Below are 69,398 nucleotides of genomic sequence, written 5' to 3' on the forward strand. Positions count from 1 at the left end.
CCTCCTCAGCTGATTTTGGCCTTGCTGCTCAGCTCACCACCGAGCAGAACAAACGGAGATCAGCTGTTGGAACAACTTACTGGATGGCGCCAGAAATTTTCACCAGGAAGCCCTACGGCCCCAAAGTGGACATCTGGTCCTTTGGCATTGTGGGGATCGAGATGGTGGACGGAGCGCCTCCGTACCTGATGAAAACCTCCCGCACGGTACGCTGCAGCTGCTCTCAGACACTGCTGTCACCCCAACAAAATCTGCTTCCATTCTTCTGCCTGGGAAGCTTGCCAACACCTGAAAATGATAGGTTCCAGGCTGCACAGTCTCTCGTGCTTCTTGGCCAGATCATCCCCTTGCCATTTTTGTGCATGAACAGGACCTAAAAATCAGGATGCCTTTTGCTTGGCAGAAGCTTTGCCTAAGGGAGCAGTGAGCAGTGCTGAGCTGCATTTTATGGAATAATCCTTGGAAATAGAAGAGTTAGATGAAAGTCAGTCTTCCATGTCACTTGTAGAGGCTGTGTCAGTGCTCAGAGAAGCAAAGTGTGCTTTAGCTGATGGAGCTGCTGCTGATTCCATCATCCAGTGAAATGAGTGGTCAAGGCAAGAGCCTTTGCCTACTGGACTGGCTATGGCTGCCTCTGGCTTTGGGTTGTTTTAGTAGGGCTAGGAAAGGTATCTGCCACCCTGTGGCAGGGAGTAAAGTGCCACTGCAGAGTGGAGCTTGTCCAATGGGCTCTGTGTGAGCAGTTTGGGGTGCGAAGGAGACTGGTAGAGTGTGGCATTTCCTTCTTCTCTAGGTTCAACAGCTGATAAGCACTGGGGCCCCCCCGAAGCTGCAGAAGCCCAGGCAGCAGTCGGCGTGGCTGCGAGACTTTCTGCACTGCTGCCTGGAGAGGGACGAGGACAGGCGCTGGTCTGCCCAGGAACTTCTGCAGGTAACAGGCAAAGCGGCTGCAGGTCCTGGATGTGGAGAGAGAGGTGCACAGAATGCCCTCCTTTCTGTATCTTTCTGCTAGCCAGAGAAAGCCTGCTTCAGGCTGTGGGGAAAGTAGAAGCTCATTGCTTCTTTTTCTCTTTGGGCAGCATCCATTTGTAACATCAGCCAAGCCAGCCTCCTCCCTGACGCCTCTGATCATGGCCACGCAGGAGTTCATGGCCGACAGGAGATACTAGCCCTGGAGGAGGCCTTTGTTGTTGTTTGTTGTTTGAAGTTTGTAGTTTATAGCTCGTAGTTTGTAGTTTGTTATGAGTGATAGTCAGAATAAATACTATAATAAATAAATAAACCCTTTGTGTTGGAAGCTTCCTTTTGTTCTCACCCTGTGAATAAGCTCTAAATTTGCTTCTGAATGGTCAGGTGTTTCTGCTATGTGGGAAGACCCATGGATGGGGTTTGTGGCACGGTTTGTTTGTGAGCAAAGATCTTTTTCCTTCCTCGCCTCCAGGCCACAGCCTCTTGTGGAGATACAGGCTTGCAGCTGTGACTAGAGGAGCAGAGCAGGGCAGAATGGAGCAGAGCAGTGGTGTCACTGCTGGGGATGCTGCTGTGCCTGTGGTTGTGTTGCAGCTCTTGGGAAAGGTTGGGAGTGTCTGTGTTGCTGTGGGCAGAGGGGGAGGGAGCCGGGCTTCTCCACAGGCTCAGGTGCAGGTGAGTGTCCAGTGGGAAGGCATGTTCTGCCACGGGAACTGATGCCAACACAAGGGAGTACTACACATACTTGCCTTGGTGGAGTAATCTTCATGCTTTGCTCCGAGGAGCTGGCATGAAGTCTGAAAATTTACTGAATGTGGTAAAAAGATACAGCTTTGGCGATTTGAACAAAAATAGGGTGTTTATTTAAAGGGGAAAAACAAAAAGGGAGGTAAGGAAAAAGAAGAAAGGAAAGAAAGAAAAAAGGATAAAGTCCCAGGCCCAAGGATTGAGGAAACCTCTAGCTGAACTGGCATCTGGCCCCAAGGCAAGAACCCGAGGGCATTGCAGTGAATGCACTTAGTCTGCCCTCAAATCTGGAATAAGGTCTCTAAAAAGAGATATTGACTGAAATCTGCAGTGTGGGGTCCCCTGCTGTAGCTAAGTCACAGTCCCAGGAACAGTAAAAGACAGCAAAGACAGCTCTTCAGGCCAGGCTGCCCCTTTGATGTTCTCGGTCCCCTCAGTCTGTACTTGCAGTCCTGCCCCCATAGTCTCAGGTGATTGGTGCTAGTAGATGATGGGGTAAGATCTTCTTTCCCAGAGTGTGCTGTCACTGGGGTGGGATGATATCTCTGAGGTTTTTGATGGGAAGCTCTCTCATTAGTATGCACCATTGCTGTGGCATCAAGTTACCAGTTCAACCTGGAGTGGGTTAGGAATTGTCTGTAAAAAGCTGCATGCTGTTGGTGAGAGGAAACTGCACTGGGACCTTTGAAAGTATAAGGCTACTAAAAAGAGATAATTAAATTTACAAATAATGTAATTAGGTTAAGAACAAAGGATTATAAAAATAATATAGTTCTTATTTTGCTACCTATTTTAACAGGACTGTTAAACATTCAGTTGGGATCTACTGAATAGCTAGTATAACTTGATAATGATTTTATATTATTTACTTCATTAATTTGAACACTTTTATTTGATCAAACTAGTAACTTTAAACAGTTATAAATGCAAAAGCTAATTAACAGTTACAAATATAAACCAGTCACAAATGCAAAAGCCATGTAAGGGATTTTATAAACGACAATTCCTCCCTCTTTCTCTTATGTTAGTCATTGGCTTTTGCATTTACATAAATGTAAAAGTTCTTTGTTGATAGTGTTTAATTGTTTAAAATTAATCTAAACTTGCTGGGCCTTTTTACCCGTTTTCCTATCTCTTTTGATTGGATTGAGATTTATGATTTTCTTGACAGTAGGCATAGAATGTTGGCTCGTTTGAAGATTTTGACTAGCGAACATGCTTTGTACTACTGAGGTAATTAGATGAATGAAACATGGGATTAAGCACGGGAGAAAGAGAAGGCTAACTAAGGAAACTCGAAAAATAATTAAGGCTTTCTTCTACCACTCCCCAGAGAACATATTTTTCCACTAATCAGGTGAAAACTGGACTGGAACATGTGTAAGCTTTCTGATGTTTTGGGTAATTTTAGTAATAGTTTCACCATGGTCATCAATATGCAGACAATAGTCTGATGTGTTGAAATTGCCGCATATTCCACCCTCTTTGGCTAATAAATAATCTAGGGCTAAAGAGTTTTGATATACAGCTGTTTTCATTTGCTTCTGTTGGGCGTTGAAAAAATCAATTGCACTCTTGGCCTGATTAGATATGACGTGAATCAGGGCTTGTAGTCCAGTAATGTGATTTAGCATGTAAATGGGAGTTTGATAGCCCCAGCTCCCATCCTGAGCCCAAGTGGCAGGTCCGTAAGTTTCTAAAATTCTCTCTGGTGGCCACTCTTCCTCACCCCATTGTTACATTCCCCCTATTTCACATCTTTTTTGTCTCTTTAATTTATCATCTAGGGGAACTCCGAGCTGGTTTCCAGCTGCTTCTGATAGTAGAAAGGGGCTAGGTCGTATTGCTCCTAAGGTACAATTGCCACACCAGTGAGAAGGGAGTTTAGAATATGCTCTTTGCCCACAATTCCAGTATAAACCTTGGGGGGCCTCCCAAAAATGTGAAAGCGTGATAAAAGTGGAGGTCCAATACTTAGAAACTTGGGGTAATACTGAATAAAGGCTGACTTTTAGGGTCCCAGCACTGATAAAGTTGTTCATTGGGATGTAATATGCAGTTCTTGTTTCTGATTTTCTTCTTTGACCAAAAGGTATCTGGTTCGTTCAGTATCCACCACGTCTTGTGATCCTCAGTTAGTAAATATCTTTTACAGGTAGTTTCTACAACTTCCTCAGTGTATCTTTTTCCTTTTCTCCAGATACATTCTTCTCCAAGAACTGTGTCCCTCAATAGCCAATTGTCTTGATCTCTTGGAGCTTGGGAGGGGAAATAATTTAGTTTAAGTAATTTGAGGGGTCCAATACTGACTCCTTGCTGAGGCCAGGCTTCTGATTTGAAGGTGCCTCCACAAACCCAACAATTGGTTATATTTTGATTTTTACTAATTTGTTCTGCTAAAACAATAAATAAGTTTTTATCGGTAGCTAATGGATTGTCCCCCTTTTGTTTCCCCCTTTCAGTTATTACAATTTCTCGAATCAAATCAACATCATAAGTTTTCCTTTTTAACAAATCCTTCTTTTTCGTTATATAATTAAATTTGACATATAGCCAAATCTCTTCATCAGGACACTCTCCATTCCTTTTCTGGTTTGCATTTCCAATATTTCTACCAATCCACTGTTTTTTGCCTGATTGTCAGTATCTACTCAGTGTCATCATATTATAACAAAAGGGATTTACATAAGAATGTGCCTGGAATTAGTGTTTTATGAGGTGGGAGTTCCCTTTGGTCAGGTACACTGTATGTTAGCATTGGTGGCAGCAGACGCAGGCTCTGACAAGGGGGATCTACAGGATCCAGAGGGAGAGTATGAGGAGTAGGGCGCACCTTCCCTTCCCTAGGGGTCAATGGGAAGATTGAAGTGCCGTGGTACTCTCTGATAGGTGGTGCAGACCTTTCAAGCTCTCTGTTTTTTCTCCTGGGTTCGAACCCCTTGGTTTTCATGGGAGTGTACCTGGATGCAAGAAGGGACCTAAATGCAGGAAGGTCCTACCTGGAACTGGCCTTGGTTCTGTTCATGTTGTTTCTCCCAAGGAAATTTAAAAAAAAAAAAAAAAAAAAAAAAAAAAAAAAAAAAAAAAAGACATAGTTATTGGAGAAGAAAGTCATTTCTCAGGGAAATGATACTCTTCACTGGTGGAGAAATGGAATTGAAAATTCGTAATAACTTGTTAAATAGTAAGTACAATAACCATTAGATTCTCTTCTGTAAAACAGTGAGAGAATAACAGTTGATATAATAATTTCAGGAATAACACTGGGGAGGACTGTTGTAGAGAGTAGTTCATGGAGGTTTCTCGTTATACATACATTCTCTCATCTACATACTGTGTTACTTGTATTCCTGAGGGTGGAGAAAAGGAAATGAACAGGGTCTCCAAGGCTTGACCGAAGAGTGTGGGAGACTCCATGTACCCTTGCAGCCGCCAGGTCCAGGTGAGCTGCTGTTTCCTTCCAGTGTCTGGATCTTCCCAGGTGAAGGCAAACAGGTGTCTAGAAGGAGAATCTACAGGGCATGACCACTGAGAACCAAGAGTGTGTAAGTGATAACTTACTTAACAAGGTGTAAGGGTTTTGTACTAACGGGCACACAGCTTGCACTCTTTTATTTACTTCACGTAGGTCTTGAACTAGCCTGTAGCTATTGTCAGGCTTTTTAATAGCAAGAATGGGGTGTTGTATGGGGAAGTACATGGCTCTAGTATATTATCATGTCACAGTTCAGTTATTATGGGTTTTAGCCCATACCTTTTGGTCTTTGTAAGGGGGTGCTGGGGTACTTTTGCTGGTTTAATATCTGGAAGGAGACTCATTACAATGGGTGTAAAGTTCATTTTATCCCAGTTATTTGATCGGGCCTACACTGTAGGATTAATCAGTTGTTCATCTGGTGTGGATAAAGTAACCAATTTGACCTTCATCCTTCCTTCTTGTGGAACTACTCCAACTTTCAAAGGTATCTGGAGATCACGGCCAAGTAAGTTGTTACCTGCTGGAGGTAGAAAAACAAATCTCCCTTTCTGGTTAGTCCATTACCCTTTATAGTGACATTCTTAATGATGGGGATGGATTCCCCTTTAACAGCACAAATATTGAAAGTGTCTTTGCTTATGGCACATCCATTTGGTTTTTCAGTTACACAAGTTCTCTCTGTTCCTGTGTCTACTAAAAATTCCATTAATTGTTCTTGAATTTATCAAGGGCTCTTGAAGATGGATTTTGTGCCCCAAGAAGAAGAGCCCCTGACCCCTTCAATTCTCTGGGGGTTGATTCTCCACTTGGAGAATCTCTTAAGTCCCTCAATGTCTTAAAACAGCAGGATTGCATATGGTCTTCTTTCTTACAATAAAAGCAAATAGGTTTCTTCAATTGAATATTCTCCCCATCCTGCCTAATTGGTTTAGGAATTTGGACAGCAGCCATCATCTTAGCTTTAGTCTTCATTTTCTCTTCATTTCACCTGGCATAAACTTACTGTGCTTCAGCTAATAACTCATCTAAACTTCTTTCTGGCCATCCATCCAATTTCTCTAATTTCCATTTTATGTCAGGTGAAGAATGTAACACAAAGTGGACCTCGAACATTGTCTTCCCTCCTTCACTATCTAAATCTATTTCTGAATATAATTGGATGTTATTCTTTAAGTGAATTATACAGTCACTTGGGGTCTCATCTTTTTCTTGTTCATCACCAAAGGCTTTCTTCATGTTATTAACTCTGGGGACTGCCTCTTTTATTCCCCTTACAATTCGGGTTCTGTATTCTGCTAAACTTTTTCTTCCCTCATCTGAGTTAGGGCTCCATTCTGGATCTGTTAATGGTAATTTCTTCTCTCCAGTTGGTCCTAAATTATGTTCTCTGTACAATATATTGATCCCTGCAGTCTAAAAAACTTTTGTCTTCTCTGGAGAGAAAAGGGTTTGCATAATTGAATTTAATTCTCCCCAAGGGTAAATCCTAGGGCCTAAGAACTGGTCAAATTGTTCTGACAAACCTACTGGGTCACTGAATGATATCTCCATTTCCTTTTTAAAATGCCTCACTTCTGAAGAGGTGAGGGGTGCATTTCCATGTCCTATTCCACCTTGTGCACCCCCCCCCCCCCCACTGGGACCTCTCTGAGGGGTGGCACCTTTGTTTTATCTTTACTGCTGGAGCAGGAGGAACATTTTTTTACCACCAGGGTTCTCCTTCAAGTGAAGAAGGCTGGACCTTCTTGATTGGATGGAACTTCCTGCATGGCTGAATTTGTAATTTGCCTGGAGGAAGGTGGTAGATTACACGTTTCATCTGATGTCCCACTGCTCCTTTCAACTTCTTCAGCCCTCTCAGTTACATGACTGGTTTGAAGCCTCCAATGACTCAGCTGCAGTTGCAGCTGGTTTGTTAGGAGGTGCAGTAGCGGGGAGGAAATTTAATGAGTCCCACTTTGGTTGATTGGTTTTCCTTGTTGTGTCTTTATCATTGATTGTTACAGAGAGAATTTGGTTTGTTTTATCTGTTTCTACTTCCTTTTTGATGTTCCAATATTTAAACCAGACCTCCACATACTGAAATCTAAGTCTGCATTTAATTTATTTTGGACGTAATTGTAAAGTACTTTGCAAATCCACATCCCGGTAGACCCATGCATCAGCCAGCGAAGACCTTGTTTTAATTTCTTCTTTGGCCATTCAAACATGCAATGCACAATCTTGAGCTGTGGGTCTTTATTAAGTTGATGTCCTTCCCATTGTTTTAACATGGTTCCCAAGGGATTCTCAGGGAAGATTCCGTATTTCTGTAATTGCTTGTTGTTCTTCCTATGCTTTTGTCCCATTCTGATATTATGGGGGAAAAAAAATTAATAAATATTTAATTAACCAAGGTGGGTATAATGATTTGAATAGAGGTGCTGTATTGCAATGTTGAAAAAAATGAAACCTTGGGAATTAAAAAGAAATGAAAACTAAACCACTCAATATGGCTGTTGTCCATCTGTGGGGAAAGGTATGATCCCTCCCTGTGGGTATGATCCTGTGTGGGTGGATCATTGGGCCTTTCCAAAAGACAAATTAGAAGCACTCCACGCCCTAGTGCAAGAACAATTATTAAAAGGACACATTGTACCATCAACTAGCCCCTGACCCCTGTCTTTTTATAAAAAACCTGGCAAAGACAGATGGAGGTTATTACAAGACTTTTGGAAAGTAAATGATGTTTTAGAAGACATGGGCCCCTTGCAACCAGGCCTCCCCTCACCTTCTGTACTTCCCAGGGACTGGCAGCTCACAATCCTTGATACCAAAGACTTTATTCAACATCCCTCTCCGTCCTGCACTCCCAAATTCGCATTTTCGATACTAATCATCAACTGTCAAGAACCCTTTAAAAGATATCATTAGGTCACATTGCCACAGGGAATGAAAACTTCCCCTGTTTTATGTCAAATGATTGTGTCTGGGATTCTATCTCCAATCAGGAAAGCCTTCCCTGAAGCTATAATTCTACATTACACGGACGACATTTTAATTTGCTCCCAAGACAAGACTTACCTTAACACAGTGATCAGAAAGACTATGAGAGCAGTTGAAGATGCAGGTTTTGATATTGCTCCTGAAAAACCCAGTACACCTCCCTGTGGAAATACCTCGGATTCCTAATCAGTGAGCCAGCCATTATTCCCCAAAGGGTCTCCATCAAAGATAAGGCTCAAACGCTAAGGGACATACAACAGTTGTGTGGCTCCATCACCTGGATCCGACCACTGCTTGGACTCACGAGAGAAGAGCTGTCCCCTTTGTTCAACCTACTGAAGGGGAGCCATGACCTGACTTCCCAGCGCATCTTAACTCCCGATGCCCACGACGCGCTGCGAAAGGTAGCACCTGCTATCTCATCTCGAAAAGCACACCGCGTTGACCGCTCTCTAACCTCCCAGTTTGCTATTCTTGGTAAATCCCCACATTTCCAGGCACTACTTTTTCAATGGGACCCATCTTCTACAGATGAATTGTTAATTATAGAATGGGTATTTTTGCCAAACCAAAAAAACTATTGCAATCCCTCAAGAGCTTTTAGCTCAATTAATCATTAAAGGCAGGAACCACCTCCGAACCCTCAGCATGTGATCCAACATACATTTATTTAGAATTTCAACTACACAAATTAGAATCCCTATTACAGACAAATGAACACCTTCAGTTTGATTTAGACAGCTATCCCAGACAAGTCTCTATTCATTATCCAAATCACAAGCTACTAAAAGAAACATTCCATCTAGTCCCAAATTCTCTAAAAAGTAAGGTTCCTCTTAAAGCCCTCACAGTTTTTACAGATGGCTCCGGTGAATCACACAAATTGGTTATCACTTGGAAGGATCCGAACACTCAGAAGTGGGAGTCAGATGTTCAAGTCATTGAAGGAACCCCCCAAATTCCTGAGATGGCTGCAGATGTCAGAGCATTAAAAAAATTCCAACAACATTTTAATCTAGTCACTGATTTGGCCTACGTTGCCAGGATAGATAAAAGGCCAGAACACTCCATGCTAAAAGAAGTGTCTAATCAACAATTATTTCACTTGCTCTGCAAGTTAGTATGCCTTATTTCCCACCAAGAGGAACCATTTCATATAATGCACGTCAGGTCATATGCGGACTTTCCTGGTCCCATTGTAGAGGGGAATTGGAAGGCAGATCTTCTAGCTGTGACTGGTAACACCAATCATAGCCCCATGCACTGAGAAAGGCGCAGCAGATGCTGCCGAGGGCTTTGTTGCACTGCTGCCCTGAAATACGGAATTCTGGAGCATAACCTTGACCCAACAAAGCAGCACCACCACCAAAATGGGCTTTGACTCTCTACAAAACAGTTTCTCAAGGGCTGGCACCCTCAGGTTCGAATCAGACCCTTCATTCCCCACTGCTTGCCAACATCAGCCATCCGGGCTGCCTTCATAGAGATGCTGCAGATTTTCAGGGATCTTTTGTAGCACCCCAACATATCCCCAAGAAGGAGCTGCTGGTACTATGGCACCTTTTATACTTTCCTTACCGGCAGAGAGCAATTTGCTTCACAGAGAGAGACAGAGAGAGGGAGAGAGAGAGATTATTTTGGGTAGGAGAAAATGGGTAATCATGTGTCTTGACTAGTGTGACTGAATGTAAAAGCCATGCCCTAGACATGTGGGGAGGAAAACCAGAGATAAATAGATGTTAGGCAGAGAGGTAGAAATAAGACATGTACAACTAGAGATAGCCACGTGTTTATCCCACCCTCTTAGAGCTGTGGTAAAGGGGAGTATTTTCCTGCAAGTGCTGGGTTGGCAGCCTGCCGCAGCCCCCTGCCATATCCAGCCCTTTTCTCAGCTCTTTAGGTTTTGGAAGAATTTGCTTAGGCCAATAGATTTTTGGGGTGGATGCTGCGAATTCCAGCTTTCTGAGAGGAAGGAAGCACCGATAAGGATTCTTTGATTTCCAGACTGCGGGCAAATGGAAGAGGAGGAAAAGCCCTCCCAGGAAGGAGACTGGGGAGACAGGGAAGAGAAGCCGCAAGCGGGCTGGCAGCGCGGAGTGTCCCTGCTGCCAACCGCGCCAGCCGCCCCAGGCGGCGGGAGGCCCCTTTCCGTGCGGGCAGTGCCAACGGTGCGCAAGCTCCTCCTCCTTCTGCTCCCAGCTGCCCCTTTGGCCTAAAGCACGCTGACCCTTTCCAAATGCACCACAGGGCAAGCTGAGGCCACTTGCAGGATCGCCCCTGGCAGCCCTGCTCAAGCTTACAGCCCACTTGGAACCCAAACAGCTTCGTTCAAACCCAGCATTCCCAGTGAAACCTTGCCATGCCCCAACAAGACACAGTTCATACAAGCAGGAACACATGCATCAAAGCTTGCTTTGATGCTGCTGATCCAATTAAACCTAGGATGAAGCGAAAAGGAGGAAGACATTTCAAGGAATTGAAACCAGAAAGATCAGACTCACAGTGCTGATCATTTTACAAAGGTGTCACAGCCTGAAAAGACGGAAATTCATCCAAAAAGGGAGATCTCGGCGCTTGGCTTCATGGTGTGTATCAAGTTAACAATGGATGGTTTGTTTCCTGTCTTCCAGGGAGTTTGAAACCATCAAGGAGAGGAACAAGCACAGAAGAAGACATCGCCCACGCAAGGATGCACAGCCTCTCCCCAAGAAGAAAAGGCCAAATTAGCCCTGCATTTGCCCCAGGCTAGCAAGAGTTAGGCGTCAAGAGGACTAGACAGAAATAAGATTGTTTTTCAAGTTTTTAGGATTCTTTATTCTTCTATTAGTTTACGTGATAGGAATCTCCCTCTTTATTAGTTAACATATATTAGTATTATTAAAGATGTATTAGTAGTGTTAGATTTAAAAATAAATGTAAGAGGTTTGGTGTATCTATGCTTCAACTTTTCACATTTTGTCTTTGTTGAGACATGATCTGTCTGTATCATTAAACCAAAGTTTCTTCCATTTTGCCTTTTTGTCTGTATGAAATCCCTGAGGCAGTGTTCGTTACATTTCCTTGGTGTTGCACACACGGCATTTGCCCTGAGAGAGCAATGGGGGCACATGAGTCCCCCCCAGGCCCAGCCCCTGGCTCAGCTGGCAGCACTTGCAGAGGCGTGTCCCCATTACTGCCAATGAAATCATGGTGGAGCTTCCTCCTTTGATTCCTGAACATCTCAGCTGGGAGTGGCTGGGGAGGCTTTGCTGAATTCAGTGCATTGGATCTAAAGGAGTGCTCTTGTCTCACTGTACTTGCTGGGATAAAAGTAGTGGGTTGAGGCCTGTGGTAATCAGCGGAAGAAATGCGGCACTCAATATGAGTTATCAGCAAATCTCAAAACTTTATTGATAGGCACATACATTTATATTGGTGCTAATGAGGCCAATACATATTGCAAAAGGCGAGCTCATTATTGGTTAGTTACTTATCAGGTAACTACAACTACCTTAGCATTCTTGTGGCTACTATGTTGCAGCTGTCCACATCTTTTCTTCATATTTCTAACTAACGATCCTCTCCCCCATCCTGATGTTGCACCAAGGGCACAGTGCCCTTGCCAGGTTTGGACACTGACTGCTGACTCCTATCCTCATCTCCTTCTTGCTTAACTAACGGTATTATATCAGTGTGACCTTTGTCAGCTAGCTAGCTGTTCACAAAATCCTCCACAAAAGTTCTCTGTTGTATTCCAGCTCTGGGCTTTTTTCCCATACTGCGTGCGACAAGACTGTAATTTTTATTATAATTATAGTCGCTGTTATCCATCTAATTTTTAAGAAGGCTCCTGTGATTGATAGGACATTCCTTCCCCTCTCACACAGCCCGGCTCCAGCTTTCTGCTCCTTGATGCTCCTCTCTTGAAGCTCTTCGGGGAGGGACTGCCACGACCTAAGTCACCACCTCGGCTCTCCTTGATGTGCTCACTGCTGGACAGCCATCCCTCCCAGAACATCTTTCCCTCTCTGCCCAGACCTTCCTGATTCAGGGCAGCATCCCAAATGAGCTCCCAGAGAAGTTTCTGCATGTCACTGCTAGCCAGCGTGTCCCCGTGCTGGTGCAGGAAAGCTTTGTGAATGGCCACTGCTGGGAAAGCAGGCTGAGGTGGCACAAGCAGCTCCTGCACTGCAGTGCAAGTTTCTCAGAGCTCCTGTCACAGCCCCAGCCCTGCTCCCAGTTCTGTGCATTCTGCCCCAACAGAAACAGCCGCACCAGGCAAGAACTTACTGCTTTTGGAAAAATATTTATTTATCAAGATCAAGAAAACAATCATTGTCTGCTAATACCAAGTATCACTATCACTAAATGTACCACTATCACAAAAACAATCACCATCCTCCAATATTAACTATCACTATCGCTAATACAATCACTGTCCTCTAATATCAAGTAACGCTATCATTGAAACAATCACTATCCCCTAATATTGACTAACGCTATCATTAAAACAATCACTATCCTCTAATATTAACTATCACTATCATTAAAACAACCACCACCCTCTCATATCAAGTGTCCCTATCACTACCACTAAAAGAATCACTACCACTATCACTATTTATGGCTATCACTATCACTAATCATCTATCGCTATCACTAATCATCATCCTCTAACAGATAGTAGTCTTGCAGGTATTGGTAGGAGGGCCAAGAGGATGCTGTGGGCTGAGGTGACTCCAGGGAAATCCAGTGGTCCTGTGAAGAGGCATTGTCAGCCAGAGCACAGAAGGAGCAGGTGGGCAGAGGTGACGGGTCTGCACCCATGTTCTTGTACAACTGGGCGAGCTCTGCTGCAAAGAGCTCAGGAAACAGGCGGCAGCTGTCCCTGAACCCGTTGCCTTGGGCTCTCTCGCCGCTTCCCGCTCCTTCTCCTGACTCTGCTTCACCTCTAGGCTGACCACAGCTTTCCCAGGGAGAGTCCCAGTCCTGTCCTGTTGCCTCTTTGTCCTCCTGGCTCCTCCTGTAGAAACAGATTTCCAAGAAGACTCCTCACAGATAGGAATTTGGAGCACAGTTTCCTCAGAGCCCTGCTAGGAGCCGCCTGGGCGCTCCTGCATGCTGCAAAGACTTCCTTGCCAATGGCAGCAATTAATAACTCACCTGTCTCTCTTCAGCAGCTGATGCATGACTACATACCCAGACACTGCCCCAAGCAGAAGCAAAGCTGAGGCTGCTACTGTCCCTACTAGGATGTAGTACTTGCTCGGGTCACAGTGTCCAGCAGCCTCGGCTTTTTGCCCACCGGATGACCCTGGCAGGAGAAGAGACAATGCAAGAGTCAGCGTTTGTGCTCTGCACTAGGCATAACCCCACAGTGTGCTTCAGATGCCCAAGGACTGGCACTGCTAGTGGATCAGAACTGACATCTGATGTTGTCTTCAGAGATGGCTTCCTCTGGCTCTGGTGTCTTAGCATCAGGGACCAAGAGGGATCCCATCAAGCTCTCATGCACAAGAGCCCAGTGTGTGCCAGGGAGCAGCACTGCCCCATCTACTCCTCCGGGCTGCAGGCCCGGGCTGCGTGCTGGGCACCTGCAATTCACCCATGGAGAGCACTGCAGGGATACAGCAGAAATGCTGCTCTTTGCCCAAGACAGCATCTAGCAAGCACTCACCTGAATATTCCTCAGGCTCAGCAAGTGTCCTGGTGTCCTCTATTGGTTCTCTTTTTTCATGTGAGCCTGGCACAATGTCACTTTCTTCCACAGCTAAGGTCTCCGGCACAGTCTCAGAATCTGTCTCTTCAGAAAAACAAAACATTGCACACATTAAGCAGAAGCCACTGCCCCTCAGCACAAGCACAGTACCATGGCCTGGGCATTCCGGCAAGCGGCGCTGACGAGGCCGCTGTCCCCCCCAAGACAGGAGGAATCGACAGCTGGATTTTCTGCAGTGCAACAAGAAGTGCAGACCCAAACCAGCCAAGACTTAATCAACCAAATGACCCACAGAAGGAGTACCTTCAGGTTCCCCCTCACCCTTGGACTCCAGCTTCAACCCGTCCCTGAGCCTGAGCTTTGCAAGGGGCAGCCAAGGCTTGCTCTGATGTCATTGCTGCCTCCATGCTGTGCTGAGCGTGTGGCGAACCCAAATTCAGCACTGGCCTTTGCACAACATCTGGATGCCAATGTCTGCACAGAGCAGCCCTGGCCAGGAATGCTACAACTGCAGCAGCAGCTGGAGAAGCCCCTGGCAGTCATCTGGAAGCACAGCTGCGAGCAGAGGCTGTGCTGGACCATCTCTAGGGCTCCCTGCAGGAGCTGTGAAATGGAGTGGGCCTGCAGCAAGACTCTGACTGAGTGCTTCTGCCTGTCCAGGATACAGCACATGCCTACAGGAACCAAAAGCTCAGCTTGCCGGCTGCCAGGGTTAACAGAGTGGGATATACTAACCAGATGGGGCTTCATGCAAGGCTGCCAGGAGCTCCTCTGGAACATCCGGCAATCCTTCAGGGAACTCTTCAGGAACCTTGTCATCGTTCATCCCTATTGTTAGATTTACAAAAGCACGTTAACCTATGACGGTATTTTTCTCGTGAATAAAACAGGGAAAAGGGGCGCTCCTTTTTGTGAAGGCAGGACAGACTGACTACTCACGCTTGAGGTACGAGCTTGGAGTCAGCACGGTATCTGCCCCTCGCTCAGGGGCTGAAAGAGCACTCTCTGTGTCCACAACTACAACCAAACACCCACAAGAAGTTACCATCACGTGCACTGCCCTCATGGGCACACCTCAAGGCCTGGATGTGGGAGGCACTGATAGGGCACGCTCAGGCAGGTCTGCATCCTCACAGCTGCAGGGGGGTCTGGCTGCCCTTGGGACACTGAGCTGGCAGCTCCCACATGAAGGGAAAAGCCGTGGCGTGCCCACACGATCTGTGTGCGGGTCAGCCCTGGAGCCGGGCCAGAAGGCTGGACAACCAGAGCGGAGGGACGGACAGCCACTGCTGAGTGATGGAGAACTGGTGCTGAGCTTCCGGGCCTGACCCGACCCTCCCCACATCCTTGCTCCTTAGGAAGCTCCCTCCATGCTGCACCCTAAAGCAGCTGCAGCCCCTCACACCTCCCCTGGAGCCTCTGCCCCTCTGCCTGCCCCGTGCTGCCTTCCTGGCTCAGCCATCCCTGCTCCCGGCCCCGCTGCTGCCAGCCAGGACTGTGTGCTGGCCCCTGCCTGCCTACCTGCTCCCTGCCCAGCTGCTGGAGCACTCTGGGCATTCTGGGCTGGCAGGGCCACGAGAAAGAGCAGCAGGAGGTAGCGGCTCAGGACCATGATCCCCCCTGCTAGCAACACTCTGCTGCTGCTGCTGCTGCTGCTGCTGCTGCTGCAGTGTTGCCCAGAGCGAGCACTGAAGAGCACAGTGGGGCTCTGGAACGTGACATCAAACAGAGCTCTGTGACCTCATAACAAAGTGATGGCTGTGAAGGCCCCAATGTACGCCCACGTTGCCTGTGAATTCCTGCACCTCCCCTCTACTGAATTTCCTTATTCTGCACAGGAATGGAAGGAGCCAAATGGAGAAGGGCTGGAGTATTTTGGAGGCAGCATTGTGCATGGGAATGCAGAGGCACTCATGTCTTATTCCTCAGAAATTCCCTAGAAGAAGACCTGGATGAAGGCTGCTGTAAAAAGCCCAAATTCAAGAGTGTTTCTTTGCTAGTATTTTGGTCTGAAAGAATTGTGGCAAAAACCTGCTTTTCCTATGACTTCTGCTACAGTTTCATGACCTTTGATGGCAGCACTGCTTCCATCCTCCACTGTCACGCAAACATGGCTGTGCAGTGCTCACGCATCTCCCCCGTCAGCCTGGTTTACTCCCTTTTCCACTTCCAATGCTACTTAAAGCTCTCTCAAGGAGCCCTGCTAACTCTGGAGCCAAGAGCCTTTTTCCCTTTGAGGCAGATGTAGCCCATGTGCCACCATCAGGCCTGCTGTCCTGTAGAGTTGCAGCGGCGGCGGCTGGCCTCTGAGTCTCTGACTCTCCCGGCAAGCTGCGGCCAGCACCGCCGGCAGCACTGAGGGGGGGGAAGGGCACCCTCCCGCTGGGAGACTTCCTGGGGAGAGTGCTTAAGGCGGAATGCCTTCAGAAGAGCGAGAATGCACGGAGCTGTTTAAAGAGGAGCCGGGCTGCGACCCACAGGAGAAAAAGGCAGGACCGCGTCGACAGGGAAAACGATAGGGTTTTATTGAAAGTGCGTCGAGTGCGGACAAAAAGGCATGCCCGGCAGGGCCTTATAACCAGAACACAATGACCAATCTAAATTTTTGAGAGGAGGGAATAACACGTAACAAACATCTCGGATCTCCAGTGGGAATAAACTGAGGGTTGAACCCTGACCCCTGATCCAATCATTCACAGTCCAAGGCAGAAGGTTCTGGATGGAAGGGTGTGGGCACCGAGTAACAGACAGGCAGCCAGGGAGGGATTAGGAGAGATAAATCGTAGGGAAAGGGAGGGGAAAAGTGCAACTGATGGGGCGATCAAGAAGAGGGAGAGAGAGAGAGCCCGGGCAGAACCATAAACAGGAATGGGGGGTACAGGAATAAACCAACTTAAAACTAATGCACCCCAACATAGAGTAACCCACGCTCAAACTCCCACACTGTTGCTGGGAACACCAGGCTGCCGCCTATTCAGCTCTAGAGCCTTCCTGGGTCTGGCTCACTGCACGTGGCGGAAGAAAATACCACATGCGCCCCAGATCCCTCAAGCAGTCATCCAGAGCCCCTGAGCTCCCTCTGCCTTGTCCTCCGACACCATCAGGCACCGCCACGGGACACACACAAATGTCTTGGTTGCTGCAGATATCTGGTAACACTGCTGGCCTTTTAGCCGAGCAGCTCTTCTGGCAAATAAATATGCATGACTTATGTGTGCCAGGCAACCTACGCTCAGAAGCTCTTGGACAGCCTTCTAGAGCACCTTTGGTACAGTTGTCCCTGAAGCACCACTTAAGCCCCAGGTGTTTCCAGCTGCAAGCAAAGAGGCACTGACAGATTTCCACCCCTCGGGTCTCTCTCCAAGGCTCGTAAGAGTCCTATGCAGCTGCCAAGCTGCAGAAACTCGGCCCATGGCATCCTCTGGAATCAAGCACACATCACTGCCCACCGTGAAGGCCACAGCCCATAATGAGCAGAGGGCCAGAGCAGGCTGGAGGGTGTCTTGGTGACATCTCCTTCCTACGTAGGACCCAGGCAGGCTGCCCAGCTGCCTCGGCCTTGGCTCTGAGCGCCATCTCGGGCCCTCCATTCCGGCCCGAGGGGAGGCACCAATGAACACGGCCCTCCTTTGTTCCTTAAGGGGCCACACGCCCAGGCTCTCCCTTACCGCGCTCCGCGCCACTGTGCTGCTCGGCGGCCCGTCACCAGCTGCGGAACCAGTGTCCCCAGAGCTCCTGTGCTGCTGCTGAAGCCGCCCGCGGCGTGTGGCCCGGCGGGGCGGCAGCGCTGCCCGCAGCCCGCGGCCTCCTCGTCCCCTGCTGCCGCCATTGCGCACGGGGCCCTGAGGGGCGGGCACGGGGCTGCGGGGCTGTGCCGGCCCAGCTTGCCGGGCCTCAGCCCCAGCTGCTGCCGCTGGCTCGCAGCGACCACTGCAGAAGGAAAACACCTCGGGCTTTACTGGAGTGCATACAAAAACTGCCCCTGGGCTTCTCCTTGTGTGTTGCTCTAGCCACTTGCCCGTCCCTTCCTTGCCCGCTATAGCCCTGTTCTTTGCCACTCGCTCTCTATTTTGTTGTCCCTCCAAAGCTTCTTCAACAGTCTCCACCCCGCCCCAGCCCAGCGTTCGCTCTCTCCTGCTCCCTCCTGCTCATTCTGCGTCTCTTCCTCTGTCCCTGCTGCCCCTTCCCGCAGCTCCGGCCCCGTTCCCTGGTCCTCTTTTGCTCCCCTTGTCTCTCCGTTCTGCTTCCTGCCCCTGTCTCTTAGGTCTCTATTTCTCGGCTCCGCTCCCTGGGCCATGCTCGCTTCAGACTCCCAGGCGAACCGCCCCGGCAGCCGCTCTCTGCAGCCGGGACACGGCGGGGAGCTCTCCTGCGGCGGCACGACAGCGGCCAATGGGGCCCGGCACCAGCGCCTCGGCCCTCGCGCCGGAGCGGGGCCGCTCCGAGGCAGCGGCGGCAGCTGGAGCTGAGGCCTGGGAAGCGGGGCCGGCACAGCCCCACAGCCCCGGGCCCGCCCCTCCCGGCCCCAGTGGCAGAGAGCAGGGATGAGGTGGCAAACCAAGGCACTGGCCACTGGACAGAGCAACACACAAGGCAAATGCCAGGCACGCTTTTTGCCGGACCCCATTGAATCCAGAGCTCTTTTGCTGCTGCAGTGGCATGTCAGCTCCCTCAGAAGCAGCCGAGGCATTTCAGAAAGGGCACTGCAGGGCATGAGCATGCATATGTCCCACAGCTCTCAGTTGTGCATCTGGAAGGCTGCAAGTTTGGGTGTCTATATGAGAAGAGTTTGTGAGGCTTGCTTCAAGGGTTGAGGCACAGCTCTCTTCTGAACAGAGCCTTGGGCTGCCCTCTCAGGAGGTGGCTATCTCAGAGCTGCTGCTATCTCAGAGAGGCCCATGAGAGACAGCGCAGAGGCGCAGCTGGAGCTGCTGTGGAGAGCAGAGGAGAGGAACAAGGCTGAGGAGCTCAGTGGTTCCTCTTCATCACTTCAAAGGGAAGAGCATTGTCTTGGGACAGTCTTTACCGCCCGAGCAAGAAGTAGCAGGACCCCCCCAAAAGCCCACTGTCCAGAGATGCCTTCAAGCATCTCTCCGGCAATTGCTGCCGGCAATATCCTCCCCACACACTGCAGGCAACAGTCAGCCTCAACAGCAGCTGTGCTGCGTTCCTTGGACAGCAGCTTTGCTGCACTCACACCTCCAGCTTTGGCTGCAGATGGCCCAGCTGGAGCAGGCATGGGCAAAGGCCTGCAGGACCACCGTCAGTCGGACTCGTGAGCCCAGGACAGCAGTTCCCTGGCATGCTGGTTTCTTGCAGTGCCTCGCTTTCTTCATCTGAGACAGGCACTCCGTCACTTCTTTCCACCTGGAAGGCCTTCCTACATTCCATCACTTGAGAATTCGAGCAGGAAATACCCCCATCTATATTGCCTGAGTCTTAATCTCCCTGAACTAAAAGTTAAGTCAAGTCCAAACACAGGAATAAAGGAGCCTGCAACTGCCACACTCGCTCAAGCAAAAGATCACATCAAAGTTTGTGGTAATCGGCGGAATAAATGCGGCACTCAATATGAGTTTTCAGCAAATCTCAAAACTTTATTGATAGGCACATACATTTATATTGGTGCTAATGAGGCCAATACATATTGCAAAAGGCGAGCTCATTATTGGTTAGTTACTTATCAGCTAACTACGCCTACCTTAGCATTCTTATGGCTACTATGTTGCAGCCGTTCTCATCTTTTCTTCGTATTTCTAACTAACGATCCTCTCCCCCATCCTGATGTTGCACCAAGGGCACAGTGCCCTTGCCAGGTTTGGACACTGACTGCTGACTCCTATCCTCATCTCCTTCTTGCTTAACTAACGGTATTATATCAGTGTGACCTTTGTCAGCTAGCCAGCTGTTCACAAAATCCTGCAGAGTGGAGAGCTGAAGGGGGAAGCTTTGTCCCTCAGCCTTGAAGTCTTGTTGAGGAGCTGCTTGTGCTCTGGGGGACGCACACCAATGATGTTTATCCAAGCCCTGCAGATTCATTCCTGAGCTTCCTGACTCGCCACAGAGACTTGGAGGCTGTCATGTTGGGGCACAAATTTCAGTCTGGGAACTTCTTGAAATGCTTCAAGTACTCTGGTTTTGTTTGGTGTTTTTTTTTTTAGGGGTTTTTTGTTGTTGTTGTTGTTGTTTGTTTGGTGTTTTTTTTTTTTTGTTTTGTTTTGGTTTGGTTTTTTGGGTTTTTTTCCTTGCAGAATTATTGCCATAATCTTTTGCTTCCAGAGAATCTTTTCCATGTCTTTAGGAAACTTCTCTCTGCTAGGCTCCCAGATCAGGCCAATTCCCAGGTTCCTTCCCACACTGAGGTGTAGCCCATGTTTTCCACTCTCCAGCTGGAACAGAAGAAAGCAGAGAGTTTGCTGTTGTGGGAGAGCAGCTTCTCTTTCCTGCCAGCTTTCCATTTGGGACAGGTCGGTGTGTGCTCATTAGATAAAGGCAGGTTTAAACTCTGAAGGAGTTGTGTTCCAAACTGCTCCCTCCTGGAGCCCTTCTGTGGGCATCCTTGGACAAAAGGCCTCTTGGTGGGAGCTCCCAGTGGCAGGTTAAGGAAGGAGGTTGACATTTCAGGGCTGTGACTGCTGAAAGCAGCTGGTTTCCAGAGGTGTCCAGAGCTGGGAGTGGCTCCTTTTCTCAGCTGCCTGCAGAAAAGGAAGTTGCCAAGTGGGAATTTCATTTGCAGAGATGGCCATCAGGGGTGTTTTCCAAGAGATTGGCTGGCAGAGAGGCAGGTCTGGTGCTAAAGTGGCTGTGTGTTTGTTTTGATGGTGGGGAGGGTCAGAGGTGCAGACACAGACACCAGCTGGAGGAATAGTGTCATTTACTGCAATGCAAAAGTGCAAGAAAGAGTCAGAAAAGGAGAAGCCCAGCAATGCACCCCAGCATTATTACAAAAGGTTGCCTCTAGTGATTAAGAAAGATACATCAGCAGATACCCCAATGCTTTCCCCTTCATCCAGAGCAGCACATCAGCTGGGGGAAGCTGTCCCAGCCAAGCCCTGGAGAGCCATGGCCGGGAACTGGGAAATCCTGCGGAGCCTCCGCCTTTGCTGGCCACGAGGCTTCCGAGTGCGCTGTGAGAGCAGCCCGGCTCTGACGGTGCTGGACAGGCAACGTGACAGAGCTTCTGCTGGGAGACAGCTGATTTCATTCTCCTCTTGGTTTTCTCCCCGAGCCTGCCCAGGGCTCAAGGAGGAGCCAGGGCCAGGTGTGGCCTTATCCATTTTCCTAAAGCAGAAAGGTGCAGACGTGTTTCCCCAGTGAATGGATGCATTGTTCCTTTTGATAGCAATACTTGGTTAAGGAGCAGATACACAGCACATTTGGTTGGAAGGGTCACCTAGAGGGCAGCTTTGGCTCAGGTCCTGTTGTTGAGGCTTCAGGCAGGGTCTGAAGTTCAGGCTTCAGTCCTTCAGTATTTTGTGGTGCAAATCAATGCTGTGCAGAGCCGGAAACAAACAAGTCTGTCTTTAGCACATTTGAGACAGGGAAGAGGATTAGCCCTGCAAGGCCAGGCTAGGGCCCAGAGCAGAAGCCAGCACCCTGCACTTGCCCACAGGGAGCCCTCCAGAGCAAGAAGCCACTCCTGGCCAGGGGCTGAGGTGCCCGAAGCTGCCTCCCCGCTGTGCAGCTCTGCAGAGCCCGCGCAGCGCCGGGTCCTGGGCAGCTGGGACAGCCCGGCTGCCCTGGAGCACCAGGAGTGTCCCAGAGAGAAGCTGCTGCCCTTTGCTTTGAAACTGTTTTGCAGAGTCCTGTCATTAATCCACAGAGTCCGATATGTTTTCCTTTTGTCTCCCAAATTTAACCCAGCTTTTTGAGAAAATGGACTGATGTAGCTTCTGCTGGTGGTGGTGCTTTTGTCTGTAAGTGAAGGCAAGTGAGTTGAGCCAAGGACAGAGTCCGCTGTTACCATCCCGGCTCTGCCATGTCAAGGAAACCTCTCGCAATTGGGCTCATGGTGCTGAGCAGTTTTCTTAGTTTTGGAAAGCTACAACGTTAAGAAACCAAACAGATTTTCCTCCATGAGGATACCAGCAGTAGCATGATGCCAGTTTTTTCCACCTCTTCTCTGTGTCTTTGGTGTTTTTGAGAGTTCCTCAGTGCCCAGCAGGAATGAAAGTGTGGAGGATTTTGTGGACAGTTAGCTAGCTGATAAAGGTCACATTGACATAATACCGTTAATTAAGGAAGAAGGAGACAGGTATAGGAGCCAGCAGTCAGTGTCTGCATCGGGCAAGGGCACTGTGCCCTTGGTGCAACATCAGGATGGGGGAGAGGATCGTTAGTTAGAAATACGAAGAAAAGATGAGAACGGCTGCAACATAGTAGCCATAAGAATGCTAAGGTAGGCGTAGTTAGCTGATAAGTAACTAACCAATAATGAGCTCGCCGATTGCAATATACATTTGCCTTATTAACACTAATATAAGTATGTGTGCCTATTGAATAAACTTTTGCGATTTGCTGATCACTCATATTGAGTGCTGCATTTCTTCCACTGATCTCGATATGAAAGGACCTGTGATGATGTGATTTGAGAGCTCTGTGTTGTTCCTTGCCACACGAGTGTTCATGACAAGCTGGACACCCCACTCGTGGCTCTGTTGAGTTAAATTCATCCCAGTTCTGTGCAAACAGCAGCCCCGAGGTGCTGAGGAGAGCAAGGATAGTGGGTGGGTGTGCATGCACACACCCGGGGCTGACTGCTGTGTGGGCAGAAGGTTTTGGACTGCTGTACATCTTCACTCTCCCAGGCTGGAGGAATATATCAAATGTATACGAAATAAAAATATTTATCAAAATATATCAAAGTGTATCACACAACACATATGAATTGATGATATATGTAATTTGTCATCTGTAGACTAGATACTATGTATTTTTATATAGATACTATAATAAATAGAAGATATAAAATATAGACTTGATCATTTTCTCAGCCATTGCCTGTGGGTCATACAGACCATCTCCTGGTGTTACTGCATTTGTGTATTCTGGTACTACTTATTAGAGCATCCATGTCCCTGGCAGTTCCTTAAAGGAACTTCACACAAAGGGCTTCCATCATTTCAGTGCCTTCAGAACTTGTTCCTTCCCAGTTCTCCAGACTCCTTCTGGATTTTGGAGCATCTCAGCACTTGTGTCCACGGCCCTTCCTTCATCCCCAGCCTGCAGCAGTCACAGTCACTGCTGCCTCCCCCTTGCTGCAGCTCATTTGCCCAAGTGCTGCCAAAGGCAGCGGAGCTGGCTCAGGATCCCTGTTGGCTTCAGGGCTCTGGGATGAGCTTCAGGGGGACACTTGGAGCTCTTCCTGAAGAGCTGCCCGTGGGATGGGGGGTGGATTTGTCCTCCCCAGGTGGCTCCTGCTTGGAGTTCTGCTCTCAGTGGAGCCCCGGAGGTTTCTCAGCAGGCCTTGGCAGCGAGTTCTGAGCCAACGTGTGGCTCTGCTGCCATCCCAAATCTGCGCTGCCCTTGCCCAGCCTGAGTGCAGGTGGGGCCTCTGCTGGGCATGGCCGGAGATTTCCATGGCCCAGATCCTGCAGCATTTCCAACTGCTCCTGGCTTTGGGGAGCACAAATCTACACTTGCTTTAATTGAATCATTGCATTTATTGCAGATAGTTACACCTGCACTAGTAATGTACAAATATGCAAAAAACCCTTAAGTTTAAAAATGAAATTTGGTTTAATTTGTTACACTTGTGCTGCCAATGTATGAACATGCAAATATCAATTTAAGTTTAAAATCGAATTTATTGTGAGAATCGTTCTTTATAAATATGTACAAATATCAACTTCAGTTACAAAAAATTAGTTTCTTGGAACTTTCTACAACAACTCTACAAATATGAATTGAAGTTTAACAATTAAATTTTTTGCACATTACTACCACTTTACAGTCCATATACAAATACAGGAATATCAATATCCCTCTCTAAAGAATCTCAGATCCAGAACTAAATAAATACAATTGTAGAACTATGCAACTCCATATATATTTAAGTAGAAGTAAATACATATATATCCATAAGAATATATAGATGTAAATACATATTTCATTCCATATGTGACATATAATACACACATAACAAACATAAATGTACAAATTTCAATGGACCATTAAAAAAATCCATACAACTCCAGCAATAAAAGTAGCTACACAAATGTACAAATATGTAAATATAACTCCAGATGTAAACAGATCAGTATACATGCATCAATATAACAATATACATACACAGATACCTACACAAATATCAGTCAATGTATGTAAATATCCCTACACTTGTAACTATCCAAGTCTAACTCTGCCCATCCATAAACAGAACCAGATCAGCAGGGATTGCAGCCTCCCATGTTCCCAGGCTCTCCCTCGGTCTCCTCCTCCCGGGCAGAGCAGCTCTCCTGCACAGGGACAGCAGATGGGACATCTGGGAAGCCAAGGGAACACTGAGTCAGTATGGGGACGTTTCCCTTGGCAGCAGCTGCACTTCCACCAAGGAAGAGGAAATGTCAGAGCCTCCCCAGGAGGGTCAGAAGGAAAAGCAGCCGAGCGGGCCAGGCTGTGGTGAGCTGTTCACTTCTTTCAGGCATCCCTGTTGCTCTGGGGGAACTCCCTCATGTCACGTTATTGAACTACCTCTGCACTTACCAAGACTGTGGCCCCCAGATCAAGCAGTATTTCTGTCTCCAGCTGCTTGCACCAATGACAGGGGATGTCCTCTAACAGCGCTGGGGCACAAAGTTACCTTCCACAGCTCATCTGACAGGGCCTTGTTCTTCCTCAGCTTCCTGTCTTTCTCCTTATCTTCCACTTGGAATTTTTGCAGCATTTCTTTTTCTTTCCCCTTGATCAGTGCTAAAATGAATGTTTCTCTTCCAAACTTGAGTTTGTTCAGTGATCCTGTCAAGTGTTTTCTCAGAATCTTTCATCATGGAATTGAGTGTTAATTTCAGCAATTTTGGTGATTTTCTGGGTGATTTCTGCAAGTCTCCTGTTCATTAGGTCACCGCTTAGGAAGGTACAAAGAGAAGAGGGATGTTTCTACATGTCAGTTCACCAGTGGATAGAGAGAGTGATTAGCTGCATTTTACATGTACTCCTAAGCTGAAAGTGCAACAGGTAACTTGGGGAGAAATTAAAGCCAGATCTCTCCTTTTACCAGCCTGTATTCAAATGTGAAGTAAATAGAGCAGGGTGAGAATGTTTGTGCTTCATTAGTGCATCCATAGATTCCTGCTATGCCTGGGAACCTGATGCTCGGAGTCTTCCGCGTTTAGGGGAACTGCATTTCAGCGAACTGCATTTCAGCAAAGAGAGTCCCTGTGCACAGGCGCCAAAGGGAAGAGGGTCCCACGGAGAGTCGGCCGAGGAACGACACTCACAGCCCATGTGGCTACATGCTGCTCCCCTTTGTTAAGCAACTTTGGCACATTTATCCTTCTCTAGACACTGTCTCACGCCACTAATGCTTAATGCTCCTTGGTTCAGTAGCTGCATTCACACATGCATGTTAATTACTGATTGGCTGTCACACCATAAGCATCTTTAGCTAAGGTGTGCCAAATTAGCAGCTCCTATGATGTGCTTGGCATTTGGTTTCATCTTGGCACAATGCTCCTTCTTCCTTGATGTATCTGTTGGAGGACAGCACATGGTCTGTCTTGTTCTGGGGGCAGTACATGGTCTTCAGAGTAACTGCAGGCCAGGGTTGTCCAATTCCCACAGGAGAATGTCATGGCCTTGTTCAGCCAAGAATTCTTCTACAGTTTAGTGGACCCACTTTTTGTATGGCCAATGGCTTTTCCTTGTCACGCACAAAAAAAAAAATCTTCAAAAACAAAACCAAAACAAAACAAAACAAACCCCAAACCAAACCAAACCAAACAAAAAAAAAAAAACAACCAAAGAAAAAATCCAAGAAACCCCACCCAAAACCAACAACAACAACAACAGAAACAAAAAAAAAAAAAACCAAAGAAACAAACAAAAAAAAACCCCGACCAAAAAAAAAAAAAACCCCAAAGAATTACCAATTACCTCAAGTAATAATAAAAGAAAAACTACTAAGATTAGGGATTCCTTGATTCCTTTTGGAATGTCGTCCATAGAGATTCTCATTTCAGAGCTGAAACAGTACAAAAGTTATGTAAAACACTCCCTGTTAAATGGGACCTACTCAGCCCATGGAGGTCATTCCCAGCAGCAAGGCTGACAGAACAAATCAGAGTCTAAAAGCGGAAATGAATAAAAGTGACCAGGAAAACGCACTGAAGTGGCCACCAGTGCTTCCCCTTGCTCTCTTGAGGTCCAGTATTCCAGTGGTTCTAAAGAAAAAAGTGAGCCCATGATAGGAAATTATAATTTCAGTCCCTTCTTATCATCTTTGTGGAAAGTGCTCTCATCTTTCCACAAGTTTCTGCTCTGGCCATCCCTGGTGACTTTGGATACTCAGGTACATCCTCATCAACCTGGGGACTGTGTCTTATGTCACAAAACAGAGCAACAAGCCACCTAAAGAAAAGTGGAAAGGACCATTTGAAGTGTTCCTAAGCACTCCTGCAGCAATAAAAGGGGATGGGATCAGTACATTGATACACCTGCCCCCAAGGGAAGACAGCCCCAACACATAAGGGACTTGAGGGGGAAAATGTAGATGAGAATTTGAAGCCTCTATTTGTTAAAACATGGAAATAAAACTTTCTAATGCACTGTAGAGTGAGTTAGAAGAAATCCCATCAAGGGAAAGATATGTCATGAATGGGTAACCATGAAAAGTCCTCAGTCTCAGCCCAGCCTGGGCAGCAGCACTCTGGCACGCTCTGTCAAGCAGCAGCAGGCAACAGGCCCAGGGGAGGCAGCCCAGCACAATTCACCCCATGCCCCCCACGGCAGCGTCCCTGGGGCTGCTGCACTGCAGAGCTGGAGGAGCACCCCCTGAGCCAGGCAAAAATGGACCCAAGTCTCAGGGTTTAGGAGGTGACATTTTCTTCAACTTGGCTTGAAGGAGAACAGAAGGGCAACAACGGCTCAGGTGTTCAATCACAAAACACCCCAAGGGCTCTCAGGTACAGGGACTCAACATCATTGGCTTGGAGACAATGGAGGAATTTGTAGAATGCTCTGCAAGGAAGAAAGGGGCATTCCCAGCCACCTTTGAGTGTTCCCAAATATTATCCTCCCTCAGACAATTCCATCTCCTTTCCCTAAAGAAGGTTACGGCCTTGCTGGCAACACCTCTGCCATGTCAGCTGAATGAATACATGGAGGAAACTTAGGAAAAGGACTAGTCTTCAATGCCCCCATAGGTCTGTGCAGGAATCACCATCTGTGTCTCTCTAGAAAGGCTGCTTGAGACAGACTAGTCTTAAAAATGATAAGAAATGGACAGCATTTCCATAGGGAAACTTGAACTGAATTTCCTTTTAAAATCCATTGAAGTACCTTGCCTCCAACATTTCTCCAAGTGTTTTACAAAACTCTTACAGAGATCTGGATCTTCCCTGGCTCACTGAGAAGGCGAGGCCATGATCTCCAAGCAGTCCTGAGAGCTGCTTCAGCTGACAGCTTAGAGCAGCCCATGTGCACTCCTCTGCAACCCTCCAAAACAAGGTCATTTGGGGACAGGGTTGTCCAAACTTCTAAGCCTTTGACAACTTTGGCAAAGAGTTTGAATTAATAAGAAAGGTCAAAAACCACCCCTACACTTATCATAAAGAATTTCCACCAACTGCAATATTTTCTTAAAATGAGCACTTCATAGTAGAGGTAGTGGGCTTCCACCCTCTACTGATCAATTTATTTCAATGGACAAACGTAAGTCTTGAAGCCAGCAAAAAGCCACTCCAAACATGATACAATCAACATTGAGAGATGGAATTACCAATAGTGACATTTCTTTATTGTTAATATTCAATACTATCATCTTTCAACTTCTTAAAATTACTAAACTTCTTTGAACTAATCCTACATTTTTAAAAAATCATCTACTCCAAAGTGCTAACATAGCCTAAGGTTCTGTACTAACTTAAATAATCCAAAACATCCTAATCCTCCGTTGAAGTGAAAAATCCTGAGTTCAAAGATGTTCCTCTGTTGAAGCAGATGTCTGGTGCCAGTACTCCACTCACTGCTGCTCAAATTCCGAAATGCAGATCTGAATATGGGCCAGCTTCTTGTGGAGGTACTGGCACCTGCTCCTCATTTCAGAGTAGCTGGGGCTACCCTGTGAAGGAGAAGGCAAAAGAAAATCAGGGCATGCAAACACTTCTGCAGAGTTTAGAATCTGATATCCTTTGCTTTAAAAAAGCCTTGAGGCAGACTCAGCAGTTGCCATGGCCCTGCAGGTCTGGTGTCACACGTACCTGTTGTAACTGCTGATAATCTGCTGGGACTCAATGATGCGGCATCTTCAAAAAAAAAAAAAAAAAAAAAAAAAACAACAAATACAAACCATGAAGAATGTTTCACTGGCACCATAAAATGCACACTTTGGTAAAACACTAAAAGTACACTCAGTCTGACTCTATAGAGATTTTCTTCCCTGTGAGCCACCACTCTTCTGGGAAGTTTACCAAACAAATACAAATATCCATCTCCCAGCATCACCCAAGATCTGTAATTAAGCCTCTCAATAGGCAACAGAAGCAGCCCATGCTCTAAGACTCTGCTTGGGACACCTCTCATAGACAGCTGTTTCTTCATAGACAGCTCAAACAGGGGCTTTTGGGCAGGGTCTTGCCAAAATCAGACCCAGCCCAAGAAGTGTCTGAGCATATTTGCCAATTCCACAGTTTCCCTCTGTCTCACTGAGCAGTTCCAGGGAATCCAAAACACTGCTGTGATGAAGCACAGTCTTCATGGTTTTATCCTTCTTTACCTGATAGGCTTTGGAGCCTGGAGTCAGAGACTTCCATTGTTCCTGAAATTGTCTGAACTTCTTGATGGTCTTGTCAATCTTTAAATATAAATTCCGATATTCCTCATACTCTGCATTGAAGTCGTCCTTGTAGCGCTGGCGTTGCTCCAAGGAGACAATGGCTCCGTATTTTCTAAAGGAAAAAATGAGACCATTTTTCTCTGAGTGAACTCTAAGAGAACATTTGAGTATGTTTCTATTCCATAAAACACACATATAATTTGACACCAAGCACAGGGTAATGTCAAACACAGACACACAAGCTTTGAGTCAGTGGCTCTGGGACTGACAGTTTCTGCTTTCAAGCTCATGTGCATCAAGAGAATGTAGTCAGGTAACTCTGGGAATCTGCCACATTTCTATGTGGCCCATTTCTAGTTACTAATAGCTTACATTGTAGAGGTTTCCTTCATGAGCAGGTGGAAAACACCTAGAAATTATGTATCCTCATTTCAAATGTCAAAGTAAAAACAAACACAGCAGCTTCAGGAAGAGAAGACACATAACTAAATTATAATCTCTTCCTTTGTAGGAAAAACTTAATTGAGTTACATATGACTGCAAAAATTCATCTGCAAAATATTTTTGTAAAGGAATGTATTTATGGAGATGAATGAACTTTTGAGCTACATTCTTGTCTGTCTAAGGGCAAAGCAGAGTCAATGATACTATTTGATTCTTCTAGTGGACAGCAGTTACATCACTGAGCTGGGAACTGAGGCATTTCTAACACACAAAAGGAAACAAAGCCACAAAAGCAAACTCTAGACAAGTCAGAATTTACAAACAGAAATACCCAAAGCACATCAGCTCCTCAGGAGGCCAAAACTCATTAAAATGCTTAAAGCCACTGATGGGAGTCAAGCCTTCTTCATTCCCTTCTCCCTCAAATCAGCAGGTGTGAGGTTTATCAAGCTCATGATAAAAATCCAAGATGAAGTGGCAATGAGAATAATAGATGCCACTTGCCAACACTCTCACACCAATGCTTCTGCTCCTCTGGGCCTGAAGGTCTGGTTCTTATTGGATGACAAAAACTCCTTCGGCGTTGGAATGAATCCTTCATACCACCCTGAGATTAATATTTACAAGCAGTAAATTGCTTACAAGTTGAAATTCAGTAGTAGGACAGACAACAACTTGTTCCAAGGATGCTTGCCAGGCCTGATACACCTGATTAATTTTGAAAAGAAAACCACAGATGCCTTTCTCATAGCTCGGGATTGTTCTAAGAATGTAATGTTTTAACTTTTAGGGCGTACTGAAAAGACCTCTTCCTCTCTCATTTGTGCTGTCAGCTGATGTTCTCCTCAAGGATGTCAGGCTAACCAAAATGTAGAATTCTTATCAAACCCAAACTGAAGAAGGAACAGTAGAAGTACTAACAGTCATAAAAACAACACCAGCATTAAACCAGCCACACAGCCAACCAATTTCTTGGAAGTATTTTGTCTCCAATGGCTGGTGACAAGTCAGAGGTCTAAAGGGAATCTAGGAAGCCAAGTGTTCTCATCAGTTTGGCCAGACTAGCACACACACCTTCACAGAGGCATTGGCTGGGTTGCAGCCTTCTGCTGCTTGCAAAACAATCCCTGCTTTTGTCTTGACTGCACAGGGAAGCTCAGGCAAAGCCCATCCACTCCCAGCTGCCCTCAAAGGCAAAAGGAATGCCCCAAAGTGCTGCCTGGCTGCCCTCGAGCACAACACTGGCTTCTATAGGGATCCACAATGTCTGTCTGACACCAAAGGCAGGAGGAACACGTGCTCCAGCCCATGCTGAGGCACACACACCATGCACTGCTCCACCAGACAAAGAACACACAGGACACACTCAGCAGCTTCAGGCACCTCCTCAGCAGCCTGACAGCCAGCCTGCTCCCACAGCTCCAGCCTGGCTCTGCAGGGAGCTTCCTGGGGGACCTCCCTCCTTCTGAGACACAGCTCTGCCTTTCCCATTCTCTTTGGGCCTGCAGTGCCATTCCTGCCTTCCTCAAACCTGCTCTCTGGTAGCCTCTCACCTGGCCAGTCCTTTCCCTCATGGCACAAAGGTCTCTCCAGCACTGTTTACCAAGGGCCAGCAGGGAGACAAAGCCACCCAGACAGTGTCCAGAGAAACAGTGCCCATAAGGAGTGCAGAGCAGTCCAAAACAACACACAAGCTCTCTTTTCACACCCTTTGCCTTTTGACTGCCTCAGCTTCGTACCTCTTCTTGGTCAGCTTGCATGGTGGCAACTTCCTGCTTCATCTCAAGCAGCCTTTTCTCCTGCTCCTTCTCTACCTCTGCCAGGAAGTTTGCCCATGCTGCCAGCAGCTACTGTGCCTCCGAACGTTGCCCTTCCAGCTCGAGGGGAGGAAGACACTTCCAATGAAGTTCCAGACAAGTTCACCAAATAATCAGTGGAAGCTTCATGCCTCACACCACCCCCCCCACCAGAAAAGTGCACATCAGTAGTGACTCTGTGCCCTCCAGAAATGCTGTCCTAAGCAGAAATGCAGCAGATAGGAGAAAAGGAGATGGCACCTTCTATTCCTGCTCTGATGGCTGCCTCTTTCCTAGCCCCTCTCTCCTCTGGATTTCTACCTGCTCTCAGAGGCTCTGTTCTCCAGTGCTGAAGTGGTCCTTGTTATCTCCTTTGCTCCCTGCATTCCCTTGCTGCAGGGATGGCAGCAATCAGGCTGTCAGAAGAGGCTTAAGAGAGGCTCTGCTGATTGCAGAAATGGATGCTGCCCAAAGGGAAAAAGAAACAAAACAAACCAAATTAAAAGAGACAAAGGAAAAAGGAACCATTCTTTTCCAAACTGAGTTTCTAACAGGGTTGAGCTGGATTCCTCCAGCACCCAGAAATACACAGACATGGGACTGAGGGCACCATCAGCACGTCTGCCTTCATGTCCAGCATGCTGCTGTCACAGGCAAACACAGCCCAGAACTGCACTAGTCCATTCCTCATGGTGTCGTCACTTGCTGGGATTTTTGTCTTGCTATCACTGTGGGATTGCTGCTTGCTGTCCTAAGGATTTGTTCCTTTCAGGAAAGTCAACAGACTTATTCAAGCTCCTCTTTTCTACAGACATGGGCTCTTTGAGTGTCCAAGAGAGATGTGGGGCATAAAGCATCCCTCAAGAGACTCCCAAGAGCTCTGAAAAATGTTGATCCCACGTGTTGTTCTCAGGAGCTCTGGACATGCAGGTTTTCAGCAGCAAGCCAGGAGCAAGGACACAAGCAGCAGGGTGCAGATGTGCTCAGCTCTGACTTGCAGGAAGAGCAGTGTCTGCCTCAGCACACCCCACTCCCTCCTGTGCTGGCTGGCATCTTCCTTCACAGCAGGCACAGCCAAGGAAGTGGCCCGGTCACCAGCTCCTTGTCTGCCACCAAACCTGGCAGCAAAGCCACAGCCATTCTCATCTACTTGATGGGGCCAGGCAGCACATGGGGCTGGCACAAATCCTGCACAGCTGTGCCTGTTTGGCTGGCAGAAACCTCCAAGGGTGGGCCAGGAGGGACAAGCTGGGTGCCCTCGGATGCTCACAGTGAGCTCCACCCCAGCCCCCACCTTCCGACAGACCAATCTAAAACCGCTTGGCAGGGACTGCTTTCATTGTGTTCCTCAAGCCCCCGTCCCCAGCATTGCAATACTTCAGATCCTTTGCTACCAGGCAAACCTGAATACAGCACCTGAGAGCAAAAGAGGGACACAGAAATGACCAGAAGGGGGGAGCTCTCCTCTGAGGAAGGGCTGGGAGACTTGTGCTTGTTTAGCCTGGAGAAGAGCAAGCCCCAAGGAGACTTTTCAATAGTTTCAGGGGCTTCTAGGAAAGTTGGGAACATATCTTTTAGCAGGGCCAATTGCAAGAGGACAAGGAGGAACAGCTTTAAGCTAAAAGACACTCAATTCAGATTGACTCTGAGGAAGAAACTGTTTGTGAGGAGAGTGCTGGAACACTGGCACAGGCTGCCCAGAGAGCTGGGAGGAGCCCCAACCCAGCAACATTCAAGCTCCGCTTGGATGGCCCTCTGAACAACCTGATCTACTTGAAGATGTCCTTGCCAGTGGCTGGGGTTTTGGACTAGATGACCTTCACTGGTCACTTCTAACCTCAAGCAGTCAAGATCCTACTTAGTTTTCATTTGAAAAGCACCCAAAGCAGAGATTACTCCATGGGGGGCCCATCTGATTCCCTGGAGTTTGGCCAAGGAGCAAACCCTGACAGGGAACAGCTGTTTGGCTTGCAGCCGCTTTGCCTTGTACCTGCAGAAGTTCCTTGGCAGAGCCTCGCCTGTCCACATCCATCTGCAGGCAGCAGCCCAGAAATTCACACAAGCCAGGGGGTAGCCTGAGCTGGTGCAGATTTGGAACCCCTTGCTTGCCTATCAGGTAGCTGGCCTGAAGCAAAAGGAAACATGAGACTCTACGTGATTCTTCCATATCCTTCAGGGCTCACCTAGACCCCATCTTTAAAACTCCACTCTGCAGTGGCAATTTCTTGCCTAGCAGATGCTTAGAGATGAGCCTTCTCTCCCAAAGGAAAAAAGGTTCCAGTGCAGCCCCAGCTATTCCAAGCTGCACCAGGTCTTGCCTTGACAGCTGATGTGAGCCCCAGAGACCTTTTTTGAAGTGGCCCTTGGTGGAAGCACTTCAAGCTGTGGGAATGGGATTTTCTCTAATGGACTCGGAGCAGAAGGACATGGCTATCTGAGCACATTTGCACCTTACCTTGACACTGGTCTCCTGCATATAAGGAGCCTCTCCTGTGGCCATTTCTATTCCCACAATGCCAAGGGACCAGGTGTCCACTTTGGGGCCGTAAGGCTCTCTTCTCACCACCTCGGGTGCCATCCAGTAAGTGGTCCCGACCATCGACCTCCGTTTCCTGTGCTCAGGGCTGAGCACAGCACAGAGGCCAAAATCAGCTGAGGAGGAAAACAAACACTGCTTCAAGTAGGAAACCAAGGAAAAGGGCTTCTCACTCTCAGTCCGAGAATGCAGTGCTGAATCAATCTGGAAAAGCAGCTGGGCTCTCCTTCCTCAGGGCTGCAGCCAAGGACATGGGCAATTGTGCAGGTAACAACCTGCCCATGACTCCTACAAAACCTTGGCTTTTCCTCATTGCCCTGAACGTTTACACTGTAACTCTCTCCCTTTGGAAGGAACACCCACAAACCAAAGTTACTCTGGATACCTGGTTGCTCTCTAGACCACTCAGCACCTTCCAGCTGCGGCCTGGGCTTGCACAGCGCTCCCTGCACTCTCAGCAGCCACTGCTGGCACCCGGCACCTCTCCAAAGCAGCCCCACACCGCCTCCCGCAGCGCTGCGCCTGAGCAGGAATACCCACCCAGCTTGACGGAGCCATCCCGGCCCAGAAGGATGTTGTCGCTTTTGATGTCTCTGTGGATCAGCTGCTTGGCATGAAGGAAAGCCAGGCCTTGCAGGCACTGCCAGGGGAAAAAGAAACAGGAGGCCAAAAGTTAGCCTGATCTGATTTCATCACATGCAAAAGGAGGCTGCTCCTGAAGATTCACAGATCTCCAAGGAGCAGTGAGTGCTGGCAGGAGGAAGAGCTTGCTGCTGCAGCACTAGGAGAGCAGGATCTTTCCAAGGGAAGGCATATTAGCTTTGGAGGGGGAAGCATCAGTCAGTCGTTGCTCCAGACTGTCCCCTGCAAAGCCAGTCAGAATGAGCGCTGCTGCAGCGGATGCGCTCTCCCCGTCCGGACGACAAACAATGGTTTGCCAAAAGAGGAAAACGTCCCTGCCTTGGATACCAAGGGGATCACTGTAGGGTGGGAGACTGGAGGACAAGATTCTACGGCTGCCTCGACAGCAGACTTGGAAGTAGCTCTTTTGTCAGTTTTCAGCAGCAAGCACCATGCTGGGTGCCATGCCATCCTTTGGAGTGGAGACCTGTGACAGATGAGTCTCTCTTTGGCTTGGCCTCTGGTTTAAAGCTCTCACAGCAGCACCTTTGCACTTACAGGCAAAGAAGGCAGTGCAGAAAGGCTCTGGGCAAAGGCTTGGGGAGGCAAAGTGCAGAACAGAAAATAGAAAGGAAAAAGAGACAGAGAGTTCAATGATGGTGGATAAGAGTGAAGAACAGAGTACAGGAAGGGCAGGGACACTGGCAGGCAGTTCAGTCCAGATGCTCTTTCTTCTCTGAAGCAGAAGAGCAACACAGAAAGAAAGCTCTGAACATGGAATCACTCACTTTGCAGTGCTTTCAAAGAACGAGCCTTGTCCAAGCCATGCCAAGCACAAGCAGGACCCCTTACCTCCCGACACACTGTTGCTATGTGTCCTACAGCCATCCTTCTCACGGTGACCACATCAGCTAAGGAGCCTCCATCCATATATTCCAACACCAGCAGGACAGCCTCATCCACAAGGTAGCTGCAAGAGGAAAGCAACAGCGTGGAGCTGAACGTGCACAGCTAAATTGCTGTGGGGAAGAAAAGACTACAGCTGAGTTTTGTTTCCAGGTCACTGGTAAATGAAGATGGAATCAAATGAAGACACACTCCACCTAGGCTAGCCAGTGCCTGCCATCTGTGCCACCTAAAGGAGGAAGGCACATCCATGGAAAAGGAGACGGCTTAGGTGGCAAGCAGGGGAAAAAGGAGGTTTAGTGAGGAAAAAGATAAATCTGGAAGTGGACACATCCCAGCAGCTGCTTCATCATCTTCAGACACAAATTGCACCATTCCCTCCAGCAGCAAGGAGACACAGTTTTCACAGCTTTTACTAAAGGCAAGTGGGTGTGCAGCACTGCCAACACCCTTTGGAAAACCTTGCAGAAAGGACAGTCCCAAACAGGAAAACAATTTCAGACCTGGCAAATTATGTGTCTCCTAGCCTAGTCTTTTGGCATGCAAGGCTATGGAAAATAGTGGGAACAGCACAAGGGAAATAATCTCTGGCATGCTTTCTCCTCCAACACTTGGAAAAAATCACGCCCCAAACCAGCAAAACCACATGCAGCAAGTGAACATACAGGCTGCTGGCTTAGTAAGAGAGCCAGGTTTCTGAGATCAATCTTCAAGCTGTTTATGTCAGGAAGCATTCATGGGGACAGAATGCAAACTCCTCCCATGCCTGGTGCAGGAGTGGATTGATGTTCATTGAAAGATCCATTTTCTGCCAGTGGCTAAAGAGCTTTTAAATCTTTGCCTTGCAAGTATGGAAATGAACATTCCCAGAAAATCACCAGAACTACTTACCTTTCTAAGTAGCTGACAATATTGGCGTTCTTATTTTCTCTCATGAGCAGGATTTCTTTTAATATTCCCTCACAGCCCTGGTGCTGGAGATAAAGTTCCTTTACAGCCACCTACAATGACATCAAAAGCTCTTAGGGACAGACATGACTAGAGCCTCTTTCTCCAGCACTCATGGGCCTGGATGCCTTGTCACCTTGGAAAAAAGGGACTCTAAACCATCAACCACAAAGCGCTAACACCACCCTCTGCACCCGCAGGCTTCTCAAACAGACTTTGTTTAGCACTACTATTATCATTTACACACGCTTTGGAAGCCAAAAGTAATTTTGCTCCTGTGAAGAGACGGCTGCCAATTCAATTGTGTGCCAGAGTAAACACATAAAAACATGATGGGGAAAATGCTGTCAAAAAAGAACTGCAAAGCGACTCAAGGTAAAGTCACAATCCCAGCACATCCTCACTTCTTCAGTTTGGCTTTTACAACTTTGAAGAACAATCTTTAGACTTGAAATTATTGAATGGGTTTAAAAATGAATAACCCTTTCTGTGGTGCACTATGGATGTGCCCCAGGTTCTAAGTACAGGGCTCAGGGCTTTTGGACGCCTCCGAAACCTCCCTCCAAGTGCAGTTCCTGAGCACAGCTCTGCAGGTGGATAAGGAAGTACCTTCTCTAATTCCTTACTATTAAGGAAGATGGAATGTATTTCCTGAGAGTCAAAAAGGATAATTCAGGACTTGGAACTTCTAGCCCCAAAGAGCAGCAAGACTCTCCAAGACACCACCATGCCTGTTCAGAACAGAGAGCATCTCTCCAGTGGAACACAGGATCAACACAAGGTTGTATTATTTAAGGCTCTTCATCAACTTCTTCTCATTCATCCGTGCACGTGTCTCTCTGTGTGTCTGTGTGTGTAGGTGTGTGTGTATGTGAACTAGGTTCCCTAGGACTGAAAGGCAAAACTGTGCTCCAGACAAGATGTCTCTTTCTGAAGGGCTTGCATTGTATTTTCCAACTGAATCACGTGATAGAAAACAAAATATCTGTGTCTGATCCTGGGCTTAAGAGGAATTGGGCTGGAATGATGGCTCTTGCCATCAGCTAATCTATGCATATTTATCCAGTAAGTCCAAGCTAGCGTGTCCTCTGAAAGACACCACGGCCATCCTTGCATTCATTCAAGTAGGAAGGAAGGACATAGTCTGTCCAAAATGCATTTTGCAGCCTGCCTCTAGACAGACTGCTTCTGCAGAACAGCCTCTGCAGCAAAGACAGGCGGCCCAAAGCTCTGGCCACAGATCACATCACAGGGAAAGCACTCAAGAGCTGCAAGATCTGCACGGGCACTCACCGCTTGTCCTGTGGCAGTGTCAAAGGCCTTATAAACAGCTCCAAAGCCCCTAGAATCAGAACAGTGGCAAGAACAGAGAAGTTGTTCAGTGCTGAGGAGCAAAAGGCAGCCCAGGCAGGAGCTCTGTGCTGCCTGCAGTGGCTCTAAAACACTGGGCTTTATCTATTCTTCAGCTAAGGGCACAGCAGCCCAGCAGCCCTCTGCCATGCAGAGTGTCCAAGAGAAAAGCTGGCTCCCACAGGAAGAAAAAGGGCTGCTAGAAATCTCCAGTGTACACAGTAGGTTATGCATGTGGGGGGGTTTTCTTTGCCTTTTTCTTCTTGTGTCTGTGCCTGTGACGTGCCTTTCCAGGCAATGAAACACACAGTGTTGCTGGGCCTTCTCACTGCTCTCTTTTCATCCTACCTGCCAAACTCAGGCAATGCCACACAGCCTTTCTTATTTTCCTGACCACTGAATATTGTTTCCAGAAAAATACTACTAAGGAATGCTACTGAGAGCTGTTATCTGACAGCTGTCTGGTGGGAAACAACACACAAAACCTGCTCTCTCAGGTTTTCCTTCCTTCATGAGTGTGGCCATATTACTTTGAATCATACAAAACCATGTCTCCTGGGAAAATAGGCAAACTGGTGCCCCATCTTGGAGGGACAGGAGGGCTTCCAGGTCCTGCTCCTTGAGGCAGCCAAGACATTGTCAGCATCCAGTCATCTTTGATGATGCCTTGTACTGCCTCAGTAGTGAGACAGGGACAATCTGGAGCCAGGCTCTGAAGATGCTTGCAGCTTGCCTGACTTCCCACGTGCCATTGCACCACCAAAATTCCTGGCCTGTGGTTCTGTAGAAATAAGTGTGACTGCACTCACCCACTGCCAAGATGTTCCCATCCAGTGTACTTTTTTTCTGGATCTTCCACACTCACCACACACCCTGAAAGAAACAAAATGCAAGAAGCAAAGTTCAAAACAGAGAGATTGAGCTTGCAGGAGATCTGAAACCCAGCTCCACTCTCTGGGGCTCTGAGCAATTTCTGGTCTTTTGGCTAACGATAACATCAACAACAACAACAACAACAGCAGCCCCAGCAAGACAGGCAGCTCTGCACAGAGTCTGATTCTCCCACACTCCTTTCCAGGGTTGCCTTGAGGGGAAACTAAGCCCATGGAAAAACCATCAGAGCAGACAGAAATCAGAAGACAAACTGGCACCAAGGCAAGCGGCTGTCATCTACAAATGGGAAGGAGGGCTGAAAAATCAGGAGCCTTCATTTTCTTGGGAAGAAACACTCTCTTGGGAGATTCAGCACAAGATTACATACTTCCAAAGATTCAATGCACCCTGGGATCTGGGATGAATTTTTATCAACATCTGCTTTTTGCAGACCAGAAAGAATATTGCAAAGTGAATTCCAGGAGAGGAGGGGATGTTCCCTTCCTCTCAGCAGTTTGCCTAAAGAATGCCTTGACATTTTCAGAGAACAGCAGCTCATGCTACATCCAAGAACAATGGCTCTAAGAATTAGAACCCTTTTCATTTAGGAGCAGGCTAAGTTCTGAAGACCACTTTGCCTGTTCCTCATTCAGTGAAGAACTACAAGTGCTGGTCTTCAGCCCGGGCTGCAGCAGCCACGGGCACTGGACTTGGCCCCTTGAACAGCACCCATGTGCCCCATCTTCCCAAAGGGCACAGCTCAGATGGGTCACAAGGACAGCGCCGCTCCTCAGGCGCTGCCGTGACACAGACACCTGCACAAAGGAGATGCTGATCGTCTCACCAGCCCAGGCAAAGCTGCAGCAACAGGGCGGCAGCTGCAACCCCACAGCTGAGGAAGGCTCCAGCCCCTGCAGGCACAGCAGCTGTCAGTGGCAGGGCAGGTATGACAAAAAGCTTGGCAAAGCCCACAAACGGCCACTGACAGCCACTGTCAAGAAGCCAGAGGCACACCCAGCTCTGTTACACGCTGTTGACCCCATTCAAGGCAGAACATGGTTGTCTTTCTGTTCAGACCCACGGAGGAGTCAATCAATCCACCTTTTGTCCCAACAGCTGATGGCAGACACTGAGTAAACTGGGCTCTGCTCTGTGCCTGACCCGTCAGTCCCTGACAGCACTGCACTGGCAGCTATTACTAGTTGTAAGAAGCAACTCAGCTCTACTGCAGAGTCACCAAGGGCTTGGTGTGCTTTCCTCGAGTGCAGGAATCTGTGCAGGGATTGAGGCCAACGCTTAGTATTCCAAGAGTGTTTACCAGCTGGGCATTAGCAGTGACAAAGTGCCTGGTACTGCAGGAACATGCAGCAGAGGGGCTGCAGGCTTCCTCCTGAGAATTGCCTGCAGGGCAGTTCTATCTGGAAATGCCACATGGATGTGTCTCTTTGATGCATCTTCCTAGGCATACAACTAAAATATCAAACAGGGACTGTCAAAAAAAGTGTGGTGGTTTTCGTCTTTTGGGACACTTTGAAAACAACTCTTCCTCTCTGATACCTCAGGATTGTTCTAAGAATGTAACATTTTAGCTTTTAGGGCACATTGAAAAGACCTCTTCCTCTCTTATTTGTGCTATCAACTGATGTTCTTATCCAGAAGGTCAGGCTAACCAAAATGTAGAATTCTTATCAAACCCAAACTGAAGAAGGAACAGTAGAAGTACTAACAGTCATAAAAACAACACCAGCATTAAACCGGCCCCACAGACAATCAAGTTCTGGGAAGTATTTTGTCTCCAATGACTGGTGACAGGTCAGGAGTCTAAAGGGAATCCAGGAAGCCAAGTGTTCTCATCAGTTTGGCCAGACTAGCACACACACCTTCACGGAGTCATTGGCTGGGTTGCAGCCTTCTGCTGCTTGCAAAACAATCCCTGCTCTTGTCTTCACTGCACAGGGAAGCTCAGGCAAAGCCCACCCACTCCCAGCTGCCCTCAAAGGCAAAAGGAACGCCTCAAAGTGCTGCCTGACTGCCCCCAAGCACAACACTGGTATCTGTAGGGATCCACAATGTCTGTCTGACACCAAAGGCAGGAGGAACATGTGCTCCAGCCCATGCTGAGGCTCACACACTATAAAACACTGCTCAGTCACACAAGAAATCCCCAGCACGTACTCAGCAGCTTCAGGAACTGCTTCTCTCTCTCCTGGCTTGAGGGGGCCGAGCTGCTTATGCTCTGGTTTTCAGGCTGTGGAGAGGAGGCTTCTTGGCAGGATGCTGCTGCACCAGCAGCTTCGATGGCAGATCCTGCGTCCACCTGGGAGAAGAAATTTGTTTGTGTTAGAAAGGTGCTTGGCAGAGATGCCCCAGACAGAGCATTTCAAAGGCAAGCCCTTAGGAACAGCACTGGTGCTAGGCTGCAGGCTGAGCTGTCAACTCTTCCTCCTCAAGTCAAACCCACACAAGCAGTCAGAGACTACAGCTTGTCACAGCCAGCCATAGAGGAGAGTGTGAAAGGGAAAGAGCAACTTTACACTTCACCCTGTTCTGAGGACTGCAGTCACCATGGACAGGGAGAACTTGTTCAGAATCTGTGTGGGTCACCATGCTCACCTGAACAAGCCCCTCAAAACACAAAGGGAGCACTAAGAGGCCAGCAGAAATACATTCACAGGATTGCTGGCCCACTGGCCAAAGCACTAGCCCTGCTGCCCAGGGCAGCAGCTGAGATTCAGCAGCCCAGGAAGTGTCCTTCTCTCCAGCTGCCATGGAGCCCACAGAGCACGGCGGTCAGAGACATTGCCCCCATCCACTGCTGCTCTGCAGGGGAAAGGCAACAAGGGCAGAGACCACTTGTTGCATGACTGCAGTGCCTCCTGCTCTTTCACTCACCTGCTTTTCTTCAGCCAGCCTGTACTGCAGCAGGACCTTGTGCATCCTTTCCATTTCCTCTTGGTGCCTCTTCTCCATTGCCCTCATCTTCCTCTCAGCTTCCTGCAGCTCAGCCTGCAGCATGACCTTGATATTCCATCAAGAGAAATCTTACTGGCACCTGCCATCACACTCACGTTTCCTCTTTTCCAGTCTCTAAAGCACTTCTATTCAGCCACTTCTTTCTGCTTCTTTACCCAGCTCTAACCCTTCCATCCCAGCTCTTCTTCCTGCTGCCCAGCACTGGAGCCTGCCGGGCTCTGTGCTTCCAGTGCCTGCAGTAGTCCTTGCCTAACCTTTCCTCAGATCTCCAGTTCCTGCCCCCATCACTGCCCTTCCCTCTGCTGCCTGCCTACTCAGGCTCACCTGCTCATTCTGCCACTGCTCATTCAGCCTCTGCCTCAGCTGCTCACTTTGCTTCAGCTCTCTCTGCAGCTGGTACACCTTGTGGATGACAGCAGCCTTCTGACGCTGCTCTTCCTGCAGCATCTGCACACAAAGGAAGAGAAGATGGCTTTAAATTTCCCACACTCCACTTGTGTGGCAACCAAGACTGATGTGCTCTCGCTTTCCAAAAGCATTTTGTTCTCATGCTCGTATTTCTATGGGGCCAGCTAAGAGACAATGCCACCCAGACCGACAGTGCCCAGGGAAGCAGTGCCCATAAGGAGCCCAGAGGAGTCCAAAACAGCACACAAACTCTCTTTCCACACTCTGTGCCTCTTGACTGCCTCTGCTTAGTAGCTTTTCTTCTTCAGCTTGCATGACGGCAATTTCCCCCTTCATCTCAAGCAGCCTTTTCTCCTGCTCCCTCTGTACCTCTGCCAGGAAGTTTGCCGGTTCCTCCAGCTGCTTCCGTGCCTCCACATGCTGCTCTTCCAGTCGTCTCTCCTGATCAGGGGAACAGACAATTCCTGATGAAGTCCAAGCAATGCTCTCCATAGAAAGAGATGGAAGCTTCATCCCTCCAACAATCCCCCCACCTGGAAAGTGCACATGAGTCATGACTTTGTGCCCTCCAGCAATGCTGTTCTAACCCAAAATGTAGAGGGAGTGTCAGCAGGTGGAAGGAAGGAGATGCCACCTTCCTTCCCTGCTCTCATGGCTGCCTGTTTTATGGCCCCTCTCTCCTCAGCATTTCTGCCTGTTCTCAGAGGCTCTGTGCTCACATTCCCCCTGCCCTTTGATCAAGGAAGAGCTGCACATGGACTGCAGGATGAGGATGAGGCCAGCGCCTCAATGATCCAGTCACAAGGCAGGCCACCAGCTGAAATACCAGCAGCACGGGGCCTCTTGCATATGATTCAGGCCCAAAGACATCTGTCCACCATGGGAGGACAGAAAGCAAGGAACCCAGTTGCTGGACTGCAGTTGGCAGCAAGGTCAGCAGCCGCCTGCTGCATGGCACAAGGCTGTGGGGAAGATCCTGTCCCTTCTCTGCCATGCTTTGGGTGGCGACCACCCAGCCTCCTGGGGAACTTGGCTGATGCCCATCCTCAACCTGTGGCTGCATATACTGTCCCAGCATTGTCCTCTGGCTCTTCACAGGCCTTCAAGTATGAGCCCTTGAAGGCCCCTGCTGCCTGGCCCAGCAACGTCTGGCCTACAGCAGATGCTTGTGGCCATGTCACCTACTCAGGCTGCTCTTCTGCTGAGACAGCCCACCAAACCTGCCTGAAATCTTCAGGTGCCTCTTGTTTCTTACCAGTTCTTGCATGAGGTTCCTTTTTTCCTCTTCCTGGGCAGATTGCCAGAGTCTCAGAGCCTTGCAGCACTGCTCTTGTGCCCAGTGGAGCTGTTCAGCCATGTCTTCACATTGCTGCTGGCTGAGAGCTCTTACAGCCAGCAGCTCATGACGAAGGCCCCTCACATCCTCTGCAAACATGACACACGGCAGCAGTCAGACACTCCACAAGCAGAGCAATCTGCTGGCCTTAAGCCCTTCCAGTTTCAGGCAAGGAGGGACCTGCCCTCAGATGCTTCACTGCTCAGAAGCCCTGGGCACAGAGCTGCCTTCGCAGCCACTGCACGGGGCAGGGCCACCAGCAGAAACAAAGCGCACCAGGCTCTCACCCAGTATCGCCTCCTTGGCCTGCCTGGCCCTGCACACTTGGGCTTCCACACGGCTCCTGGCTATCTCCAGCTCCCATATGTGCTGCTCAGCCTCCAGCAGGCTGCTTTGCAGGCTCTCCTTCTCTGACCTACAAGGCGTGAAGATGAAGAGCAATTGTTCCTGGCACACAGGGGCAGCTTCTCCAGTAAGATGTGCTTAAGATCCCTACACCTTAGTATGGGAAATGGCTTGCATGGAAACTCAGATACAGCAGGACTATCTTGCCACTTTACATAGCAAAGCAGGCCCCTCCAGGTGACTGGGCAGCCTTTCCTCATGACCTAGCCCACCTCAGTTTGGTCTCATCAGCCAAAGCTGAAATAGCTGTTGCCTGACCTATCACACACGGGTGTGCCCACCAAATATCTGCAAAGGGACAAAAGCCCAGCCTCTGCTCACAGCCCTGAGCTCATCAGCACTTCCAAGTCACTCTGCAGGTGCAGGACAGAACAGGGCTGTCCTGGCTGACTCCTCAATGCTCATGCCGTTCATAGTGGACGTATAGGTACTTTGTTGGCCAGGCACTCTCTAAGTAAAAGGGACTAAAGGAATTCACCAAACCATATAGCAAAACCTCTGGCTTCTAGCAGCATGAGTAGGAAACCAGAAGTAGGTTTCTATCTGCACAAGAACTCTCTAGGAGGAGGGACAGATATCCGGCCAATTAAATTACTGGAATTGGATTAACAAGACCATTTGCTACCTTTATGTTTGATTAACTAAGCCAGCAGTGCCCAAATATCTGGGCACTCTTTAAAAAGGAAGAAGGACCAGCCAAAAAGATCCTTGACAGGTTACAGAGGTGGCTGAACAAGTGGGCAAGAATCAGTGCTCAGCAAGAATCCCCAGAAACTGTCAAGAAGTCACAAGACCTTTCCCTTCTGCTGCTGCTGCTGTTTGTAAGTAGCTCTAGGTTCTGCACCATCCTTCACAGGAGTGAGCTCTGCAGGCTCTCAAGATTTTCAGCATGACCCTCCAGCTTCACCTGAAGCATCAGCGCCCTACTCACAACATTCACATCTAAGAGCCTTGAATTCCAAAAACCCCATGTCAAACAACTTGGCAAGCAAAGATTGATGGTCAGATGCACTGAAGGAGAAAACAAAACCAGAGGGAAACTTCTGGATTCAGCAAACATCTGCACAGTGTTCCTGGTCCTCAACTGAGTGCCAAGTTGGCTTGCTTTGCACTTGTCACAGGAATGTGCAAGGGGTCCCAAGCAGGCACACATAAAAAGCTTTGAGAGCTTGAGCTGGCAGAAAAGTAATATTCACATCACAGTATCCTTCCCTTTTTGCTCGTGTCTCTTTGCTTCTCTGCCAGAGAAACATCTGGAGAGCACACAGCAGGCAGTAAATCCTGGCATAATGCTCACCACCTTTGTAACTACAGACCTTCAGTAATGTCCCACCCAGGGTCTCCTCCCTGCCTTTACCTGGCCTCTGCCAGCTGCTCTGAAAGGCCTCGCAGGTCCCGCTCCGTGGCTGCCAGTCGGGCTTCCAGGGCAGCGTTCTCCTGTGCCAGCACTGCCTTCTCTCTGCACACCTGGGACAGGGTGTGCCCTTGGCGGGAGAACTCCTGCAGCAGCTTCTCCAGGCCCCTGTGGGCTGGCCGCTGCCGGCGGAAAACCTGGCAGTGGGGGGGCACCATTTTTCAAGAGGAACAACAACAACAACAACACAGGCTCGGTCTCAGCTTGCTGCCAGAAGCAGCATTCGGGGGGGTCTTGCTAGGACAAATCCCTCTCCCACAAGTGCTGCCTAGGAACAAGGTGAGCGTACCTTTGGCACTGCCAGAGGAACCGCTTCCTTCAGCAGATCCCTCTGAGGCTGCCATTCCTCCGCTGTCGGTGCCGCCACCTCAGACGCCCTCTCCAGTGAGGAGTGGCGCTTTCTCTCAAATGCAGCCAACTCCTTCCACCTACGGCAAGCAGACAGACAAACAAGCCTTTAATTGCAACACAGTCTCCTTGCAAGACCAGGACTGCATACCATGTCCCACACAAGGCAGTCTCAGGGGCTTCCAACAGCCCTCTACTTCCACCTCAAGAGAATGCTGCAATTCCCTCCCTAGACCAGCATCTCTCTTTGTTGTTCCTGCAGGTGAAGGAGTCACCGCTGAGGAAGTCAAACAAGCTTCCAGAAGCCACAGAACACTTCCAGAAAGCTCAGGTACTCTCAGCGTAACAGCTTCCTGCCTGCTAGCTCTTACACTCCTTTCTGATTACAGTGGATACTGGACTTGCAAAAGTTCTTCTTTGGCTAAGACATGCTTGCTAAGTCTAGATGAGTACTGCCACAATTACTCTTGCTTTCACTAGTGAAACAAGGAAAGAGCCTGCAAGCCATAGTTTGGGGAGGAGGTGGGGACGATTCTCCAATCCAGTTATCAAAGGATGGGTTAGGCTGGCAGAGATCCCAGGAAGCCTCTAGCCCAGTCTTCAGTTCCAAGCACTTGGGGTCAGCATCTGGACAGGCTGCTCAAGGCCCCATCCAGCTGGGGCTTTGGAATGTCTAGGGCTGGAATCTGCCCAAGCTCTCTGAGACACTTGTTCTGCTGCATGACTGCCTTTGCAGGTCAATGCTTTGCTCTCCTTAAGCCCAGCCTGACCCTCCCTTGCTTTTACTCTGGTCTAGTTAGGAATGCTTTTTGTCAAGGTTTAAGGAGTGAGTCCCAGGAGGCAGCTGTGCTCTAGGTTGCTCAGCAGCCAGACCTGCCCTGGGCTGCCTTCCCTCATCTGTGCTGAGCAAGTCAACAATGAGAAAGCCAAATTTGTTCTTTGACACTGGGCCTCCTAAAGCCCAGCAATGCCCACCCCTGCTCAGAGAAAGCGAGAAAGCTCAACACACACCTGAACTCCTGGGTGCCGTGCACTCCGTCCGTGCTCTCCTGCCACTCTGCCTTTCCTGCCTGGGCCCAGGAGTCCTGACTGGCAAGATCCTCTCCTAGCGGGACCTGCAAGGAATAGGCAGGGAAAAAGCACAAACAAGCAATCAGGAGCAGGGAAGTTGGCTCCTGAGAGCTGGCAGAAGCAGCAAGCAGCATTCTGCCTGAAGACAAAAGCTGTTGTGTGGGGCTGTTTATGTGGTGTTGATGTGGTGTTTATGTCCCAACTAACCCTGGAGTTGCTCTGGAAGTGTCTGAATAGAAGCAGGCAACACTTCCCTGCCCAGCTCTGCTCAACTGCCTTCCCCTCAGGATTTCAGGCCTCCAAGAGCAGCCAACAGGAACTGCATTGCAGCCCTTCACAGACAGATTTTGTCTCTGCCATGCAGAGCTGCTCAGGAGTCTCCTCAACACACTTGGGTCATGTCAAAGTTAAGGAGGCAGTGGAAGCAGTGCCTGTAGCTACCTAGATAGGGCGTGGAGAGGGGTGGGTCCCTGCAGGCAACAGCGGCTCCTCGGCACCCCACAAGGCTGTGAACTGCACCTGGGGACCTCTCTCTGCTGACAGCAGGGAGCCTGCACAGACTCTGTGCACAAAGGGGCTGACTTCCACACCAGTAGCACTAAAGGACATCATGCTACCGCTTCCCTGACACTAAGGGAAGTTCACAGTCCCTGTGAGAATGCCAGGAAAATGATGCCTGCATGTCAATTTTCAGATGCCATTTCTCATGGGTCAGTGGCTGGGCTGAGGAGCGAGGTCATGGCAGGACTCCAGCCCACAGCATCCTCAGCCACAAAGGGCAAGGGCTGCCTGCTCAGAAACTTGCAGCTCTGCACTGCCCCAAAGCTTTGGAAAGCTCAACCAACCAAAGCTGCCACTGATTGCTGCAGGATGCTCAGGCCCTGGACTGACAACGCCTGGAGGTTTGTTGTCCTTTGTGTCCCCTTTAGCCTCTGGAGGAAGAGAGCGAGCCAGAGGAGGTTCTGCTGCTGCTGTGGTGCTCTGCAGACAGGCAGCAGTGTGAGGGACAGGGCTCTAAATGACACCTGTCATTTAGAGCCTGATTTCTCCTGAGCTCTATTCCCAGCTGTCCTAAGCAGAAGTCATGAATTTGGGTAAAAGTGAGATGCTCAGGCATTAAAACTCAATTAAAAAGGGCTGATAAGTCTACTGTTTAAACAGGATTGTGCATGCTTCTGCAGGAGATATTTCAGGCTGGCTACAATCAGCATGCAGCCTCCTGTCTGCAAAGCTTGACTTCCATTAGTTAAAACCTCTTCCGTCGAAAAGGAGGAAAGGGATGGAATCCTTCTGGTAGTGTTCATGCAGATGCTGATGTGGACTTTCTTTCAGCTTGCCAGGCTGGCACCCTACTGCAACAGGCCAAGCCCACAGCTTTTTCCACACTCCTCAGACACCAGGAATGTCAAGGGTGCCCGTCCCACTCACCGAAGTGCGCGCTTGACTCCTTCCACCTCTGAGGCGAGCTGCCGGGGGCAAGGGAAAATGAACCAGGTGCTGTTAGAAAACTCTTTGTGCTGAGGAATCCCACAGAACAAGTCCACCCCAGCAGAGAGCATTCTCCTTCCACAACATCCCTCCAGGAGCAACACTTCTTTAACACAGCAAGCAAGACTGCAGGCCAATACCCTAGGCTGTGTCTACCTTTTGTTCAGCTATGCCACTAAGGAACTAGAAACTTGGCCATGAAGACTCAAATTGTTCCTTAGCAGGCAGTGCCTACATTGGAGCTCACTGTCCAGCCTACAGCTAAAGCAGCTTTTTTCTCCTCTCTTTCCTGGACTTGCTTTTTCTTTTTGTAAATTGCATGCAGCATGTGCCATGTGGTTGCTGTAAACAATTCCCCACAAAAGCTTCCACCAAACCCCTCTCAGCACTTGCAGTTGTGTTGGGACACAGCACAGGCCCAGCTCTGGGCTTCAGGAGCACACACAAAGTGCTCAGCAGTTTGCCCTGCAGCGCAGAGCCAATGGCTCTTGGAGCACGCAGAGGGGGTCCAGTTAGACAGGCACATCCTTTAAGGATGGAATGCAATCAAAAGATGCTTTTCCTCAGTTCTGGAGAGACCTGCACAGTTTTTGGGAGGATGCCTGCAAAGCTCTCCCAGTCTGCATTTTGGAGGTTCCTACACCCTGCTGGGCAAGAGACACCCCCTTCTCCAGCTGAAGCTCTTGACAGGAGCTTTACCAAACATATGGCATCTTTATGCCATTTTTGCTCCAACGTGCTGCCCCAAAGGAAAAAACAACTTCTATTTACCAGCCAAACACAGAAAAGCTTTCCGAGAAGCCGCCAATGAAAAGGCGCTGCTGACTGCTCTACGGACTCGCTCCATCCTTTGAGCAGGGCTGCTCGAGTCCGTAGGCCAGGAAACAAAAATGGAAAAAAATCCCACTTGCACAAGTCTCGGGACTGTGCAAGTAAAAAGGGGGAAAACAGGACACTTGCACGAGTCCTGAGACTGTGCAAGTAAAAAGGTGAAAAACAGGACACTTGCACCAGTCCACGGACTGTGCAAGAAAATACAGAGACAAAAGGAACACCGGCCGTAATCTGAGAACAGCTCAGACGAGGTGATCCTCCTGCAAGGAGCACGCCAAGAGCTGCTCTGGACGCTGAGGCCTTGTGGGCACCAGGAAAACCTCCTGGTGACAACGCTGTGACGTGGCAGCCCTCTGCTGACATCACAATAGCAGCTGCTCTGGCTTGCTCTGTGAGTTCATGCATGGCAACCAAACCTTCCCTTCAGCTAACACAACAGAAAAGCCCAGAAAGTTCTCCTCTGCCCCAAAGCAGCACAAAACCCCCTTGCAGTGCATAACCCACAGCTCAAAGGATCCCAGAGTAACACACAACAGGCACCAAGCCCATTCACCCTGTATGCCAAGCTGAACACTCAGAAAGAGCCAGCATGTGAGGAAACCAAAGGCAATGTGCCCTTTTGCCCAGCAGTGCTTCTGACTAAAACCAAGAACATTTGTTTAAATGCTGTGGATGAAATTGTGCTTTGCTAATATCCTGGAGAGTTCCCTCAACTTGAATGCCTGTCATTCCCACCCACTTGCTGCATGGCTAACATCAACCAGCAAACTGTAGGGCTTGCTGAAGGAACAGTGACACCTAAGTGGGGAGAAAAAGCCAAGTAACCAACCTGCTGCACACACAGCACACTGCTGCTGCACAATTACAGCACCTCAAAGTAGCCTTTGGGGCCTGTGCCTCACTTCTGGCAGCTTCCCTGCAGTATGCATCTGGCAGTCACAGGGATCTGACTCCAATGGACACACAGAAAGAAGGAAAAGAACCTTAAATCCCAATGTGTCACAATGTAGAAGCTGGTGGGGGGAGTAAAACCACCAAAATGGGCAAGTCCCACCTAAAAGGGAGTTATAAGACAGAGACCAAATAGCTCAGCTGGTGGGCACACCTTAGCAAGGCAGGCTCAGGAAAACAGAGCAACCACAGGCTTTCCAAAGTTCAGAAGCTTCCTTCCCCCTCCTCTCCTCCACCCTTGAAAACAGGTTTTTTCTCCCTCCTAAAAATACCTTCCTGAGCACAAGCAGAAAGTGCCTGGAAAAACCACCAGGTCTGAGTTAAAAACTAAAAAGAATGGAGAAAGATCTGGGCTTTTGCTGTTTGCCTGCTCTTGCAGCCATGGCAGCATTTTGGAAGGGCTCTACACAAGTCCAGGTGTTTCCCAGCCCCAGGACCACCTCTGGCATGAGCCCAGCAAGTGGAGTGGAGAGAGCAGCTGGTCAGACACCACATGTGACAGCTGGGAGGCTGCATATTGTCCTGATGCAAATTCCCTCTGTGTGTCACACGAAAGTCAGGACAATTTTCAAGAAATGTCTGATTAGATGAGGAATGCCTGTGGATCTACAGACCCCACATTTGTGCCTTACTGGTGTCATAATCCTGAAGCTTTAAGGTGTTGCTGGGTGACCCTAATTTCCTCCAGGCTAGAGATCAGGGAATAGTTTCAAACATGCACTGCTTACAAAACAGTCCCCAGAGCCAGGCATACCGTTTTCTGCCCACCATTCACAAAACACTGCTGTTTCCTCAAAGGAAAGCAACAGAAAGCTCCAGCAGCCTGCCCCCAGCCCAAGAGTGTTGCCACATTCTCTTCATAGAGAAAAGCAAAGCACAAATCTTCCCAGGAATATTTCTGGGTTTCACATTTTCTGAACATCAGAGAAAGAGAAAACACAATTCTTATGACTGTGTTGTGCCAAAGTAGAATGTAATATGGAGATTGTTTCCCCAAAGTGAGGATGTTTTGTTCCCTTGGCCTATCAGGGCCAGGAAAATGTGTGTGTCGGGACTGCCACGAGACAGTCACGAGAGAATCAGAGTGGATGCAGTTCTGTGCAGCTGTGAGCAAGGGTGAGTGTGTGGCAGATTCAGTTTAGATGCAATGTATATCGTATGGTATAACAAAGTAATTATTTAGCTTTCTGATAAGGTGGAGTCACATGCATCATTCTCTCTCTCTCTCCACAATGTCAGAGTTGCCTTGATTTTCCATACAAGAGTTTCCAACTGATTTTTTCCTCTACTTTCTATGTCCTGTGTCTCAGCAAAAGTGGCTTCTGCCAGCACAATGAAGTGGACACAGACCATTTGTTCACATGCAACAGCACGGGTTGGTGCTCCAGCCTGAGAGCTGGAACTCAGCAATTGGGCAACTGTGCTTTGAGATGCAACAGCAGCCAGAGAACGAGGCTGGGGGTGACAGCTTGGGGACAAGGCTGGCCCAGCAATGGCATGGCACACAAGCTGTGCAGGAGGCACTGTCAGCATGGCAGCCCTAAGAATGCCACAAAACCCCCATAGTTTTACACATTTATGGGATGCTGGTTGCTCTGCATGTATGTCTGTACTGCTGCCTTTATAACCTTTTGGAAATGGTCAGAGCTAGCAGGATTCACCCCCACCAGGAGCTGATGCAGCCTGGCAACCTGCTGACTTACAGAGGCTTCTGGCTTTCCAGGTGAAGCCAAGGCAAGCCCTGCTGCAGCTGCTGCTGTGGCAGAAAGCCCCGTCTGGGCAGGGATGGCACCACTGTGCCACGGGCTGTTTCTCCTTCCAGAGCTGGGCGCTGCTTTTGAGCCACTGATGACAGCTGGCGGCAGAAGGAAGGGGCCTTTTCCTGCACCAGCGCTCATGGACGCACCAGGGCCACCTTCAGGGGAGAGGTTCGGCCCCACAGAGTAAAGCAGAGGGCCACAGCTGGCAAACGCTTCCTTTGGAGCCTTCCTCTCTCTGGAAAGAAGGGAGCCGAGGGCCAGGACGAGCAGCAGGGCCCGAGCCCGGCCCGGGCCTGCAGGGAGGGGCGGCTGCCGCTGGGCGGCGCCATGGGCAGGGAGTGCGCATGCGCGGGGCGGGCGGGGCCGGGCAGCCGCCAGGGGGCGCCCGGGGCGGGGCGGGGCCCTGTGTGAGGGGGGAGAGCCTCGGGCAGTGCGGAGCCACAAACGGGAATGTCCGTGCGGCACGCACAGCGCCAGGGACAGGGACAGCGCCAGGCACAGCACGGCTTCAGCGCAGCCTGGCCAGGAAGGGAATGCTCCCACGGAGTGCAGGAGTCAGGTGATTGGATTCCCAGTCCTGTGCTGAGCTGGCAGGGCACAGAGCCTTCTCAAGCACCGCTGCCTCCTCTCCAGGCTTCCTGCACTTCCTTTGCTGACAGGGTCCCATCAGCCAGGCTGGGGGCAGGCTCAGCTGATGTTACAAAGTGCAAAGACTTTTACAAGGATTTCTTCAAATCCCAAAGAGCTGTTTTCTTGAGCTAAGAGGCTTTGGCTCTTCTTATTCCAGAATAGTGTATCCAGGAATTTACCCTGTCTGTTTCAATGCAGCAATAGTGTCTGCAGAACTTGGGAAGGTCCTGCTTTGGCTGCAGCAGAGCAGTTCCCCCAGCCTTTCAAGTACACCCAAGCTCTTGGGTGGAACTTGTGCACTGCTATGTCCCGTCCTGTTGCTCTGGAGATCACCACTGCTCACTGCAAGTCCTGTAAAGTTTTGCTGAGAGAAATGAGGTAATTATTCAAATCAACCTCTCCTTATATGTGTGTGTTTCCTGAAATGTGTGGTACTTGATAGGGTCAACCATACAGCAGCTTACAGGGCCAGATTTTGCTGGTGCCCCATGTCTGAATCCTAATTCAAATCAGAGCCACGGGTAAGGCTTGGAACCATGTCAAGGAGGTTTCCTGACATATTTTACCCAAGTTCAATTGGATTGTGTAATTCATTCTCTCTCCTTTGCCGCTAGCTTGGGGCCTGTAAGGAGCATGAAGATCCCAAGCTATTCCCAAGGCTTTCCTAACCTCTTGTACCCCTTCTGCAAGAAAGTGGGAACCTCTGTCTGATGACATTCCCAAAGGTACCCCAAATCTAGGTATTATTTGATATAATAATATATAATAATATTATTATTATTTGATATTTATAATTATTTGATATAATAATCAGTAATTGAACAGTATTTTAGCCACTTCCCTAGACTGGTTGGTAAGACAAGGGAAGTCTTCTGGCCACCCGGAAAAGGTATCCACCAGAACTAGGAGGGATTTTTACCCCCATTTTCTGGGAAATTCAGTGAAATCCATCAGGCACTATTCCCTTGGAACACTTCCAGATTTTATGGCTCTTAGCACTACATTGTGAGCTGTGGTACAGTTGTCTCTTTTACAAACTATACACTTTTGGAATCTTGATTGTACAATCTCAGCCATTTCAGACCCAATTATAGATTTTTGCAAATGTTTCAGAAGTTTTTCAGTACTCCAATGAGTGGCTTTGTGTTTGCAATCCATTTTTTCACACAGGAGTGTTTCTGGGACTACTCTTTGCCCAGCTGGGATAAGTGCCTAGCCTTGTGGATCAAATCACGCTTCTACAGTTTCAATTAATTGACAGTCCCTAGCATTATACTCTGGTTCTTGTAGTTGGAGAGGTATCTCTGGCAAGGGTATTAAAGCTAAAGCTTTGTTTTCTAACATGTCTTTTTCTGCAGCCTCGTTGGCTGTTTCCCCAATTCCAGTTTGGTCTTATCCACTTGGTGTGCTCTGCAATGCCTGATGGCAACTTCCTCTGGTTTCTGGACACTTTCAAGTGTGCCCGAGTTTCGTTTTCCATTTTTGATTGATGTGCCTTGAGAGGTCAAAAGGTCCCTTTCTTTCCAGAAATCCCATGTGCCCGTAGCACTCCAAAGGTATATTATGAATCAGTTCAAATGTTAACTCATTTTGCTCTACTCAATTCCAAAGCTCGGGTGACTGAAATTAGTTCTACCTTCTGGGCTGGAACATCAGAGGGGAGTGCTCCCGATTGGATTACCTCGGGCTGTGGAGTCACTGTGTATCCAGATGTTTGGATAGGAATATTGAGGGCATGGTCCTGTGAGAGAGCAGCTGCTCCTGCTGCCCGCTCTGCCTTTGGCATCTGATATGCTGCAGGTGTGGCAGCTGCAGCAGGATTTCCTGTGGGAAGAGGCAGCACTGCTGCCATGGCCCTCAGACTGCAGGGGCCCTTGGCTGTGCCCCCAGCACAGGAGTGTCACCCACGGGGGGCACAAGGGGAAGGGGAAGGGCATTAGGAGGGAGAGAAACCAGTGTCTAGGGAGTGTGTGAGGGAAATACCAATTGATTTCCTTTTCCTTGAGTAAAGAGTTGCAAGAGCCCTGCTAGAGCTGCTGGTGGCTTGGCCTCTTGCAGGGCTGGGGAGAGCCCTGGGGCCAGGGCCCCTCCTCTTTTTGGGACACCAGGTCTAGCTGGGCAAGTGGCCCCTGTTCCAGCCAGGAGCAGAGGTGCTGTGCCTTCTCCCCTGGGCACAGGGACCTGCCACTGTCACCAGCTCTTTCCACAGCTCGTCCTGATGCTGGGCCTGCCCTGCAGGGATGGGCACATGAGGGGAGTGGCTGTGAAACCCAGGGCGGGGCTTTCACATTGCCTGCTCTCAGTGAGTGTCTGGAAATGACAGTTTTCCATCCTCTGCCAACCAAGGCTGCCAGTGTTTCTGTGTTTGTATTGATGAGAAGGGTAGAGTGTGGGTTTGTGATTTCATGGAGAGCAAAGCAGTGTCTGAATTCAATTGATTTCAATTTTTTCTTTCATAGTATTTTGTCTGTGAAAATCTGAAAATCAAGGACATCTTTCTGGAATCTGCTGTCTGTGACCTCAATACTCACGAGTGACCCTTCAGGACCTCGACCTGACTAAGCGAGTGCATGAACTCTTTTAGCTCTTTTTAGAGGGAGAAAATAAACCAAACCCAAACCTATTTTCTGAATATTTGGAAAATCTGACTTATCGAAGACAGTATCATTTGGAATGTACAGATTTTCTGTTCATCATTCATTCAGGCGCCTGTGAAGCCAGACCAGCAATGCTCTCTTCAAAGATTTAACACAGCTGATTGACATCAAGTCGCTTGAAATTTTGGCCTCAACTTTCAATGATATTTTAAATATGAGAATTTTCATTTCAGGAAGGAACAGAATGCATTGGCACAGTTCCATTATTTTTTTTTTTTTCAACACACAGATTCTCTCATTTCCCCTTCTGTAGCCTTAAGCATTAAAGTCAACCATCTGCTTTGGAAATGCAGCTGAAATGTAACTCTTTTGCTATTTTGCTTAACTTTTTTTTAGGGGCTGAAAATATTCAGTTGTAATTTGCTTTATAAAATTGTTTGTCATTGTGGGATTGGAAAAAGTTCACAAGAATTTCCCCCATCTTAGATTTTAAAATAATTTAAAATGTTATTATAAAGATTATTTGGCAATATTTAATTTTTGCTGCTTGTGTAACTTTATTAAATCTGTAGTTTAAAACAAGTGTTACCTAGCAGGCTTTCAGTTCAATGACAGCAGTTGCTTTTCAGCAGGCTGATTTTCCTGTAGGACTAGCCAAGGAAAGTACCTTAGGAAACTGAGTTTTCCACATTGTTGCAGTGTGGGAATGGTATTCCCCAGTTGAGTGCTCACACTGATACCCCTCAGAGCACGTGCCCCTCACTGACTTCCCCACCACTTTCCCTGTGGCAGGATGGAGAGAAGAGCACAAATAGGTAAAGATCACGGGTTGAGATAAGAACAATGTACTAGAAACAGCAGTGAAAAAAGAACACAAACGGTAATAACAACACTAAAAGGAGAGTGTACCAGAGGCGAACGAGTCACACGTGATCGTTCTCCACACAGAACTTGGCACAGCCCATGACTTGCAGCACACAGGTGGAGGAAGAACAAACCCTTCCATTTGCCCCTGCCACGTGGCAGGTGGTATCCAGTTACCCCAAGGTCCTGGCCGTGCTCCTCCGAGCTGCTGCAAAGATCACCCTCCTGGCCGGATCCAGGACACAGGATCCTTCCTGCGGGTCCTGGCTCTTGCTCTGGGTGACAGACCCCCGTGGCATCTGCCCCGGCAAAAGGGACTTGAGGACAACCTCTCACTTACTGACATCAGCCCCTCTGCCCCCGCCCCAGCTCCCTTTTTGCCTCCAGAAAACTTTGAACAGAAGTAGCACTTAGGTACAGTTCTGCACATGCTGAACTGGCAGGAAGGTGACCCACATGTTGCTCTAGGCACATGTGCAGCAAGGACAAAGAAAGTGTTGGAGGGGCTGGCTCTCAAGGCATTCACTCATGCAATAGGAGCCCTGTTTCTGAGAGGCACAGCCAAGAGTGGAGCAGTCAAGCGTGGAGAACGGGGGATTTCCTGAGCCAGGGAAACCCTGGGGGAGCAGAGAGACGCAGACACCGGGCAGACCCCAAGTGACACCTGCTGCTGGCGCACAGGCACCGCGGGGACACGCACACTTTGGGGTGAGCTTGCTTTGCTTTACTGCAGTATGCAGTACACAGGCATTCTGTTTCTCAGAAATCATTAAATATGTATGAATTGCTGGAGTCTGCACAGTTAGTTTCTGAGGGTCTAGCTGGGGATCTTTAGGGACCCCGGGTGTTCACTGAGCTTTTGGACTTTTGTTGACCTTTCATTGTGGTCTTCCATATAGTAGTCATTTTCATCTTGGTTATCTGAGCTGCAGAATGTGTTCTTGAAGAAACTGTGTTGTTCTGGCTTGGCTTGGGGCATAGAGGGTTTCAGAGCTTTCAGAGTTCCACTACCCTCTCCTTCCTCCTAAGCTATTTGCAACAATCCCTCACACAGATCCTTTCAAGATTTGTCTTGGAAGTCTCACTTCTAAAACTAATTTTCTTTTCTAGGACAATAATGTTTGTTATTATAAATATTTGCAAAACATCTCATGAAAGCTGAAATACAATTAATTATCACACAGAAAAAAAAAAATGCAAACAGCCACAATTCCAGTACGGGTTAGAAATAGTTCTGTAAGCCTTTAAAGGTCTGGTAGCCATGAGGAAAGCCAGTCCCACCTAGAGTGGGGACTTCTAGTCTTCTCCCATTCTTACATTCCTTTTTCTGATTGATGATATTCCAGATTGCTGGATACCAAATCAACCAGCATTCTTGTAACAAATCCAGCAATTTGTAACCTTTACTCAGGGCTCAAGGCAGTAGCTGCCTTTAGCACCACGTCTTTTGTTCCAGGAGCACCACCTGTTACTTTCAGGTTCTGTTCAGGGAGAACCAGTGACCTCCTTTATGTGCTGAACCAGACATAACCATGTGGGGCACATAAACTGACACTTTTCTTTCCCATTTATTTTCAAGTATATTCTATCAATCAGGACCATGGTGGTTCCTGCTCTGAGGTGCATTAACCATGCCTTGAGTACATTTTTTAGTTATTTTTTGAGAAATATGCCCAAACTACCACAGGGTTCCATGGGGCTACTGTGCAGGGCAAAGGCACTCATGGATGAACAGTGCAAGGGGTTCCATCAAATCTGGTAACTCCAGAACAGGGGTTGCCATCAATAACCTTTAAAAGGTATGGAAAGGCTGTTGGACATTCCAGAGTCCAGTGTAACAACCTCCATGGATTCCTTTCATGGTTCATACAAAGGCTTTTCCAACAGTCTCTAACTGGGGCTCCATAATCAACACAATCCAGTCATTCCCAAAAAGGCACGCAGTTCTTTCACAGATCTGGGCTCTGGTGTTGGACAAATTGCTTCCTCCCTTTGTGTCCCCAGACTACACTGTCCTTGTGAGTGTGGCAGCCAGGAGATCAGACATGGGTAGATATAGACATGGACTTCAAAACTAACACAAGATATCATTGAAAATGAACTTTGGATGGTAATATTCAACACATTTTAAACAACATGTTTTATTACTTCTCCCTGTAATGCCTGGACAACTTATGGGTGGCACTTATTTTTGGTGCCAGCTGACTGAAATCTGGAATAATCCTGGGTGTGGGGGAAATGACAACAAAACCATCATAAATTAAATATAAAATGTTTTTCTACATGTGTCAATAACTTCAATGGCCACTTGCAGTCAGCACAAATGTCAGCCTGTAATTGTGATCAGAGTCAGAGCTCTTCCATGTCAGCTCCTCCTGCAGAGGCTGTGGGGGCCTGGGCATGCTGCTGGCTTGTTTCCTTTTAGGAGACTGGGATGAGGAAAGGTCGGGGGGTTTTGTTAAAGAGATGATGTTTGAGTGACCGTGTACATGCTGGAAGCCTCACAGACTGACAGGCCCAGGACAGGAGTGCCCAGTGCTGGGAGGGCTGCACCTTGCTGCCCTGGTGAGAGGTGTTAAGCTGCTCCTTCGCCTCCGAGAGAGCCAAGTGCAGCACTTTAGAGCAGAAACCCTTCACTAGGCCTGGTTTGCACAGCTGCAGCACCTGGGGTTGGTGGAGTGCCCCTTTCTGCACTTGGAAATGAGCTGAGTCAGTCATGGGCCAGGGCAGGGCATTCCCCACCTGGGCCCATTGTGAATTCCCTCTGCCCCGACTGTGACGCGTCCCGCTCCTCAGTGACATCCCGCCCAACCTGGAACATGGAACTCCCCGTTTCCAAGGACACGTGGCCATTGTCACCGGCACACGGCAGGACCGCTCAGACCCTTCGGCGGCTGCAGCCAGAGCGGAGGTGTCAGAGCGACAGCGAGTGTTGTTCCAGCTTTGGTGGTTCCAGCACTCGTTGTTCAAGAGGCCGATCCACACACTGAGTGGAGGTAATTATTTACAGTTCTGGGCAGAAAGGGGGAGCTCAGGGACAAATTCACAAAGCCAGCACCACGAGAACCAGAGTGTCTTAGTATTTATACAATTGAGCAAAGCAAGGAATTAGTGTTCATTGATTGAAAGTCTCCTAGTTCTCTTCATAATTAGTATTGTGTCTGCTGTTGGATAATTTCACTTCTCAATTGAGCAAAGAAAGGAATTAGTGTTCATTGATTGAAAGTCTCCTTGTTCTCTTCATAATTAGTATTGTGTCTGCTGTTGGATAATTTCCTCTCACTTCTCATGGCCAATAGTCTGCATGCTCAGTCTCCCTTACTCATAGTGAGAGGTTTCTGGAGTGGGTGGCCATGGTCTGCCCCTGCTGGAATGGCCTTTTACCCTGTCACAGCTGATTCAGCACAGTTGCTGTGTTGGCTTCATCAGTTTGTTCCTTTTCTCGGGGGTTCTGCCAAATGTCCTTGTGTCCATAAATCCGGCATTCTTTGTGTCCACCATCAGAGGTGCATCCTTCCTCCCAAGCCTTGCTAACCTCCCCTGTGTCTGAGGTCACTGAAGGCTGTCAAGCCCTGCACCTCACCAAGGCAATTGAGCCAACAAGTAACCTGCCTTTCAAAGGCCGGGCCATCCCTTTGAGCTTGGTGGCTGCTTCTTGTTTCATGGAAGTGATCTCCCTTCTTGTTGAGCCTTGAAAGCCACCAAGGCCAAACATCCAGGAACACATTTTGCTAAGAAGGATTTTGCATTTTGCAGCCTTTGCAGCAGGATCAGTGTCTGTGGCAGCGGGAGCAGCCGAGGCAGAGCGGGATGGCGGAGCTGCGGGCCTGGGCAGGATCCAGTGTGTTCCGCAGGGCCCCAGCGCGCGCTGCGTCCCGCAGGGCCCCCAGCAGCACTGCCGTGCCCGTCAGGGTGACCCAGAGGCCCCAGGACCAACAGGTGAGGGGCAGCTGTGGGGCTCTGCGGGCTGGCAGGGGTGGGGGCTTGGCCATGGTGTTGGTGTCAGGTGCTGCTGAGCCCGCGGGACCTGTTGGGCAGGGCTGGGGCCCCACTGCTGCTCCAGGGCCCCTTGGAGGCACCTGCCCAGGTGGGAGCCACTCACAGGGATGACACACAGGAGGTGCCAGTGGAAGTGGGAGGTTCTCTGGTGGATGTGGCACTCAGGGATGACACTGAGGAGGTGCCAGTGAAAGTCACATGTTCTCCATGCTGGACACTTGGGAAATTCATGCCTGGGCATGGCTCTTGACCACAATGCATGGATTTCTCATTGTTCCACGTTGTACTGCACTCACCAAACATGTCAGGGTAAAGGAAATTCTCTAACAGTATTTTCTAGTATTAGGAGGAAGTATTAGTATATTCCCAGCTGTGATGCCTAGTGGAGAACTCCAGCCACATGCACATCATTTTCAATGCTTTTCCACTTATTGATACAGTTTTAGCAAACATAGAAATTAACTTTCATTGGCTCTTAATTTCAGTTCCACTAAATAATATTCTATCTTCTATTTGGTTTGATGTCTCCTTTCCCATGCTAATTAGTCCACATTTTCCAGTCCATTTATCATACCTTCTTAGATTTTATCTCAGCCAATTGTGCCTTCAGAATGAAGCAGTTGGATGGCAGCAGTTGTTTTTGTTAAAAAATGTACTTAGGCTGAAAAACATTTTAGAGATTTTTAAACTCCACTGGAATGTGACACAATTTGTGCTAAATTATTAGATCAGCCAAGTAACCCCAATTTTGGTATATCTGTCTTACCAAGGAGAAACTGTTTCCACTTCACATCTATTCAAAATTGCATCTAGAGCTGAGGAAAAGAGAAAGGGTTTTCATGCCTCTTGAGAGTCGAAATTCACCTTACGCAGATGAAATTCTTCTTGGAGCTGACTCCAGGATGTACTTCCATAGTGCCAAATAAATTCCAGTGTTGGGTCATGCCCTGAATTCTTAATCTTTTTGTGAACCACTATCACCTGGATTGTTAGCTGAGCACTGCCCAGTTCAATTGTACTCAGGCACTTGATTTCAAGGGAAGCCTGTGCCTATAAATTCCAGCAATTGGGAAAGGATGACTTGCTACTTGAAGGCTTGGCTGCATTAGAGGCTAAGTGAGGGTCGCTCTCTCAGGGCACTTTTGTAGCCGGCTGCTTTCAGAGGGAGAACTGTGTCAAAGCAGCCCTTTTGAGTGATGGAACAGCAAACCTTTGCAAGTGCAGCTCTTGTTTAAAATGAAGGGCCTAGTTAATCAGCAGTAATGGAGAGTAGGCTGAAGATTTTACAGAAAATTTCTTCTTCCTTTTAGCCAAAAGCCAGCGAGGTGTCACACAATGGAAGTGTGCAGGATGTCAGATTGTATAACCCACTTGGAGGTATGGTTGCCTTTCATATTTTGTTCAATGTCTGTAAGATTTTCAACTTGGCAATTCATTTTTGCAGCATATTCTTGGGACAGGGGATCTCTTGTGTTCAGAGCTCTCAGCTGGAGGTGGTTTGGCCTCAGGTCAGCCTTGCAGTGTCTTGTCAGTGCATTCAGGCACTGGTTTGTTTTCCCCTGAGAAACCTGCCAGTCCTTCCTTGTTCCCATACTGCTTGATGGGCTGGAATTTGGAGCATGGATGTCATGGTTTGGACCCACTCCGTGTACCTAATTTCACTGCCTTGGTAGCAAATGTGTTGGTTTTGCAGTACCTAGGCACTGCCATTATCCATTAAATTTAATTAGAAATTGTACCTAGGCACTGCCATTATCCATTAAATTTAATTGGAAATTGAAAGAAAATGACCTTGAGGAAGTCGCACAGAGAATTTCATAAGGTCAATATGGGAAACTCTGCTTGATTTAGTTTTTTGTATTGGTCATTAATAAGTCAGTGTTGCCACAATACTGTGTTGGGTTCTTTTCAAGGAAATTGGAAGGAAGGCATTGATGTCCTCTTCCCAGTGGATTCCATCACTTCCCGCAAAGCACAATGTGCTTAGGGGCTGCCATTTGTTGATAATCTGTTCTGAGTGCTGTTTCCCAAGGAGCCTGGCTCCAGGCAGACACCAGGTGCACATTCCCCTTGCAGGCACTCTGTGGTGCTGCCTGCAGCAGTGAGCTGAGCCAGGTTCAGCCAGCTGCCCTGAGAAAAACAGGCTCTCACCTGGCTGTGGCTGCAGTCACCTGCCTGCAGGGACATCTCTGCCCCTGCACATGCAGCTCTTGCTCTGCCTTAGCCTAGTGCAGAGCATTTTGAGGCAGCACCATGGTGGCTTTTTGGAGAGACAACACTAAACTTCTGAATTTCTCATTCGGGACATTCTGTTTCACATGTGAATGAAGATTTGTGTGATTCTTGGTGGTGGTCTACGTAAATCCTAAGGGAATATTTAACATTTAGTAGCTGGGGTCTGAGGACTGGCAGTAGTGAGACAATTGTGGAACTTGGGGCCACTTCTGCTTTGGGCTGGCACAGAGAATCTCAGGTGAGACAGCTCTGGTTGCTGGTAGGGTACAGGTTGCCTTTTGTAACATGCTCCATGCAGTATCAGTTTGGGACTGGTCTGTGTCACCGAATCAGAGAATATGTGACTTGGAAGGGATCCACAAGGACATGCAAGTGCAGCTCTGTCCCCAGAATCCCACCAGGTGCCTGTGGACCTTGTCCAAATGCTTCATGAGCTCTGCTGGACTTGGTGCCATGAGCCCACTAAGGGAGCCTGTCCCAGTGCATGACCACCCTGTGGTGAAGAACTCTTACCTAATTTTCATCTTGATGCTTGGTTATGGTTTCAGGTAATTTTCATTAGAAGTCATTCAGGGGTATCATTTTGGGAGGTGTTTTGCTTGAATGCTGTGGGAAGTTTCTGTACCTACATCGGATTGAACTTCTCAAAACACTAGCAGTGTCCCCACTCAATAACTGGCATGTTTACCTTGTTCTAAGTAATTGAAATGTGTGATGTTTGTGTCATTAGGTTTGCAGGCAAATATCAGAGAGGCATGGTCCAAGGAACAGGAAGTGGAGAAAGGCATTAAAAGTTTGACGTACATTGAAAGATTGAAGGAGCGTGTAAAGAAAGGTCAGTCTGTGTGTGTGTGATGGAAGACACAAAGCTCCCGGATGTCTCACCAGGACTCAGAGAGTCTCCATCAGACACCAAGCACGAGTTCCTGGTTTCAAAGCAGTGCCTGGTGTGTCATATCCCCTCCCTCGACCTGCTGGCCACGCTTCCCCTGGTGCAGCCCAGCACACGGTTGCCTTTCTGGGCTGCCGGCACACGGTGTCAGCTCATGCCTGGCCTCTCATCCACCAGCACCTCCAAGTCCTCCCCACCTTCATCCCCAAGCGTGTCTCAGTGCCAGGGCATGTCCCAACCCCAAAGATGCAGCACTTGGCACTTGGCCTTGTTGAATCCCATGAGGTTCCCAGGGCCCTACTTGCCAAGGTTCTCCTTGTCCCTCTGGATGGCATCCCATGCCTCTGGTGCTGGCAAACTTGCCAAGCTTGCATTTAATCCAACTGTCCATGTCATTCTTGACATAGCTCACTGCTTGAGCTTACAAACTGGGAAAATCATACAAAAGCACCATGCATAAAAGTAATTTTTCATTAATACCATCCCTCCAATATCATTCGTTTACCAGGTATTTTTAAGGATTGTTTATTCCCAATGCTTTACTGTTTGGATTCTTACTGATCTATCAATGCTGAACAAACAGAGTTTCAGCAGTCTCGGTACATCCTTTTGAATCAACTTCCTTGCCTTCTCCCAACCCCCCATTTGACAACTCTTTTTCTGTTTTTCCTTTACTGAAGTGAAAATACCAGAGCTCAGGAGAGCCCCATGCAGCTCTCCAGATCTTGTGCCTGAGAGGAAGAGAACGATGCCCATGAACCCTGCCAAATTCTTCCGGAGAAATTTCAGGACTGTTTCCCAACAACCCATCAGAGACAGGGTGATTCATTTACTGGCTCTCAAGAATTACAAGAAGCCAGAGCTACTTTCCCACTTAGAAAGAGAGGGAGTTGTGGAAAAGGACAAGGAATCTCTTGGAAAGATCCTTCAGGAGGTGAGATCCTGGAGTTGCTGCCAGCAATGCTAACTCTCAGCTGTCTTACTTCAGGGTTTCAATTAGAAACTAATGAGAGGCTTAGGAAATACTCCTGGTTTAGATTTTTCCATCAGCTTTACCCAGTTCCCCCCAATGGCAAGCCCATGTGAGGAAAGAAAGAAACCTTCCAAACTTGGGAGGCATTGTTGTTTTTCTAGAATGGCTGGCAATGATAAATTCTTTGTAACATGCTTGCTTCTCATGCCTTTTTGTAATCCTCTCTCTTTTCCTTGGACTCTTTAACTGCTTCATGGAGGAACTTCAGAGGGTGAAAGTCTCAACTGGATGAAACACTTAGTTGAGGTCCTTAAAATCCTGGGACAAGTTTCAGAGGAGAGAATTTTGGTAGCTGCCTAGGGCAGTATTTCACTTGAAGGGAGTTGGTGGCCACTCGATGGTACTTGACTGCTGCTGGGATCTGTGGGGATTGCTTTCCAGGGGAGGGTGTTTCAGGCAAATACTCCATGATAGAGATGGTTCCCAACTTTGAGCACAGGGGTTCTTTGTTGTCATGTGTATCAAGTCTTCAAATTCCTTGGCACCTATTATTATTCAGTAACTTTTCCAGGTGTTTGTTTAGTTCCACTGGTATTTCTTGATCATTCCTACAATTCACATTGATGGAAGGATTCAGTGGCTGTTTCCTTCCTTTTCCCATATTCCCCATCCATGTAGGCTGTTACTGAATTATGCTATCATTAAATAGCATATCATGCAGCAATATTTCCTTTTTAGCTATGAAAGAAGGGATTATAGGATTTCAAAGCTCAGCTCCTTAGAAGGTAAGAGGTGGAAAAATCTTCTCCTTTCCCTTTTCTTCTTGTCAATGTTTAAGGAGATTTTGAAGGAGTAGTTTCATGTTTGCAGTGTGAACTGCCTCAAGGTACTGGTTTACATTCTGAAAGGGCTGTGTGAACAGCACTTCATCCTGAAAACTATTATTCACATTTTTCTTAACTTCGCAGCAGGTGGCATTGTTTTTGGGTATAGAGGAAAAACCGGTAGGGTGAACTTGCTGAGCTCTTACACTCACAGCCTTCCTTCTCTTCCAACTCAGCCTTAGTTGTGCTTTTAAGAAGTAAATTCCTGATTCTGGGTATCTTGGTTACTTTTTAGCTGTTGAAGTGTAGCTCTAGGTTAGTTATCTCCTACAAGTGTTCCACAGGAATCTGTAGCTTCCTCTGAGCAAGCTTGAGAAAGAAAAGCAGTTCTGTTTGCAGAGACAAATGCCAGCATCCTGTGGAGCTTCACGGGATGGTGAAAGCATGCCCCGTTAGAGGCCCAGGCTGTGCTCTGCCATGGCAATGCAGCTGGGTGAAACAAGAGGGTAGCCAGTGTGTTCCTGAGGGTGGAAAAATATGGATTTGCCCATGGAGATGATGTTCTTCAGGTCTTACTCAAAAGAAAAGGGAACAGAAAAGAAAAGCCTGGCCTCTGCTTGTATTTCAAATGGTGAAGGTTGAGAGCTGTGGCATAGGGGACTTTGACTCTCAAAGCTGTGTTAAAGACCAAAAAACCTGGATCCCTGGTGCTGGGAGAGGTTTTCATAGCATCCATTTCCTCCATGCTTCCAGCACTTTGACATTTACTTACCTCCAAATTTCTAGAGCCCAAATGGACCACACCTCTTTAATATTGTTGCCTCTCACATGTCAGCTCCTTTGTTCTTCACATTGAACAAAAGTCCAGGAAAACTGGTGCATGATTTCTTTTCAGCCATGCTTTAGCTTTGCAGTACCAGTTTTACGTTTGTAGTCTGCCTTTAGGTGAAATGAACATTTATGTTTTAAATGTCTATCCTTAGGTAGCCAACCTGGATGCAAACGAGAATTCTTTCAGCTTGAAGGAACATTTCTTTAAAGACATCCAGGAAGATTGGCCTGGCTACACTGAAAGAGATAGACAGACATTGGAGGTGACCCTTTCTCAGTAAGTTCAGTCAGGATAACAACCACTTCAAAAAACCCTCTGGGAAATGAAGGTCTGTTTTCCCTGTGAGAAAAGAACGATGACTGTTGATAGTTTTGCTTTGTAACCTGAAATGTTGGGCCATCCTTACAGAAAACCAACTCCATCTCAGAATGCCACCAGCACCAGCCAGTCACCATCTCTGGGACTTTCTGAAGGAGATACTCTACCCAGAACTGCTCAGGTATTTTGTGAATTTTTTAAACATTCTCTACCATGAATGATGTCTTATCCCACTTGCTCTTGGTGTCCAAGCTGTGATATGAAGCAGTAGTGCTCTCTTTATATTGTATGAACCTGAGGCGTGTACTTCCAATGGGATTCCTGTATACTTTTCCAGATGGTTACAATGTCAAAGCCTGCAACAAGCTTGCACACATGACTTATTTCTCATGGTGCATAGGAAACTCTGCTAAGGACAAGATGTGGACATGTTTTTGGTACCTGGCTGTGTCTGTGCAGGGTTCTTGAAGATATGGCAGTTATAGTACTTAAAACATGCACAGACATGCCAGTGCTACTGTTTGAAGAGAAATCTTAGGGAAGTCTAGAATAAGGACAAATTCCCGTAGTGAGGCATTTGTAGGAAACTTGTTTTTCTGTCCTAAGCAGCATTTAGGCTCCCATTTTGACTCAGACTATCCCATGTGTGAGAAGAGGACTCTCAATAATCAGGGAATACCTCAGACTTGTCAGGCTTAAAATCGGAGCATGGTCTGTTTTCTTACAAACACAAGAGGGCAAGGCAAACCTTTTGGAAAGAATCTTGGAAAACACTGCATGAAAGGTATATTTCCTAAACCTTAAAGAATTCTCTTTAAATAGAAGAGGAAGGGCACAGCTCTGTTTTTCCCTACTCTTTTCCCAGCCAGAGCAGGAAATGTTGCAGGGCCCAGCATCCTCTTATGTCCTGCCTCCTTGCCCACAGGATTTCTGTCAGCAGGCGGGCATGGAGCTGTGTCTGGCACTCCTGCTCTGAGCTGCTGATGTGCACGGACAGGAGCAGTGTTTGCTCGGTAGGGAAGAGGCTGTGATCCAGGGTTTCCTCTGGAGAACAGCAGGAATGAGACCTGCAGCCAGACTGGGTCTCTGTTGTTATCATCTCTGTTCTGGACACGCTGCGATCGGCACTGCACCGGCGGCTCCTTGGGGCTGCTTTAGGGAATCGTGTGGGTGTGTGACAGCAAGAGCTGAGTGTTTTCCTGGTGTGTCTAAGGCGAAACAGGGAGCAAGATAAAACCAACCTGAGCTCCCCATTTTGGGGAAGCCTTTGATAGAGGTGCTGAAGGGAGTGTCTTTGTCCCAAAGCCGTTGAGCTACAGACTAGGAGAAAGACTTGCTGAATACTGGGGTGAGAAAGTAGGGATGAAATAGAGAACATATTTAGCTGCAGCACTCCTTGTTTGAAAGGCTGTTTTAGGTAAGAAAGGTGTGTTTTCAACCATTGCCAGTTCAGAAATGCTGTTTGTTCAGAATGGAAGCAAAACTAATCGGGATCATCTTTGCAGAAACGGCCTCTGGCTTCTGACTTTCTCAGTCCTGTGATGGGCAAGAAGCAGAGGATTGACAAAGAGCCCAGTGATGTCCAGCCAACAGCTGGTGGCCACTCTCCTTCTTTCTTGGACCTGCCTTCCACATCCTGTTCAACTTTGAACCCGTCTCCAATTGTCAGATTGATTTCCACTTCCACCCCGGAAGAACAAGAGAAAAATAAGTTTCAGATACATTCTGGATTCCCAGTGTCTGCCAGGGTGCAGGGGAAGACTCCCAAGTCCAAGGGTGAGTAAACAGAACGAGACAGGGTAAAAAAATCCCATCCTTCGTATTTTTATGAAATGCTTGCCATGATCAAAGCCAAAGAGAAGAGCAGGGAGCTCAGGACCCAGGCAGAAAAGGAGTCACACAATCCAAGTGCAAAGGGTATTAAAGTGATGGACCCCTTTCAGATATGCTTCCATTTAATTTTCTTACTGGATATCTATATGGTTTTTTGCTCATATCCAGCCTCTCATCCACCAGCACCTCCAAGTCCTCCCCACCTTCATCCCCAAGTGTGCCTCAGTGCCAGGGCATGTCCCAACCCCAAAGATGCAGCACTTGGCACTTGGCCTTGTTGAATCCCATGAGGTTCCCAGGGCCCCAGTTCCCAAACTTGTCCTGGTCCCTCTGGATGGCATCCCATGCCTCTGGTGCTGGCAAACTTGCTGAGAGTGCACATATTCCCACTGTCCATGCCATTCTTGATATAGCCAATGCTTGAGCTTACAAACTGGGGAAATCATATAAAAGCACCATGCATAAAAAGAATTTTTCATAAATACCACCCCCCAATAGCATTCCTTTACCAGGTATTTTTAAGGACTGTTTCTTCCTAATGCTTTACTGCTTGGATTCTTTTAGATTTGTAAATGCCCAACCAATAGAGGTTCAACATTCTTGGTGCATCCTTTGGAATCAACTTCCTTGCCTTCTGCAAACCTGCAATTTGAACTCTTTGTTTCTGGTTTTCCCTCACTTCAGGAGAAGAAGCAGAGGTCAGAGGATCCCAACAGAACAATCCAGGTCCTGTGCCTGAGAAGAAGAGGATGGTGCCTGTGAGACTTGCAGACATCGACTGGAGCGGCTGCGCTGCTGTTTACGGTCGACCCTACAGGGACAGGGTGATTCATCTGCTTGCTCTGAGGGATTACAAAGAGCCAGAGTTACTTGCTCGGCTGCAGAGAGATGGAGTCAGGCCAAAGGACAAGGATTCCCTTGGAAAGATCCTTCAGCAGGTGAGATCATGGAGCTTGTGCCAGCAATTCTTCCATCATGCTGTTCTGCTGTTCATAATTTTACTACTTCCTCACCTGTTCAAATTAGAGACTTTTCCAATACTCCTTCAAGATAAGTTCCACTGGTATTTCTTTCTGATAGGCTTTCATCAGAGGCACACCCATGGAAAGATGCAGTAGCTCCTTCTTTCCTTTTAAAATATTCCCCATGCACCTGAATGGTGCTGTTGCTGAATTATGCAAGCATTATTATATTAAATAGGATTATTTTCCTCTTTAGCTAAGAAAAAGAGTTTTGGAGCCTAGGCAAAGGACTCAAATTCAACGTGTGTACAGTTTTAGTTGATCGCAGGGTGACTTTTAGGAACTCATTCCCTGAACCTGCAAAGTTTGTTGCTGTGCTTGCCCAGGCAGTGGCAGGGCTTTTTCACCCTGCAGACATTCACAACATAATGAGAGCCATGTTCTGCCTTCCCAGCTGAAGTAGCTCCTTTAGATTTCTGTAGTTTGCATATAGGTGTAATGAAGATTTGTTTTCCTAAACGTTTGCCTGTAGGTAGCCAACCTGAATGCAAAGGAGAATTCCTTCAGTCTGAAGGAAGATCTATTTCAAACCCTTCAGACTGATTGGCCTGGCTACAGTAAAATCGAAAGAAAGAGTTTGAAGTTAATACTTTCTAGGTAAGTTCAGTCTCTTGGGGAAGGAAAAGAGCCTTTTCAGAAAAAAAGCCCTGAGAAATGAAGCCTAGATTCTTACAATATGCTGCACCAGCAGAGGCCCACCAGGGTCATGGAATCCAACTCCTGGCCCTGCACAGACACCACGAGAATCACACCCTGTGCCCAAGAGAGTTGTCCAAACTGTTCTTGAGCCCTCGCTGCAGTGACCACTGGCCTGGGGAGCCTGGTGCAGTGCTCAAACACCCTCTGGGCCATGAATGTTTTCCTGATGTCCTGCCTAAAGCTCCCTCAACTCTGCTTCATGTTTTTCCCTTGAGTCCTGACACTGAAGGGCTGTTTTCCCTGCAAGGAAAGAACTATGACAGTTGATATTTAGGCTTTGTAACATGAACTCTTGGACCATCCATACAGAAAATCAGCTCCATCTCAGAACCCCACCAGCAGCAGCCAA

General features: G+C 48.1%; 3 protein-coding genes and 1 long non-coding RNA gene across 4 annotated transcripts in view; 1 reads left to right on the forward strand and 3 right to left on the reverse strand.

The window, feature by feature from the left end:
* Nucleotides 1-12,131: 12,131 nt before the first annotated feature.
* On the reverse strand, nucleotides 12,132-16,146 carry LOC135302269 (uncharacterized). The gene is made up of 6 exons (XM_064422668.1): nucleotides 15,399-16,146; nucleotides 14,817-14,894; nucleotides 14,613-14,705; nucleotides 13,836-13,961; nucleotides 13,322-13,472; nucleotides 12,132-13,181 (listed from the first exon to the last, which is right to left on the reverse strand). Exons 1-6 carry the CDS (start codon nucleotides 15,487-15,489, stop codon nucleotides 12,818-12,820), a joined length of 903 nt encoding a protein of 300 aa, XP_064278738.1. The 5' UTR covers nucleotides 15,490-16,146; the 3' UTR covers nucleotides 12,132-12,817.
* An 11,663-nt stretch (nucleotides 16,147-27,809) lies between these two features.
* LOC135302363 (serine/threonine-protein kinase PAK 3-like) lies at nucleotides 27,810-45,037 on the reverse strand. Its single transcript, XM_064422733.1, has 19 exons — nucleotides 44,823-45,037; nucleotides 43,348-43,475; nucleotides 42,980-43,149; nucleotides 42,094-42,165; nucleotides 41,641-41,763; nucleotides 41,236-41,361; nucleotides 40,519-40,660; nucleotides 38,280-38,343; nucleotides 37,414-37,462; nucleotides 36,064-36,173; nucleotides 35,119-35,236; nucleotides 34,186-34,285; nucleotides 33,565-33,761; nucleotides 33,100-33,234; nucleotides 31,431-31,573; nucleotides 31,053-31,190; nucleotides 28,810-28,981; nucleotides 28,295-28,339; nucleotides 27,810-28,155 (listed from the first exon to the last, which is right to left on the reverse strand). The coding sequence occupies exons 1-15, from the start codon at nucleotides 45,035-45,037 to the stop codon at nucleotides 31,529-31,531; spliced, it is 1,794 nt and encodes a 597-aa protein (XP_064278803.1). The 3' UTR covers nucleotides 27,810-28,155; nucleotides 28,295-28,339; nucleotides 28,810-28,981; nucleotides 31,053-31,190; nucleotides 31,431-31,528.
* Nucleotides 45,038-46,236: 1,199 nt separating this feature from the next.
* On the reverse strand, nucleotides 46,237-48,919 carry LOC135302270 (uncharacterized). Its single transcript, XR_010363975.1, has 3 exons — nucleotides 48,558-48,919; nucleotides 47,727-47,764; nucleotides 46,237-46,342 (listed from the first exon to the last, which is right to left on the reverse strand). It is a non-coding gene; the product is annotated as an uncharacterized LOC135302270 (long non-coding RNA).
* Nucleotides 48,920-60,735: 11,816 nt separating this feature from the next.
* Nucleotides 60,736-69,398, forward strand: part of LOC135304007 (RNA polymerase II elongation factor ELL2-like) — an 11,995-nt gene continuing 3,332 nt past the window's right edge. The window contains exons 1-9 of the mRNA XM_064426322.1: nucleotides 60,736-60,798; nucleotides 62,387-62,491; nucleotides 63,229-63,482; nucleotides 65,329-65,453; nucleotides 65,586-65,676; nucleotides 67,001-67,271; nucleotides 68,013-68,266; nucleotides 68,823-68,947; nucleotides 69,359-69,398. The exon at nucleotides 69,359-69,398 is cut by the window's right edge and continues 51 nt beyond it. Of these exons, the coding sequence (XP_064282392.1) occupies nucleotides 63,297-63,482; nucleotides 65,329-65,453; nucleotides 65,586-65,676; nucleotides 67,001-67,271; nucleotides 68,013-68,266; nucleotides 68,823-68,947; nucleotides 69,359-69,398 (1,092 nt within the window). The 5' untranslated portion in view covers nucleotides 60,736-60,798; nucleotides 62,387-62,491; nucleotides 63,229-63,296. The remainder of the gene's footprint in view (nucleotides 60,799-62,386; nucleotides 62,492-63,228; nucleotides 63,483-65,328; nucleotides 65,454-65,585; nucleotides 65,677-67,000; nucleotides 67,272-68,012; nucleotides 68,267-68,822; nucleotides 68,948-69,358) is intronic.

Source organism: Passer domesticus, chromosome 6, assembly GCF_036417665.1.
Source record: "Passer domesticus isolate bPasDom1 chromosome 6, bPasDom1.hap1, whole genome shotgun sequence".
In the NCBI taxonomy this organism is placed as follows: domain Eukaryota; kingdom Metazoa; phylum Chordata; class Aves; order Passeriformes; family Passeridae; genus Passer; species Passer domesticus.

Excerpts from the sequence above, each read along its gene's own strand:
- LOC135302363 (XM_064422733.1), bottom strand. The coding sequence starts at position 45,037 with ATGGTGCCCCCCCACTGCCAGGTTTTCCGCCGGCAGCGGCCAGCCCAC. Across the intron at positions 41,362-41,640 it reads AGCAGTGGCAGAATGAGCAG|GTCATGCTGCAGGCTGAGCT; the intron begins GTGAGCCTGAGT and ends TGGAATATCAAG. Across the intron at positions 33,762-34,185 it reads GGATGGCTCCGTCAAGCTGG|CTGATTTTGGCCTCTGTGCT; the intron begins GTGGGTATTCCT and ends TTTCCTCCTCAG.
- LOC135302269 (XM_064422668.1), bottom strand. The coding sequence starts at position 15,489 with ATGGTCCTGAGCCGCTACCTCCTGCTGCTCTTTCTCGTGGCCCTGCCA. Across the intron at positions 14,706-14,816 it reads TCCAAGCTCGTACCTCAAGC|GGATGAACGATGACAAGGTT; the intron begins GTGAGTAGTCAG and ends ATCTAACAATAG. Across the intron at positions 13,473-13,835 it reads TGAGCCTGAGGAATATTCAG|GGTCATCCGGTGGGCAAAAA; the intron begins GTGAGTGCTTGC and ends TTCTCCTGCCAG.